This window comes from Strongylocentrotus purpuratus, unplaced genomic scaffold, assembly GCF_000002235.5.
Source record: "Strongylocentrotus purpuratus isolate Spur 01 unplaced genomic scaffold, Spur_5.0 spur5_scaffold_1, whole genome shotgun sequence".
NCBI classification, from domain to species: domain Eukaryota; kingdom Metazoa; phylum Echinodermata; class Echinoidea; order Camarodonta; family Strongylocentrotidae; genus Strongylocentrotus; species Strongylocentrotus purpuratus.
This window is the reverse complement of record NW_022145594.1, coordinates 50661541-50733629: the sequence shown is the minus strand read 5'-3', so window position 1 is coordinate 50733629 and position 72089 is coordinate 50661541. Positions and strand designations below refer to the sequence as shown.

Below are 72089 nucleotides of genomic sequence, written 5' to 3'. Positions count from 1 at the left end.
ACATTAGAAACGGGCGTTGCAACTTTTTTAATTGAAAAAGTTCGATTCTTCTGCTTCGAACTATTCTTTTTAAGCAATTAAATGAAATGTGAAATTCGAACATTAAAATGATTGACCATAATTAATATTTTTTTGACAGATTAAAGTTTAAAAATATATCAAAATTGCTCCGGCTGTAATAAGTGACAATTGTAAAAATTACTAACATTAATTGAAGTTCTATATCATGTAACTTACCAACAGAGAAATAAAAACCTACTTTTTGAAAAAAAATCACGCTCTGCATGCAATTCTTGTCATATTATTAACAAAAGCATAGTTGAAATTATGTATGCGATGTTTGGATACAAGTTTTAACATTTCAATAAACACAATATGGTTTGGTTAATGATAATGAAGGTTATGTATATTACTGTTCTCAACCATTCAGGTAATTGATTAATAATTCAATAATTCAAATGATTTTATTTCTCATGCAAAACACAATACAATAATAATTATATCACAAAAACTATGCAATGAAACGACAAATATAATGGAAAAAGCACGAGAAAAGACGAAGTAACTTGAAGTAGAGCTTGTTGAAGTGTTAGTTCCTCAGATGCTGTTTTACAATATAACATGAACAAAGTATGCTTAGAAATACATGTAATATCAAATGTAATAAAGAAATCAACTTAATTTTTTCCCGCTTACGACGCCATACGTCTACTGTGGGACGCTTCACCAGGCCGAATATACCGAAGGGTCTTTGAAAGGTTTATCAGAGAAGGGCAGTTCTTTCCTGACGTTCCCTGACCGGAACACCATGTTCACGGGTCAAGAATCATATGGCATTAGAGACCGGTCGGCCCGATGAAGCATCCAAGAGTGAACCTGGACCGTCACAAGCTTAGATTTTTGTTTTTTTGTTAGTACACTTGGCTTGATGAAGATTCTCTGGTGATTTATAAATTGAGTACTCTCTGGGGAACATCCATTATGATCTTTAGGAGGAAAAGGAGCATTATTTTCTCCGGGAATGGATCAATGAGAACGAGTTGAGAAACCAGATCTTCTTCTTCCAAGATGGTGGTTTCCTCGTCGGGTTTTCCACCAGAAGATACCAGAGGGGCTATCTCAGATAAATCTTCAGGTAGGACTTGCATTTTTTGTACGGACGATTGGTCAGCAGGTTTAATGCTACTTACATTGGTCATATCATCACCAGCGTGAATTTCTTTAGAGGACACGTCTCCAGAAGTCACTTCAGATGCATCCAAGTTCTGTCTACTGCTCTCCGGTGATTTGTCATGATGCTGACTCCTACTTCCATCTGTCAAGTCCTCCTGGGTTTTGGAAGCCATGTCTCCTGTATGCCCATCTCGAGGAGTGTAGTTATTGCTTGCTGTAGCGTCCTGCAGTACCTGGGTGTCGGTCTGTCCTTTGGCCTGGTCCTCTTCTAGAGAGGCCTCATCTCTAGTAGAGAGCTGCTCACCATTGACGCCTTCTTTATCATATTCAGCATCGATCTGTTCTTCTTCTAAACCTAACCGGCAGTAAGAAAGAAAACAGGTAATTGGTTTATTTCTCAAAACACATCAAATTGATTTATTATGATTGTGTAGAACTTATCGCAGTGAATTTCATTTTTTTTTAATGTTCACCAGGTAGTAAATGAGAACTTGAAGTTGGTAGTAAGTATCTGTTTGGCTTTTTATTCGTGAGGAAAATGCTAACTGAAAGTTGTACCTAAGCTCTTTTAAAGTATCTCCTCTTTGCATTACGTCACCTTAGTATTTATATCAACAGTGTAAAAATGTGGAAAACGAATTTGCTTCAGAAAATACCATCAATCTGACTATAAACACATGGGCCCTATTGTATACCGAATAGAACATCATGTTACTGAAGTGTTGAATGGGGTCCTCGATTACGAAACTACAATTGTTCTTAATGAAAATATACGTTACCTCCGCTGAGATACAGGTCTGCAAGGTTGACCAACTTGGCAGCTTGCAGTGCCTTCGTTAGCTCAATCCGTTCATCTTCCCTGGACACACCTCTTCTCCATTGTTTTAGCATATGACGAGTTCCATCACTGGTAACACGGCCGAACCTCATATTGGTCATGAGCGCTCTCTGTATATCACCATGTAGGATTCCCAGCTGACCAGCAAGGCTGTCGATTTTGGCTTCATCGTAAAGATCGTCAGCTATCTTCGTTAAGATGTCTGCAAACTCATCATCTGGGGGCTCCTCTCTAGAATGGTAAAAAGACAAACATGGGGGGCGGTCAAAGAACGTAGGTATGACGAATCAACTTTAAAATTAGTACAAACCTTTACTTAGGTGAAAAAAAAGTCAAAATAAGTTCTTCCCGTAATGAGACTATAGAGGATTATGTAATATTATAACTCTAATCAAAATAAGTTCTTCCCGTAATGAGACTAAAGAGGATTATGTTATATTATAACTCTAATCAAGAGTATCATCTTCTACTTGTTTCATTACAGAACGTTTTCATTGTTAAAGTCAACCTATAGCAGTTGACTGACACAAATAGACAGCGATCCCATTTAGAGACCATGCTCGACATGCTCGAATTATTAAAATCTATTTAAATTCATTAAAGGATTTCACTTTCAACTCAAATCACTGTAGACTGGAATGCAGCTAAGATTTTCATTTCTTTGTTAATGAGTTTCGATATTTTATTCACTACTGCGTTTACATTATCACAGGTGGTCACGAAATTTCTAAACCTGATTTTGGATTCATAGAAAATAACTGTTTCCGTACTTTTAGCACTGTTATTGACCGTCTAGCACCACTTATTTTACACACCAAAGTACATACCGTAGTAGTGTTGTCACTATAAGAGAAATAATGCGTTTATTGTCAATTTGCCATGTAAAGAGTAAAGATATTTCATCTCACCCTGCTTGTACTGTATCACTCCCCAGTCCTCCGGCTGAATTATCCTCAAATGATGATGGGCCTGTCATGAAGTAATGAAGTCAGTTTGAATGAGAAGGGGGGGGGGTCAATTTAAGATACACATTTGGAATGTTCTCTATCGTTCACTGTATCGGTATTCTAAGTAATTTCAAAGTATAGCTTAAATGGGGTAGCAAGGGACCTATAAAGACCTTATTGGATTTGATAAGCTTCACATATATACATATTTCAAAAAGTAGCACAAAAATTGGATTGGACTTTAAGTACAATGTTTGTTTTTTAAAACTTTTAAAGGAAATTGAGATTGGAAAATAAAGTCTTACCACTCTGAGCTTGTTTTCCAGAACCAACCCAGGGAATGAAACTCCATTGAGGTGTCTCTGCTTTCTTCTTCTGCTCTGCTGATCGTATCTCACTTTCTAGTTGAATTTTGGTTCTCAGCTTCCAGGTCTCACGCTTAAGTTGCTCCAAAAGCCCTTCCTTATAGGCGTGCTCCTTCTTCCAGCTTAATTCTATTGTTCGTTTTTCTTTTTCAAATCGAGCTCTGTCTCCCTCTCTTCCTTTCTTTAATTCTTCAACTTGCTGTCTTAGAGTCGTCTCGTTCCGCTCTTTCTCCTGTACAATATTCGTCAATTCTGCTGCCAGTGAGCGCTTCTCTTTCTCAGCTCCTGCTCTGTCTCCCTCTCTTCCTTTCTTTAATTCTTCAACTTGCTGTCTTAGAGTCGTCTCGTTCCGCTCTTTCTCCTCTAGCGTTTTTGTCAAAGTGTCTTCCCGTAGCAGCTTAGACACTAATTTCGTCATCATTTCTTCGTTGTCGGTCTCTAGTTGCTCAACCTGACGTTTTGCCTTTTCTTCTGTCCCCTGTAAATTTTCGATACGCAGATCCCTTGATTGTAGTTTCTTTTCAAATTCCATCTCCCTCTGCTTGTACGTCTCCATTATCTGTGTTGCTCTTTTCTCGTTTTCCATCATTGCCCTTTCACTATGTTCACGCCTTTCTTGTTCAACCTTCATGGTATCTTGTAGTCTTTCATTTTCACTGACTATGCTTGAGCGACTTGCACGGGACTCGTTGAGTTCCTGCTCTAAGTCTGTAATTCTACCTCGGAGTAACTTCTTTGCTTCTTCTTCTTCTCTAATGTCTTCTCCGTGCCTCTTCTGTGCTTCTGTGACACCCTTTCTCCCTTGGTTCCATAACCGTTCAAAGCTGGGTAAAGAATACAGCTGTAATAGGTCAGCAGATATTCCTTTGTCACCTTTCTTCAGGCATCCATGGAGGAGGTCAAGCCAATGCAATCGTTTGTCATATGAGAGAATGTCACCAATGGGAGGTACGTCATAGACGTCAGTGACCCCGAGCTTTTTTAGTTTATTTGTTGCCTTCTCGAGGACTTCACTTTGCCCGGTAGTTACCATGGCACATATAGGGACGTGACCTATCCACACAACAACAACAAAATCAGTTTAATCGAAAGTAGTCATTTAATCGTCTTATGACCTCTTTGTACCACACATGTGTCACCTAATCCCTTTTGTTTAGAGGGGGGGGGGGAGTATATTTTTACACCAGAGTAAGGATCGAATCTGTTTATTTTTCATTCACATCTGTGCTTTCAAATATTGCCATTAAACTTGCTGTATGTGCATAGAGTATACAACCTTTTTCTAGGGTTGTAAATATAACTGGCAAGTGAGAGAAGGATCGATGGAGAGAGGGGGGGGGGGGGGGGAGAGAGACAAAATTGATAAAAGAAAAGAGACTGCAGAATAACCATAAAAGGGAGTAAACATAGCCATAGTCATGAGATAATTATACATTTACAACTATGAAAATGAAAATTTGTAATCACATGGGTCTATTATATAATAATACAGGCCTACACAAAAAGAGAAAAGTATCAGCATGCATGCACAAGGAAAGAAAAGGTATTTAATTTACAATAACGGAGTTTACAGATACAATCTGCGCATTTATTTAAGTTAATATTGTCTGTTGGGAGCCAGGGGAGTACAAATAATCAAATAATTCCTCTGGCTCTCAACAGAAAGGTTAAATTACATTACATTGTTATGTTATTTATGTTATTTGTAGTTACTGTCTATGATATGTTAATGTATTGTTATATTTATACAAATGTGAGCTGTAAAACGATTTTTATGCCTTCATTTTATTTTGTGCATGACAATAAAGAAATTCAATTCAATCAATTCAATTCAAATTCAATGGGCAGATAAAGGTCATTTGTACCAAAAAGGTAAAACCCACCAGAGATGAATACTGGATATGCGTTCATGAAAGTTATGTAACATTATTCAGTTATGCACCAACGGTACATTCGATGATACGCAGATCGAAGTATTCTTTTCAAGAGGGCAAACAAAAGATATTCATGAAGCACAGCTAGGACTCTGGCATTTTTTATTCTAAGATGCTCAAAGTGGAACTTCTCCATGTGTAAAAGATCTGTGGATATTTGGGGTCATTTGTACCATGTGCTGTCTGTAAACTCCCATGTTGAACTGATGAAGGGCGTTTTAGAGTTCACGATATCATCATGGTCGAAAAGTTGATGAGGTGCTATTAAGGGCTTGAATGCATAATGGATAATATAGAAAACTAAGATAAGTACTTGATTTTAGGGTCATATTGCATGACTTATGATTGTTTCATCGATTGCTTTATGTCCTAGTCATAACTGTTGAAAAAAAACCATTCTATAGCAGGTGTCATTATCGTTAGATACACGTACCTACCCATTTAATAGCATGGTCAATAACATAAATCTTTATATGTAAATAAAAATTACCAACCTTCATATTCAAAAGTTTCATGTGTGAAAATAATATGGCTTGTAATGTTATTCATTTATTCATATCTTCATTTGTCCATTCTTGTAATCAATACGGTGGTTTATATCACTGCATTGTGTGTATCAACAGTGCAATTGTTTATTAATTCACAATTGTTTAAAGATACTCGTCCTACCTATAGCGTAAAGGATTATGGGAAAACTCACCTGTAATCTTCTTTATTATCTTGATCCATTGTTGGTAATTGTCGAAAGTAGACGGTCTGATAAAAATGAGAATAATGCACAAATTCAAAATCGTCATTATCAGTACGTGGTGATAATTAAAGAGGTAATGATAATAACATGCACACAATTTGATTCTCAACCCGCCCCTACCGAAGGCCACCTCAACGAAAAGAAATTGTTGCCGATTTTCCTTGCCACATTGCCCCGAAAAATGTGTTTATTTCGGTCCGCGGTATCAGAACGATGTCACGCGCCCTCAAGCGCCGTAATTTATGACCGTAAATCCTTCATAATTTCGATATTAAAGATGTAAATATATCGAACATATTCGGGCACCTTGCTGTCGAATTCGGTTAACAGAAGTTAGGGGAAACATTATAAAATCATGTTTGAATGGACGAAAGTGATAAACAGTGGCGAATCTAAGTTTTATTTTGCTAGGGGCAAACCATGACATTGCCCCCCCCCCCCTCCCGCCCAAACGTATCTGCATTAATATACAAGCAAAACGGCAGTATTATATTGACTTCAATCTCCAAAAAACACAATTTCTTTTACCCATATAAATATTCCAAAGCCACCATCTACTGCAGCGTACCAGCATTACAATGCGATTACAAAAAATGGTAGTCTATATCATTCAAATATGTATTGCCCATGTGAATATGGAGAGCGAGAAGATTAATACTCACCTTAGTAACAGCACCATACATCCAACCTTCCCGGCAAGGTGTCGTACAGTTTCTTCGTCTGAAATATTTGATACATTTTGTAAGATGAACCTTTTGGATACTATGAACATGATATTTAGCCTACACCAGTAGCGTACGCAGGATTTTTTTTAAGGGGGGGGGGGATTTGAAAATCGCGCTCGAAAATTTCGCAACGACTCAGCCAGCCGCTGAATAACCGGCGGGGGAGGGGGGGGGGAGGGGGGGACAGGGTAGGAGTACTTTTTTTTGGGGGGGGGGGGGGGTCCAGTTTTTAAGGTAAATTTTCGCATCGACTCAGCCGGCTGCTAAAAAGAAGGGGGGAGGGGGGTGGGTAAGATCACATTTTTTTGTTTTGTTTGGGGGGGGGGGGGGGGGTCCCGAAAATTGAAAAATTAGGCTGACTGATATTTCGTTCAGTGGGGAGGGGGGGGGGGGTAAGGTCAGTTTTTGTTCACCCTTTTGTACCATTTGACAAAAAAGATACCAACACATTACACAAATTGAGGGGGGATTTAATCCCCCCCCCCCTCGTCTGCGTACGCGCCTGGCCTACATGCAGAAGTAGAGAAAGAACAAAATAGACAAGCTTGGGTAGTGCTTTAAATTGCATGCAATATGCCAGAATAACACAAATGAATGAATTGTTTGTGCAATAACATTTAATGAAAATAATAAACAGTGAACTGAATGCGTTCCATAAAGGGAATCTTACATGAGTTTGAAAGTCGTGGAATCATCTAACCAAGAATTGTTTCAGATAGTTGGCATGTTGAATTAATTTATTGCTCACACATAATCGTTTGTTTTTATTCGGTTCTTTTTCTTTCAAAGAAATATGAAATCTTGCGCTCCGTGTAATTGATGTGTGCCATGTAATCGGAATTTTAAGAGGTTATTTTTACTTTTAAAACAATGATTGTTTAAGAGAACGCAAGTGTTCACATATTTCTCCCTTTCAGGCGATAAAGGTAGGATGATGTCAGTAGTTAATGGTTATTCAGGCGCATGCCATGGTTCATACCCTCAGTATACAAAAATGAAACAACTAAAGAAGACTGATATTTAGCAAATATAATTATACAATTCAAGAGAGTGAGTATAGCTAGGACATTGATGAATAACGTACGATTGCGATGTAGTGTAGTATCTACCAAAATCTCTCTCTCTCTCTGGGTGAGTTTTTCTCTTTTCAGAGGTAGTACTGTATTTTTATTTTTTATTAAAAAAAAAACATTTTGACAGACTATAATATTTCATGTTCAAGCATTTATACATTTTTATTTAATTCAACAGATAAAGCGTTTTTGAAAGAAGCAGAAAATGAACATGAAATGACTAAGCAAACGAATAAGGAAATGTATGAAAGAGTTGTTTTGTTTAGCAATTGATGTTAGTTAAGAATTATACTTTTGAATTGTATTTTGATTATTCTGAATGTGATGTCAAGTCAGTAAGATGTTAATTGCATGACTTCGAATATATGTACTGCCTCTGGTATTGAGAAACTAAAACACCTTATAAATATTTTAAAAAAAACATGAAATTAATTTCACGCCTAAATAGGATCATCGCGCGGTTTATCAAACCTCCATAGTAGAATTGAATTTAGTTTATTTTCGTCTGCAAAACATACAAATCAATCAATTGTTAACTACACATTGGGCCGTTGGGTTTACATTCTCTCATTCTAGGAACGTGTGAATTATTTTTTTCTATAGACAATAAAGAACAAAATAAGAAATAAAGATAAATAATTTGTTTTACCCGACATATTAAGATTTTTTAGACATTTTTTACAACGCTAGTTTAATAGGACAAAGAGCATTCCGTTGGTTAAGTAATATCAAAAACATATTTTGCCCATACAATTCATTATTTTACCACAAAGCTACCTTAAGGTTAATGAAATAGCCTTTATTCCAACGATACATGTTCATAATGGAGGCGTATAGTTTCATTTCGGACTTACAACAAACACAAACAATAATAATAATAATTATCCTTGCTTATATAGCACCTAACACTTATTTATCAGACGTCTCTTATTTAAAGCGCCCTACAATAATGCATAATTACCCTAGCTTTAGCAGTGCAGCTATTACGCGCTCGGCGTTTCAAGGAATAAATTCCTACCAGGTACCCATTTACTTCACTTCTACACGCAAAATAACTTCTTTTTTTCAATGTACAAACCTGAGCCAATTTTTCGGATGACGTGTATAGAACCAGTGAGATATTCCTCCTGATCCTTAGTAGATGTTTGACGTTCATCAGCAAGCTTGCTCGCCTCTACGTCTCCATAAAGAGCGCGTCTCAGGAGGACAGGGATTATACTTCTATCCGCATACATGTGGATGGACAGATCAATCATACCAATGACAAGCGTATCAGGAAACACCACTCGTTCATCTTCCCAAGGTACAATCTTGCCTGGTTTGTACGACAAGATTTCATGTCGTAATTCATCTAGCTTCCCTTTCCTAATCATCGAGCTGGAAGCAGCCATCTTTGTACAGATTTCGCCCTGAATACGCGCACAACCACGTTACACGCTCAATACCATACAGATTTGTCGTATGGCTAGATAAGCATGTTACATAGTAGGTCTAGTTATTACTGAGTGTAGCTCTTTATAAGGCATGTATCGTGTACAACAGGAGTAACGGATGAGGGATTTTAATGAATGATCAACCGACCTTCGACTTGTGGTATGAAAACATGAAATTATTATTTGAATCGCATACAGTAATCTGCCCACTGCCTTCATGCTCACGCGCAAACGTTACAATAGTTCTCTCCATGTTAATGGTGGAAGCACAATATTCCACTCTAGTTTCTATCCATCATTACAATGTTTGAGCCTATCATCATCATAATAAAACCTATAATATAGATATGGCTATTCTTGAGGTTTCAATCATTCTTATGCATCATAGTCGACCAAATTAACCATCAACGTCGAGGAGAGGGAACTATGATGTTTCATATATTACTGTATGGTGTATTATGTACGGGGTTAGAGCACTGTTTTTTTTTTTTGTTTTTTTTTTGGAGTCTAATTCGTGAGAATTTGTTGATTTGTCCGGGGGGGAGGGGGCAGGCCCATCGCACCCCCCCCCCCTGTGGATCCGCGCCTGACGTTACATGAAATTGGGAAAACCAGACAAAGCGGGGGTAGAAAAAAGATTGAACCAACTCGCGCGTGCAGAAGGTAGCCCGTTCAAAGTGCGCCCCTAACGGTGTGGACTTGCCAACTCTATGAGTAGGCTACATAATACAGAATGAATTGTATACATACAACCATGCACTGCACCATGCACACTTTATTTACGATTTGTGTGTTGTGTATACATCTTAGTCCAGAATCTGGCCTATGTGATTTATATCTCCACCAAACCAAAGCAGTGCGACCTCCACGCCTCCACCTACTTACTTGCTGCCAGCCGATGATGTCATGATCCTGAAACTACGACGCCCGGCGGCGTTATTTTTTTATGCGGCACAGATTGGGGCTTTTTTTTTTAAAGGGGTCTTGATTTACAGACTAATAGTGGTCGTGTGCGTACTAGTAGTAGAGGTCTATTTTTAATAGTGTTACATCAACAATTAAAATGCAATTGGAAATCTGAAGAGGAGGCAGCACGTCAAGAAGGAGAACATTACAATGATTAGTCAATACAACTTAATTAACTTAAACGAAGAGGAATGTTATCTAAACACATAGTTCGCGATGGATATTCACACTTCTTAGCAGCGCTAATGCGCTAGCGAACATGCCTAGTCTCACGTACGTGCAGACACTATTCAGAAGGGAAAGAACGTACTTTCCATAGGCTCAACACGCACCATGCCCCAATCTGTGCCGCATAAAAAAAATAACGCCGCCCGGCAAAGGCTGGGCTGGTGGCGCTGGTGGCGCATATTTTTGTTATACACAGGGTGTCTCAACTCCGCTTCTGCATCTGTCTAGCCATGGGGAGATTTTGGAGGACATACTGTGTATGATCGAATTTCTTTGGTTACACACCTGTTTAGCAATATTCGCGAAAAAATTCCTAGAAGTGTTCTAGTGAAAGAGTCTAAGTCGTCAGCGCAAAGCACGTACACCAAGGGAAGGGAAGATGATAAAAAGGGAATAAAGGATAGTGGAGAGGATATGGAGAAGGAAAAACAAGGAAATACATAAGGAAAGAGAAGAAGATATTAAAGTTAAAGGCAGAACATAGAAATACATAACAGAAGAGCTAAGAGGATTATAGATTCGGGTATAGACTATAAGGAAAAACAAAGAAATACATAACGAAAGAGAACTGAAGGATAGAGAAGGAAAAACAAAGAAATACATAACGAAATAAAAGTGGATTGATTTAACGAGAAACAGAGACATGTAACGAGTATGGCCTATAGGCCTACGCATGTACAGCTCCAGCAATCCAAATATACTGCTTAGGGTAAGGTTACACTCTGTCTCAAGTCGTTTGCACAGTATGTTTGACTGAACTGGCTAAACAGTTGTGTAAAATAAATATGCGCTTCCAAGAAGTGCACTGGTAAAAGAGTCTAAGTTGTCAGCGCAAGCACGCATCCAGGGAAGGGAGAAGGAAAAACAAGGAAACATATCAGGAAAGAGAAGAGGATAAGTCAAAGGAAGGACATAGAAAAACATAATTGAAGAGCTAAGAGGATCATAGATCTAGACTAAGGAAAAACAGGGAAATACATAAAGAAGGTTGAGAAAGGGAAACTATATCAGACTAAAACAAAGAAATAGATGACGAAGGAGAAAAGGATAGATGGAAGGAGAAACAAAGAAATACATAAAACGAAAGAGAAGAGGATAGAATAAAGGAGCACAAAAGAAATACATAACGAAAGAGAACTAAAGGATAGAGAAGGAAATACAAAGAAATACATATAACAAAGGAGAAAAGGATAGATTGAAGGAAAAACAAAGAAATATATAAAAAACGAAAGAGAAAAGGATAGAATAAAGGAGCACAAAAGAAATACATAACGAAGGAGAACTGAAGGATAGAGAAGGAAATACAAAGAAATGCATATAACAAAGGAGAAAAGGATAGATTGAAGGAAAAACAAAGAAATATATAAAAAACGAAAGAGAAAAGGATAGAATAAAGGAGCACAAAAGAAATACATAACGAAGGAGAACTGAAGGAAAGAGAAGGAAATACAAAAAAAATACATAAGGAAAGAGAAGAGGATGGATTTAACGAGAAACAAATTCATGTAACGAGTATGGCCTATAGGCCTACGCATGTACAGCTCCAGCAATCCAAATATACTGCCTAGGGTAATGTTACACTCTGTCTCAAGTCGTTTGCACAGTATGTTTGACTGAACTGGCTAAACAAAAAATATGCGCTCCCCGGCTAGGCTGTGCGTGCTTTTTGTCTTCTTCTTCCCCAGGTAAACCAGTTGAAACCAGTTAGATGTTCTACTGGTATGAAGTGGAATCAGCTGGTACCTATGGTGGCTCCTAAGGGACAAGCAAACGCAAAAATTTGACCTATATTCAGACGTGAATATTGGTCGCAGATTTTCCAGCAGATTTTCCCGTCTGCGTGTTACTTCAGGGCCAATGAGTACAGAAAAACGAAAAATTACCAAGCAAACGTATATACGTCAATTTTTGTTGTTGATTTTTTCGTCTTGGACGTAAAAAAACGAAAAATGTGTTGCAGAGGTATACGTCAATTATTTTGATTTTCACGTCTTGGACGTAAAAAAAAAGAAACAATTGTTGCATAGGTATACGTCAAACTTTTGCGTTTCCCTTATAGGAGCCACAATAGGTAGCAGTTGAATCCATTTGAAGGAACTGGAATATGTAACAGTTTATTCAACAGGTTTTAACTAGACTCATGCAGCTGGTATACCAGTTAAAACCCATTGACTCTACTGGCACATGCTGAAAACAAACGGCCAGTTGAAACTAATTAACCATACTGGTATTAAATTGTTACACTAATTAATACCAGTTAAACACAACATAACTAGTTGATTCTAGTTTAAAACCCATAAAACAAAAGTGGACCATTAGACCAGTTGATACAAGTAAAAAGGATAGTTGAGTTCTGTTGCAAAGGGCGCTACACACAATACTTTTTTGTGAGATAATGAAAAATAAGTTTCAAATTTGAAAGAACGTAATATTTAAATGACGAAATCATCTTTGTTTGATCAAAATCGGTTCAGAAACGACTGAAATATAACGATTTCTAATACGTGTGTACCACCACAACTTTTAGATATTTTGAAAAATTTGAAAAAAACCGTTGAAAAAAACAAAATAACGCCTTTTACGTCGTATTTCTGCCAATGCCGATGTTGGCTTTTTACTGGCATTTTCGTGTGGCTTATATTACCCACAATTAGCCGGCTCATGTATTTATTTTTTTTAAATTAAATAATTAATTAACGGTAACCGTGTTTTTTTAAAGTGGAGCTGAACTGGTATGATCGTATTGGCTAAATTTCACACATTTTGGGGTCTAAAGTTACCTCATAGCAATTTTAGGTTCTAAAAAGGGCACTATAAATGTCATAGATAAGAATAAGAGCAATAACCATGCACTTTGAAGGCATTTGCGGTCTGAAAATAGAACTCAACTATCCCTTTAAATAAATTACCAATTATGTAATAAATAACCAGGAAACAACTATTGTTGTATATATCTATATGTCCGAGCTCCAAACGTTTTACTTAAAGGTAAAGACCAGTATTGGAAACGCCCCAATTTCAAAAAATGAAATGGAAGCTCTCATTACCAATCATGTGAAAGAATATGTTTTGACTAATACATACAGAATACAGGATGATAAAAAATTTGCCGGGAAATCGCCTACTTATTCATATATTTGGTAAATTTGTTTCTCTCATGGTCTGTGAGAGATAAATGGTAGTCCCATATACATCTTTCTGTGTATAGTGCTTGTAACTTTACGAAGAATGGGCCAAATTTCTTATTATTTTGATGATTCCAGAACCTTGCAGATGCTAGATGATCAACCTTTTCTGATCGATTCCACAACGTTTCTTTCACAATGCAATCGCATGACCATAACTGGTCTTTACCTTTAATATGGACCCCCAAGCCGTATAATGCTCCGCTCGCTACGCTCTACTAGTCTACTTGGACACTCAGATTTTAGTGCCCCCCCCCAAAAAAAGGATTGATGCCCCCTGCTTCATTCATGCCTTAATCCTCATAACCAAGTCCTTCGAAGAGGTCCTCTGTATGCTTACCTTCAAGAATAATGGTACATGCTTCCTTAGAAGCCATGTAAAACAAACTGACCTGCAAAACAAAGGAGGTCATATGACGCACATAAAACTAGTTTTGTCGACAAACCAAATAAGCAGATTTGACAAAAGACTTAACTCCGTTTCGTTGACAATCAGCCATGCATGAAGACTCTCGTCTACGGCCGATTGTCAAAGAAACGGAGTTAAGTCTTTTGTCAAATCTGCTTTTTGCTACGGAGGCACACAGTGAAAACGAATTCGTTTAATAAAATTATGGAAATGCAAGCACTACTTCAAACAAACAGAACTTTATCATTTCTCGCTCATTTTTCCTGATTGAGGAATTGCTTTTAATCACTTATGCGTGAAATATGCATCATCTGAGTAGCATCACATGAAAGAGGAGACTCTAAGCTTTCCACATATGTATCATTCATTAATTATAGTTTTGATTAAGTTATGATAGAACATCGATACTTCTCGGTTTCGTTTTTTCTGGGACGCACTGTATAACAACGGCATTAATTAGCGATTTCTGTGTAAAGCCCGTTTCACATGAAGCGTCATTTTGTCAGCCGCAAGACAGCGTCAGTGATTATCGTAATGTTTGACGTACCGTGCGAGAGTGATGTTTGACGCACCGTGTGAAAGGGATGTTTGACGCACCGTGCGAGAGTGACGTTAGAAAAAAACTGCAAAATCTATAGTTCTGCTATTATAGTGATTTGTATTGGCGCCGGGTGTATTGCCTCTATGAGCGTGAAAAGGGCAGGTAATAACGCAATAGATATGACGCTTTGCGTACAACTGGCATCACATCACATCAATACCCTTTTAATATTCCGAATCCTCCAGAGCAACTACCTCAGTTCATCTCCAATCAATACTGATTTGTTAGGATTCAAGTCAAACATTTAATACCTTACATCGATGGGTACATCCCATTAATCTTGCCTATTTATTCCGGATCTTCGACTCTAAAGATGCTATTCAAGTTAATCGTTTATCATTAGTAAGTTTACGTGCACTTATTCGCATGTACAGAGAGAGAGAGAGAGAGAGAGAGAGAGAGAGAGAGAGGGAGAGATAGATAGAGAAAGAGAGAGATAGAGAGAGGAGTAAGAAAGAGAGAGAAGAGAGAGGAGAGAGAGAGAAGAGAGATAGAGGAGGAAAAGGGAGAGAGAAAAAGAGAGGAGAGAGAAAGAGAGAGAGGAGAGAGAGAGAGAGAGTGGGAGAGAGAGGGGGAGAGGGCGAGGCTACTGCGTTAACGTCATGATATGCCACTCATCGAAGTCAATAGAACTACACACAACTAAAATAAAAAATGTAAAAGAGACTCGCTGCATACAATTTACTTTACTCTTTCCCTTTGCATGCATATATTTTAGGTTATATTTACTCTTTATATTTCAATGAACCATTTTTCAAGTAGAGGGATTATTGATTCGGAGGTTGATATCGATTATTCTGCTTTTTATGCAAACGTGAACTAAAAAGGTTGGAAGTAATTTAGCCGTGTTTTCCGCTCCAGCGTGGAAACGTTTTTATCTCGACTTGAACTTATTCAAGCAATCACAGTTCCTAGGAAAAGAAAGTGAATGAGAGTAGGCACACAATGCTATGCCTATCCTGGTTAAATATCTCTCCCCTTAACGACCTTTTAAAAAGAAAGAATCATGAAATACACACACAAACACACCCACACACACACAACAACAAAAAACCTAGTCTAAAGGCGAGAATTCTAATTTGCAATAGCAGTTTTCCACTTCCGTGCAAGATGTTAAATATATTTATACTAGAACCTGGGTTCCCTGTCGATGTTGTTGTTACCGTTGTTGTTGTTGTTGTTGTTCTCCTTCTTCTTCCTGTCCTTCTTGTTCTTCTTCTTCTCAGAATACTCCGAATGAAAACCGCCTGCGAACCTTTAGCCAGGTTCCTTGAATAGATTTTAAGTCTGACACAGGAAAAGAATACGTCACGCCCCGTTACTGCTTTGATACATGTGGAAGTTATTTATCAAAATCAAATTATAATTAAACTACAACGGAATACAAGACATTTTATTTTGTTAACGTGAAGGTCTACGAGTAAGTATCGAAAAATACTTTGTAGTAATCACTGCATCCTAAACCTTAGCAAAGGGTGCAGGGGCGGCGACGCGTTTTTCATAAAAAAGGGGGAGGCACCAACAAAAAAGGGCACGTATTGGAAAAATGATGTAATACTTTTAATCATTGGTATATACCCTACATTGTGATAAATACATAATATGGGAAGATTTTAATAGTATATTCTTTTTCTCTTTACAGGGCCAAAGATACTGCTGAAAATCATACTTGGCAATTGTCTAAGTTAAAGGGTCACGCCACTGATTAAATAGGATCACTCGCCACAGGGAACTTATAAGAATGAATAAGGGGCACTTACTACAAAGGAAAAGGGGCCCTTGTCAGAAAAGGGGCGCCTCCCAGATTTGAAAAGGGCCAATTATCAGATAGGGTAAAGGGGGTACTTATAAGATGTGGTTAGGAGCACTTCTTGTACCTGAAGAGGGGGAACTCGCCTGGGATGAATTGGGGTTCTTATGAAAATGGAGAAGGCCAAATTGTTACGAAGAGAATTTGGCACTTTTCGAAGGAAACGGGGCTCCTATCAGATTTCAATATGGGCCATTTTCGGAGGTGTGAAAAGGGGTACCTGCTGGGTACAACAGGGTTGAAGTTAAAGTTGTCCATGTTTGGTGTGACTGCGGAGCTGTTGTTACTGGAGAAAGGTTCGTACCGACATGTGGAAGTTGTTTGTCTCTCCATGTTTTTTTAACAATAACTAATTATCAGAGCGACCTCACAAAGGCGCCACAGGTTGCCCTTTGAAACGGAGAAAGGTAATTATCTTATTTTAAAAGTTAATTGCGTTACAACTATTATTATTACACGTTAAAAAGGCCGGCATTTTGTCCTTGAAACAGTTTCTATTCACGATGACCTAGTATCAGCGGTCAAATAATTAATTCCACTTTTTCTTCCCGATACTCACAGGACTATAATCAACCCCTGACACGATTCCAGTTTCTAAACAAGCATCAGTGGATGTTCCACTTATTATTTCAATATTCAATATTTCTCATTGAGCATCAGTATTGGATATTATTTTGAATTTCAAGTGTAAATATCTGCGTTTTGATGAGTACGCTTAATTCGAACATTCGACTACCATGTCTAATTCTATCTAAATTTCTTTCGGTTCGGAGGTTTGTTGCAACATCTCTCACTTTCACTCTATCTTCTGCCATTCTGGTGCACTCTTGCAGTTTTAGTCCACTCCAGTTCTTGACATTCTCTTCTCAGTTGATTCTGGGTCTCCCTCTAGGTCTACTTCTACATGCTAGATGATCAACCCTTTCTGATCGATTCCACAACGTTTCTTTTACAATGCAATCGCATGACCATAACTGGTCTTTACCTTTAAGAGGCTTTAGGGCCTTTTAACATGACCAAAGTATTTGATTTTTTTCTTCTTAATACTAGTGCAATTTTTTTACGCCCTGCCATGTGCAATATCTCTTTGTTGGTTTTCATTCGTTTCCAGGATATTTTCATCATTCATCTGTAGATCCACATTTCAAAAGATGTTATTCTATTTTCTATGGCCTTGTTTATTGTCCATGTTTCGGCTCCATACAATAGGACAGACCATACATAGCAGTTTACTAGTCTCAACTTAAGCGCAAATGTCATCTTTCTATTTGTTAATAATCCTTTCATTGCCAGAAAGGTATTCCGAGCCATTTCTATTCTTCTTTTTATTTCTGCTTCGCATCTGGCATCATCTGTGATATTTTGTCCAAAGTAGATGTAATTACTGACCTGAGCAATTATATGTCCATCGAGTTTCAAACATATTCTAGGCTTATTCTCTGTATTACTAAAAATCATTGACTTAGTTTTCTTGACATTCATGCTTAGACCACACTCTTCATTGACAATATCCAATACATGTTGTATATCTGCTTCATTCTCTGCGCAAAGTACAGTGTCATCAGCATAACGTAAATTATTAATATTTACACCCCCAATACTAACACCTTTCATATCTGAAATTTCCCTGAATACCAACTCTGTGCACAAGTTGAACAGAGATGGGGACATTACGCATCCCTGACGTACTCCTCTTTTGATTTTTGTGTAACCTGTGATGTCATTGTTAATTTTTATGGCAGCTGTCTGCTCCCAGTAAAGTTTAGATATGAGACGTCTGTTCTTACCATCGACATTAATTTTTTGTAAGCCTTCAATTAATTTGTCGTGGTGAATTTTGTCGAATGCTTTAGAGTAGTCAAACTTTATCTATTACTTGTTGCAAGTACAATTCTTTTCTTCGAAAGCAGGGGGTACAAAATATTTTTATTCTACTGTATTCTAAACTAATAGAAATTATACCCAAAAAATGTTATTGTGGTGGATTTACACCCATTTATGAATATTGTATTCTCTTTTTCTTTTTAAAATTTGTCTCCATTATTGATACCTAATGAAAATGGATGAGAAAGGTTCGCAACCTTCCTAGTCTTATTCCCTTGGGTTAACCTTGACATTGTTACTAAATAATCAAATAATTTCTGGACGAAATCCCCAACCCCAACAATTACCTAAGGATGATTAGCACACCGGGAATGCTAGTTTACATCCTGCCGAACAAACCAATCTCCACTTTGCTTGTTTCCATGGTGATACTTACATCACTTACCATGGTAACACACGCTGTGTTCCTAATGCCGTTATCATGAGATATCGCTCATTGGTATAATGCGATCGGTAGGTAGCTAGCTATGCTCCTCATCCACTATCGACTATATCAGTTGCTTTCAGACCCAAAGTTCGGACATTTTTCGCAGATCATCGATGTCGATTTGTTTCGAGTGAACAGAGGTAAACAGACTTTCTGCTATGGTAAGTCGAAATATCTTTTAAACTAAATTGAAACGTTCAGTTGAACAGACAAGATTATGCAAAAGAAATATCATCGTTACAGAAATTGCATTCTAGGAAGAAATCAATGAGATTTAATCCCCATAATTATTTATATTGGCAGTATCTGTGAATTTTTCTTGTAATTTAAAATCACAAAAACCTGATCAAGCAGTTTCCTCCTTGAAGCACAATAGGGACTTTTAGATTGAGTGAACGAGAATGGCGTGAACATTTACTGATCATGTGTGTCCATGGCAAGCCGTTTCAACATTATTCTTTTTTCTTGATATCAACAATTTAATTCTTTATATCAAGAAATTATTTCCTGTTGTAAAGCAATGGTAATCCTTGATATCAAGAAAAATGAATAAGTGTTTTTAAAGAAAGCTTGTCATAAACAAACATGATCAGTGGACGCCGTTCTCGTTAACTCAATCTAAAAAGTCCTATAATGTGATTACTTGCCTAGGAAATAGAGGAAGGCAATACAAAAGTACAATATAAGTCCAAGATCACTTGATACGTAGGTAAACTTAATAATAAAATTATTTGTATTATAGGCGAGTGGATTTGAGAGAATGAAATATATTTCGTTGAATCGAAATTGTTTAATTTTGTTAAAGGTACTATGTCCCTTTTGCAGCCAACCTCAAATGCTGTAGAACTTTGCAGGAATTATGAATATGTCATGTATGTCCTATCTGTGAAATTTAAACGTTAGCAGTGTCCTCATATTCAAATTATGCAAGGAAACCCGTTTACTTGCTAGACTTCACTGTCAGACACTATTGAGTGACCGACTGGCTTTATTCTTCTTTGGTAATAACATACATGAAAAGAGTTGTAAAGGGTACGTGAGCATTTGTCTACATCAATAACCCACTTCTTGTGATGGCCAAGATTAAACTGATTGAATCTTTGCGCAGCATAAAACGTATGACCATTCGGTACAATTGTCTGAAAATCAAGACTATTACTTTTGGGCTCTATAGCCCTAAATTTGATTTGACAACTAATAGTCGTTATTTTCCCACTTGAAGACATTTTCAAGCCCCACCTTTTTTAGGGAAGTTCTAAATTAGTATTATCTTTCAAATGCAGTTGGAATTTAACTTTTTCATTTTTTGGGCCTGCAAATGGGACATAGTACCTTTAATGAGTTATATATCACCTTCGTTTCTTACAGACGAAGAAATGACAATACAACAAATGTTTTTCTTTACATCATTCTGCTTTAAAAATGTTTTAAAAAAGACAACGAGGAATTGGACAAACTACCTATCTCCCAGGGATGATAGTGTTTGCTTATTGTTGTTTCTTTGTTATTTTTTTATTTTGGTCTTTTTTTAGTTTGCTGTTTTCAAGAAACAACATTTTCTTTAATCCTGGAAATCCCGCTTGTTGCTTGGTAGTGGACAGAGAAGGAAAGAACACTTTTTTTTAAATTTCAATGTCAATTGTCTCAGCAAAAATATTCCTCCCCCCCCCCCAATAACAAAAATCCGTCTTCTTTTTTTAACAGCAAATTTTGTATTACTTGCCGTAGCAATTTAGGCAAGGATCATGTATTGCTTCCGACAACATATAATCCTATCTTCTCCTGACAGCTGTATGCTCTTAAGGAGTTATATATCATCTCCGTTTCTTACAGAAGAAGAGGTTTCAATATTGACCATGGATTTTACATCATTTTGCTTTAAAAACAAATGGAAGACAACGAGGTATTGAACGAGCGCACCTATGTATAACAGGGCTGAAATTGTTTGTGAATATATTTTATCTTTTGTAATAAAAGTATAACGATCATACGTTTTGATAAAAATTAGTTTGATTTATTTTCAATTTAAACAAAATTAAGAAACGTCGTCAAGACCCAAGGCTGCTGAAATTGCATCACGATGATTGTGTAAAGTCCTTGCATTCGTGTTAATAACAAGTTATTATGCTTAGCATGTAGATGTCCGCTGAAGAATGTATCATGATTATTTTTTGGTTAAAGTGTAAATCAGCACGGAGGTTAACATCATTTAAATGTTTTACTATTGGCACATCCAACTTTCTGATATGTTAACCCTTCTCGCTTCCATTATAATGGATCGGCGATGTAAACAAAACAAAAGGGGGGGGGGGGGGTAAGTACAACTTGTCATAGGTCTACATCATGAGGGGCTGCAATTACAAATCCCCCCCCCCCCCTCCACTCGTTCGGCCCTCTTAAGTTGGGGTTTATACTGGTGATGTACTTCTTTCTTAGAAATGAAATGTTATCTAAATCTTATTTTGAAAAGCAAACACTAATATAAAATATTGTTTTATGTCTTTACAGTATGGGAGTGTGAACGTAAGCATCAAAGATCTCGTTACTGAGAAATGGGGCAACGAAACATGGGAGAAAATAAGGTAAGTGCCCGAACTTGTCGTTTTTCTAATTTTTCTGCTTTTAATAAACCAAAGTTGTCAAGGTAGACTTCTCCTGCAAATCAAAAAATCAATATATACTGATCGATGAGCTAGGCTATAGGTATAAGTGTGATGATTTTGATGCCCTAGGGAAGAAGCTGGAAAATCATTGAAATGAAGGGACAGAGTATGTTGCATAGGATAAAAGCAGAATACTGTTTTAAGGAAACGAGTCTCAGCTTATATCTAACTTTATAGTAATGACGCAAAACGAAATTCACTGTCATGATATCTTTAAGCCAGACTTTAACGCATAGACTGATAAATACAATGAAATTCTGTCGAACGAGCTGGCTGCGAAGAATTGTTTAATATGTGAGTAAAGAACAACAAAATCGAAGAAGCGAATTCTAACGTTCTGACTCGTTTTAAGGTAATGAGTCTCAGCTTATATCTAACTTTATAGTAATGACGCAAAACGAAATTCACTGTCATGATATCTTTAAGCCAGACTTTAACGCATAGCCTGATAAATAAAATGAAATTCTGTCGAACGAGCTGGCTGCGAAGAATTGTTTAATATGTGAGTAAAGAACAACAAAATCGAAGAAGCGAATTCTAACGTTCTGACTCGTTTAAAGGAAACGAGTCTCAGCTTATATCTAACTGTATAGTAATGACGCAAAACGAAATTCACTGTCATGATATCTTTAAGCCAGACTTTAACGCATAGACTGATAAATAAAATGAAATTCTGTCGAACGAGCTGGCTGCGAAGAATTGTTTAATATGTGAGTAAAGAACAACAAAATCGAAAAAGCGAATTCTAACGTTCTGACTCCGTCTCAAGCTAATAAAATGCCTACAGTAAAATATTATGTCAAGCAAGTATTCCCAAAGTTTCTGTTTGATTACACTTTTGTGATCCGACCCGTCGATATATTTGCAGGATGTACACAATTCAGAATGACTTTAATGGTTTAGTTGATTTCTATCGGAAGCTTCTTCATCATTAGAAACAAAGATTTAATTTAACAGACGAAAACATGTTGCTTGAACTCATAGTGTGGTCTACTTCTATTTAATACACTGAGAAATACATTTGGCGTGTGTCCATCCGACCTCTGAGTTTATCTAATCTCTGAGTTTATATCCCAATTTCTTGATATTACTAGGATAAAAGCCGGTGTGGATGATCGGTTTGTCAAGTTCGATATGTACCCGGACTCCATCACATACCAGATAGTTGGAGCCGCTTCAGAGGTCCTGGGTAAGTTCAAAAGTAGAGAGTTTTCGCAAACTCATTGTAGACGGAGAATCTGCGGTTCGTGTGCAAAATCGCGAAGCTACTATAATAACAGCGGGGTGACCGCTGAGGTACTAAAATCCAGAACGGGTGTTCTCAATGACGCCTCGATACAAACTATTTCATTCACCTGATAAAAATAATAGTATTTAAATAGACATAATCCAATCTGCATACATTAGTTCTTGCCACACTTAATACAGTTTGCATTCTGACTATTGCGAATACTAGACAGGTGAATGAAATAATTTCTATTGAGGAACTTCACAAAGACTTATGTATTAAAATTGATTACATTACGAAAATGGCCTATTCCCTGCCAGGCAATACAGTACAGACGGGACTACACGACTAGCACAACTTGTCTAGACCAAGCCACAAAACGGATATTTATAAAATTTCAACAATTTATCATCAAGTTTTAAAACAATTCATGTTATATCCATATTCATGTTGATATATAATTCAAAGGCAATAATCGGAAGAAAAACAACTCACCTAAGAGCCGTTCGCATCAGGGGCGGATTTAGGGGGAGGGGGCCTTTGGCTGGCCAAAAAGAAGAAAACAAAAGGAAAACTTTTGTTGGGGTGCTTTCTCCCCCCCCCCCCCCCACAAAAAATTTAAATAAAATAAATAATGATAATAAAATAAATAAATAAATAAATAAAAAATAATAAAATTTAAAAAAAAAAAAATAATAAATAAATAAAAAATAAAAAAATAAATAAATAAATGAATAAATATTTGTCGGCACTTTTTTCAAATGAAAAAAAACAAATGTAGTGCTCACTGACCCCCATACCCCCCCCCCCAAAAAAAAAAAAACTGAGCGAAATATCGGTCGGCGCGATTTTTCAAACTTTATCAAACAAAGATGATTATGTCATTTAAATTGTATGTTCTTTCAAATTTCACACTCACTTTTTCATTATCTCACAAAATATTTTGTGTAGCGCCCTCTGCAACAGGACTCAACTATCCCTTTACATATAAATTACTAAAGGAGATTACTATATCTATAACTATTGTGTGATATGACCTGCTATTCACACAAAATTATTGTCATGATCAGGTAAAAGCAGAGGTATAAGCACTCTGTCCTTCCACCCCCCCCCCCCCCCAAGCCGGAGTGAGTAATTAGCGCGAAGAGGATCACGAAGTCACCTCTACGTCTAGTAATCAACAAGGGATACGCCTACCCAGTAAATCACCTTCGCTTTAACAAGTCAATTAGCACGTAATGAGAGGTGGACATTCATCAGGGATGGGAGCAGGATTCCATCACTGAAATTAAGCCAATTAACAAGCTCGAGAACGGAACTTTGTTATTAATTCATCATTATGATATAGATAATTGACTATCGGGAGGATAGAACAAACTGTTTGATATGTTGATAATTATGTGATATACTTCCAGTAGATCAATTATATTCAACGCTATCAATTCCAAATATATTAGATTAGTAATTTAGGTAATTTGGGAAAAATTCACAAATAGTATGTTGCACTGATTGCAATCGTCATATCTCGTACGTTTGCAAGAAGAAGAAGAAGAAGAAGAAGAAGAAGAAGAAGAAGACGCAAAAGAAGACGAAGAAGAAGTAGGAGAAGAAGAGGAAGAACAACAACAACAAAGAGAAGAAGAAGAAAAAGAAAAAGAAAGAGAAGACGAAAAAGAAGAAGAAGGAGAAAAAGAAGAAAAAGAGCAAAAAGAAAGAGGAGGAGAACAAAGAAGAAGAAGAAGAAGAAGAAGAAGAAGAAGAAGAAGAAAATAAAACTCTCGATGCGTCTTTTAATGACAGTATCACTTTGAAGTATACTTGCTACGGCTTATCTTCAGATTTTGCCATAATGGCGCTGTCGACAGAAGCTTTTAAATTCACAATATAACCCTTCATAGAGATATTGTCTTGAGGAGATGTATTCCACAAATACACAAGATATAATAATAATATCCATCACAATTGTGGCCTAGCGATCTGAAATTTGTGCATTAATGCAAGATATGAAAAGCCAAGCCGATTTCTGAAGATCTCATTTATTATTCTTGAATAGAAAATAAAGGTCAGTAATGAAAAGGAATATGATGGTTGTAGCCCATTTCCTCATAGAAAACGAGATAATGTAACAGCATGATAATTGCTATATGAACGTACATGTTAACAAGAGAAGATACCATATTTCGTTTTAAAGAAAGAATGATGTGGAGCGCCAGGAGTGTCAAGTTTGACAGACATACCCGCTACACAAGAATCCACTTTTATTACTATTAAAGGAGAAATGGTGCACTCAGCTGCATAGAAGCATTGATAAAGCAACAAATTTTCTCAGAAAAACTGAGATGCAGGGTTTTTGTTTTTGGTATAATGGAAAGGAGAAAAGGGCGTCGATATCATGATAATGCAGATATATTTATTATTTGTGTGGTATGTATAGAACATTTGTTATTGAGTGGTAGTAAATTCCATTTGTATTTGTATACAAAACAGAGAGAACCACCTTGAAACCAAGTGAGTCAAAGATGTGTAACTTTATGATTGTTCATTTGTTATCGTGACCTTATCTAATAAAGTAGCTGTGGAGGGCTAAATATTATTTCCAAAAATCATCTCATAGTAAATAACAAGAAAAACAACATGGCTACAAACAAAATCAAGTATCTAACATGAATAGGATATTGTGAGCTACTTCGAATCTATAAACCAAGCTGTAAGATATTTTCGCGAAAGAGAGTTATCTCTTATAAGACAATACTCCGAAGCAATATAATATGTTTGGCAGATTTTCCTACGTCAGATCTTGTTTTACTCGACGATTTTTCTTGTATCGCTTACGTATGTTAAGTTTTCTTCAGTAAAAGAGAAACCGGGTAACAATTACGATATAACTTTATTTTACAACCCGATGCTTGATAAGAACTATGCTATAATCAGATCTGGCTTTTGAATATTGTGAGGGTCATTTAAAACAATGTCTCGGGATGGTGACAGTGAAAGTAGAAGGTCAAGTCAAGGTGAACTGACAATCCTTAACAGTAGAGAGTTTGATTAAATTAACCTGCAAATAGCAACAGGGGTTCTTTTCTTTGTTCCGCCTGTTTTAAATTTCCCCTTGAATTTGTTTAATTATTGTTATAAGATCAATCATGGTTGGTTTTGTTTTGTCTGTCATACCAGGGACTTGCTATTTGACGAACACCTATTATATAAAGAAATAAAAAGACGCTTGCTTGTTAAAAGCAATCATATCTCATGAACGCGTATGTAAAGTCCAAGTCAACGTTGTTAGGTTCACCGACTAGCAAAAATACAAATAAAGAATATCATTAATTATTATAGATAATGATAACAATAACAATGACAGTATATGACAACAACAGCAATAAGAATAGTAATACTGATACTACTACACCTACTACTACTTATACTACTACTGCTACTACTACTACTACAACAAACTTATAATGATGATAAAAAACAACTATTATGATAATGATAACAATAATACTAACAGTAATAATGAGTATATTAATAATAATAATGATAATGATTTCAACTACTACTAACAATAATGATAAAAACAATAATAACGATGATAAATAAACTAAAGGCATTGCTTCACTGTCAATGACACTTACATCTTTCATTCTCTCTTCTTCAAAATGTGCATTCTGAGGAGAGAAGGTCATAGTTAATGCATACATGTATAAAAGCATATGATCAAAACATTCCCAAGAGAACACTCGTAACGCTATTCACCTGCCACATACTAATCCCGAAGTACTTGTCATAACAAGGTCATGTATATAGTAAGGATAAAGATCTTAGTTTCCTTGTGTACGTTTTCATGGTCCCCTCGCTAGAGTGACAAGCTCCTCTAGTTGAAAATGGACATGAAGGTTGCCCTTGAACTAGGTATATCGTAATGTCTAAAGTAAGAGAGTACCCGTCAATCAAAAAGATTAGTTTGCAGTCCAATTCACTTCAAGATTTAAATCCATACACGATTCAGACTCTCTGCTAGAAAGAAGTGGATTCAGACGAACCTCAATTTACGTGGTATCAATGTACTCGATATCTTGATTATTGCTAGTAAATTCATGGACTGAACGATCGTGCCCTATTAATTTAAAGCAAGGGGACATAATCCCGCGCAGGAGCAAAGCAAAGCAACGCAAATCAACGCAAAACAACGCAAAACTACGCAGGGCAACGCAAAGCAAAGCTAAGCAAGGCAAGACAAAGCAAAGCAAAGCAAAGCAAAGCAACGCAACGCAAAGCAAAGCAAAGCAAAGCAACGCAAAGCAACGCAAAGCAACGCAAAGCAACGCAAAGCAAAGCAAAACATTAGGAACCGAGTTTGTGCGAGCTTTTGTCAGGGTGCAACACATTTGAGATTTAGGTAAGTAGAAATGAGTTATTAAGAATGCGTCAACAAAATATATGCACGTTTTTTTTAAATAACAATGACCATTTTCTTGCCATTCGCAGCAATATAATAATGCGATTGTTTAATGAACTTGAACCCACGAGCAACGTCCATTTTTATTAAAAGGTTAAGTCCTTTAAGCGATACATAAATTATTGATGACTACCCAAGAGTTACGAGACCTCCTTGAAGTGACGTCATTTTGTTTTAGACTCTCATTTCGTGTTTAAAGGTACTATGTCCCATTTGCAGGCCAACAAAATTAAAAGGTTAAATTCCTACAGCATTTGAAAGATAATACTAATTTAGAACTTCCCTAAAAAAGGTGGGGCTCGTAAATGTCTTCAAGTGGGAAAATAACGACTATTAGTTTTCAAATCGACTTAGGAGCTATAGAGCCAATAAGTAATAGTCTTGATTTTCAGACCATTGTACTGAATGGTCATACGTTTTATGCTGCGCAAAGATTCAATTAGTTTAATTTTGGCCATCACAAGAAGTGGGTTATTGATGTAGACAAATGCTCATGTACCCTTTACAGCTCATTTTATGTATGTTATTATCAAAGAAGAAAAAAAGCCAGTCAGTCACTCAATAGTGTCAGTGACAGTGAAGTCTAGCAAGTAAACAGGTTTCCTTGCAATAATTTGAATATTGGGACACTACTAACATTTAAATTTCACAGATAGGACATACTTGACATATTCATAATTCCTGCAAAGTTCTACAGAATTTGAGGTTGGCTGCAAAAGGGACAAAGTACCTTTAAGTTTGTTGCTGTGTATTATTCATTCTGAGATGCAGTGAACCGCTTGATTGGCCCACTAGAGCTCTCGGTGAGAGTCTGCTGTATCAGTTCATTGTGGTGCAATATTTTTGGTCATGCTATTGTGCACGTTTTGCAACTTATATAATATATGGCGACATTTTTATGAAAAATATTATTAAAAACTAGTCATAAATCTATGCAATGTCTCGGCTTAATTCGCAATTTCGCAGGCTACTAAAAGGTAGCTACTAAAAGGGTTTCTCATTGGAATACCCTACAAAGCATTGTTATACCATGCTCAAAATGATGTCACTTGCAATTGCATTAGGCTGCGACCTTGAGTCTTGATGTAATATTAATTATTTTGCAAGGTGAAATCTTGATGATAGACATGCTCGAGTCAGTCATGTGCTGTAACATGTTGTAATTTTGAGTGATATACGAAGGTAGATAAGCTGGAAATAAGGGTTCCATAATCACAATGAGCCATTTGTAATCGGACATGCAGAGCTCACATAAGTTTTATCAGAATTCGTTTTAATTTTCCACGGGAATCGATACATCGTTAGAGATGAGGAATTGCCACTCTTTTTCTCACGATTGTTTAACGGTCTACGACCGTATACGTGACCAGACTTTTCGCGAGAGAAATTCAGTAAATATCCCCTTTTTATTTTCCATTTTCATAGGTTTGCAGCAAGGTTAGAATGTGTAAAACTGGGTATGTTTCTGGTGCTCTGGGTTTCCGGGAGCTAGAAGCGTCGGCCACTTTTAGGCCGACCAGCTTTCATCACAGTCGTATAAATCAAATGGTTTAGGTGGGTCAAACCTAAATGGAATTGCATGCTCGTGCACTAAACAACTTACTGAATGTCACATGTGTTAGCCTTTTAACCAATACATGATAATACACTCCTTAGCAAATTTCGTATAATAATGATCAAGCGTCAAATGATTGCAATCCACCATTAAATGATGCGCTTTCAATTTGTATTTGTCTTCTCGCAGTAGTTTCTCATTACACCGTCCTTGTAATTTTCCTGACACGACTTGATAAACTAACTTAATTGTACAGTTAAAAAGAGGACTGTCCATTTTGTAAATAAATTATTGATGCTTGACCACATCGCCTGCAAATCAATTACTGGGTGTGTTTTGGGCGAGTCAGAAATTTAAGATAGAAAATACTTTTATATTGGAAGGACCTCGGTGTACTATAATGGACCTGCGAGTCTATCAGTAGAGTAATTATCTAAACATCACTATCCCTATATAGCAATAAATTCCAAGAACCGTCATTATAAAAAAAATAACACATTTAAAGGTACAAATAAAAGTCGTAAAAGTCAAGTTAGGTAGAGGGGATATGAAATAAAATATAAAGTAAGGTAGAGACCCTCTTTTTACATCCATTTCGTTATGTAAACATAACACAAGCGAGCAAATAATATTATAAATGTACACAGCATTGATTGCTCTAGCTTGATTGGAAACGTTCAGCCGGCACCAGTCTGAATAGATTGAACAAAATGCAAGTGGGCAGTGTTTAATAGTTACGGCTGTCGAAAGGGTCGAATAATCAAATTACAAATTATTTCATTTTTTATATTCCTTTCCATCTTCCTCTCCTTTTCTTGTTTACTCCTCAAATTGTATTCGATGCTCGTTAATTTTAATTGCCTCTGTGATCAAATCAAACAGAAGAGGGTGGTGTAGTGGCAAAGGAAAGTGCAGCCGTCAGCTACCCCCATCATCATACTGTAATTGTACAGTATCGAGAATAAAGCGAACGGGTTTGCACGAGAAAACTAAAATACGTTCGTTCCCCCTTTTCCTTTTAAAGATCCGTCTCGTTAACATAAACCCCATTAGAATTCTCCCATTTTGAATTCATGATTTCATAAATATGGGACTATTAATATCATTTTATACAACAGCGGGTTGTCTTGGGAATCATTTATATCTTCAATAATGGGGTCCAGGGGTCCGCCTTAGGGTTCCCGTATAGCCGTCGTGAGCGATAAAAACTCTAATCCATCCGTTAAAATCCAAATTGCATTACCCACATTGTGTGTTCCTTTCAAAGAGAACAACAAGCCCTCAGGTTGAACATTCCATCTCATTCAACAATAGCAGAACACGCCCTTTAAACTTGAAACTTCAACTGGAAAACATTCAATGGTATGATGCCCACATTAATGAATTATCCATCTGGATGTTTCTAAAGCTTAAAGGTAATACAAAGTTTTGGGAAATTTCGAAAATTGGGTGGATATATTTGGATGCCCCTGTGAATGTATTATAACCACAAAAAGTTAGCCCCTAAAACGCTTCTGCTTTCGAGAAAAATTGAATATAAAATGTTGATCAATTTCAAATAGCGCCTACGGCTGTACAATTGTAGTTGCGACCATGAAAATCTCAGAATATGTAGTTGTGATACATAACTTCAAAACCGGGATAGCTAGTCGGTCGATTTTAGTCAAGAAACATTGTTTTATAGCTTAATTAATATCTTGACCTTGAGAGGGAGCTATACAACATAAAGAGTGTATTATTTACAATTTCATAACTTTAGACTCGATTTCAACCGCGACAACGATCACTGAAAATTGTAGGATCGCATTATGCTTCCAATATTTTCATTTGAACCAAATTCATGACCCCATACCAAAACTGTGTATTACCTTTAACAAATAATGTTCACTTTTCAGGATTTTTACATCCCTTTTGATTTTTTAGATTTTTCTTTAAATTTCCTTTAAAATAGCGGTCCATACTTTGAGAACCCCTGTATAAATAGAGTGATGACCAGAAATGATTAATATAAAAATAATACACAGCAGTGAGGGCATTAGTAAGAATTACCCGCACAGGGTACCTCTGGAACAGTTTAACACGCCCGAGGCAATAGCCAAGTGTGTTTGGACTGTTTAGAAGGTACCGAGTGTGGGTAAAATTACGAATGCCCGAACAAAATGCTGTGTATTATTTGTTTTATAAAATTATGACGTGGATCCTTGTTATTTGATAAATCACCCTCAACTCAAAGTCCGTCCGTTCATTGCTAATTCTAGGTCTACATCTATGACTGATCTAGATCTAAATTAAATAACTAATGCGTTTTAATTAGGATCTACGTCATCATTTTATAATATTTTATAACTCATATTTCATGTCGTAGGTGTCGACGGTAACGTTGTCCTGGAGACGTTCGGTGTGTATTGGGTGGTATGGTGTATGCGATGTGGTTACGACGCCCTCTTTCGGGCTCTGGGTGGTACCCTCTCAGACTTCATGGCTAACCTGGACTTCTTACACAGTGTGTACATGAAGACCCTCTACCCTAAGATGACCGTCCCGTCGTTCAGAGTCGAGGAGCTGGAGAATGATGAAATGATCCTTCACTACTACTCAAATCGTCGCGGCCTCGGAAGCATTGTCTACGGTAATATCCGAATGAGGATACAGTCACACTATTACATTGGCGATCAATACTTCAATTGCATTTGTTTTTAAAACTCTTTCTGTATCCGTGCCTTTGAATTAACATCATGGAAGATACACACTTTTGTGTAGACTTGATGATTCTACCTTGGCCTTTCTTGATATTTCTCAGGGGCCAAAAAGTAAACTTTGAAGGATTATGATAATACCCAGGATATTTTGTTTTCTTCTTCAAGCAGACATTCATATAGTAGTCTGCCATGTAAACAGTTCGAATGCATTTTGTTTCGTTATTGTGTACCTCTCCCCCTTTTTATTCTTTGTTAAGAACATATATATGCCCCGAATATCAGTTTATCAATCTTTAATATGCTTCCTTTATATTTATATTGTTAGCTTACGTATAATTATACTAATAGTATCCTCTTTAATCCTCATGGAAATGCTGTACCTTCATCATTATTTACATTGATTTTTATTTTGAATTTCATTAAAAGGATGCGTGAAAGCGGTCGGGCGAATCATCTTCAACACGGAAGTGGACATCGAGCTGTTATCACATGACCAGGCAGAGTATTGTGGGATACTAAAGGACCATTACAAGTTTCACGTGTGTTTCGTCAAGTTTGATCTAGCTCCGATGGGAACTAGTGGCATTGTAACTGAAGAGGTAAAAATTGAGTCTCGAATTATTTTTAACCATTTTGCTTTGGAGTGCAAACTGTTTTCTCTTAATATTCTGGTTAACCTATTTGTTTTCTGTAGGTGTGCGCACGCGTGGGTTTGTGTGTTTTTGTGTGTGCGTGTGTTGGTGAGTGCGTGTGTATGTGTGGTGGGTGTGCGCGCACGATACATTAATAACTCAAATCAAACATTTTGTTTTCCCGACTACGTTATTACAATTCCATATGAACTCAATCCTGGAAATGGATATCCCTTAATATACTTTTGTTTTTGAATATGTGAAGAGAGTAACGACAATCTTTTTTTTTTAAGTGAAGTGGGCTCCAAGAATTGTTGCTAAATTATATAACATTGACATAAAGGTAAGGGTAGAGAGGGGGGGGGGGGGGCAACAACAGGGATCTTTTGAGGAAATTTATCATCAGGGTATATTCTTTGGGATTTTTAGGAATGGACCTCCATTGTTGATGGGACCTCGCATCTCATCGGTGGGGGTGACTATCGGCCACCAAGCAACGAATCTGTGAAGAATAATCTGGTTCTCGCTCGGAACGGATCCGCTAAACGATGTCCTTTCTCAGGAATGGATATCAACGGGATTGAAGAAAGTCTGGCCGAAGGAAAAGTGGCAAGAGACCAATGTCTCCCCGAGATCTCTGAGAAACGTGTCCTCCCGATCAGTCACTTCAAACCGAAGATCCCCGCTAGGATTCTCCTAGATCCTGAGACATTCTGCAAGACCTTCCCCTACCACATCCTCTTCAACGATGACCTGGTGATCATGCACTCTGGATCAAAGCTGCAACAGTTCTGTCCGTTGATCAATGATGAAGGCGCTACACTCAAGGATATTTTAGTCCTTGATCACCCGGAGATTGAGTTGACGTCGGAGAATATCTTTCTCTTTCTCAACATGATCTTCATGGCGACGCTGAAGAAAGAAGCGATGGCTCCTCACATGCCGGTCGTCTCTCTCAGAGGTAATGCATGAATAGATTCATTTCATGAAAATGAATTATGCTCGTGATGAAAAGAATTTCGTCAGCGCTCATTTTCCCTGCCATACGTGTTTGCACCCATGTCGAATTATTTTATTAATTTCTAAAACTTGTTGTGAATTCCAACGAAAAGAAAATGAAATCAAATTAAATATAATCAAAGTTCTTTCTTTTAAAAAAAACCAAATAGAACTGACAAAAATTATTGCAACGGGATGTACGAAGAGGCAAGTTTAATAATACGTTCGACACTTGAAAGCGATAAACTTTTTGAAAAGCAATGTTTGCATGGGTTACCGCTCCTTAGCAAACTCAATTACGTCTTGAATATAAATTGGTCTGCAGGAATAATTTGATTTGCTTTACATGGTCATTGAAAGGGTGATTTTATTTATTCATTTTTTTATTTTTTACTCAAAGGATAATAAAAATGATGAGCTTGAGATAGAGAGGGGTGGGAGTGAGGGTGGGGGGGGGGGGAGATATATACGTATATATATATATATATATATATATATATATATATATATAGGGAGAAAGACAGTTCTAGAAAGAGAAGCAGCTGAATAAAGGAGGAAGGGTAAAAGTACATAAAGGTTCCCGGTAGACGTGGACAAATGACCGGGACAGAATATGTTTACTTTAGAGAGACGTACATAATCAAATGTAAGAGGGCAGTAATTTGACAAATGATTGCACGAGTTCAATACAATTTGGGACAAAACAATACAGAAGAAAAAATAAAAGGAAAAAGAAATACCCTAAAAAGAAGAGGAGTAACGAGTCAATAAATAGCAGAGTATCCACCTATTATGAAAGTATGACACACTCCCTTTAATAAATTCCCCATTTCCTTTTCCTTGTCATCAATCTCAGGTCAGATGGTGTGGATGCCTGATTCACATCTCTATGTGTTCCTCTGTTCACCCCAGCTGACGTCACTGAATGACCTAAGGGATAGGAAGATGCACTTTTCAGACATCGCATCACATGATCTAACACGTGACCTCATCCTGTTCAATCAACAAAGAATCGCGGAGGTTACTAAATACGTCACACTTAATTCTATTTGTGTGGTGTTTTTTATTATTCTAAACAGGACAATGTTAATTAACTTGATGGCAACATCAAGATTCAAGTCTAAAGTGATGTCCTCATGAACATTCTAAATACACATTCTAAAATTCTAAAAGTTTCACAATGAAATTTACCTATATATTAGTGCATGGGCGTCAATCCTTACGTAATACCTATTGTTCAGGGGAAGGGATGATCTATTCATTCATCCCCCTGAACAATAGGTATTACTTAAGGAATGACGCCCATGTATTAGGGGAGTTGCATCACTCAATCACTATGATTATCAATGAGTTGCATGTTAAGCATGGTTATGGATGTTGTGTAATAACGTCAACGAAGCCAAGTGATCATGAAGATCAATTAGCATGAACTGGGTTGTGCAATCCAATGGCACGCACGATCTAATTGAAATTTAAACATGCATGCATTGCCGTCTTGAAGCTCAAGTAGTGGTTAACAAAAAAGAGCTCGCCCATTAAATTCTAGAAATTATAATTGATATTCATTATAGTAATTTGACATTATTATTTTGTGCAATTATTTGTTATTATTATTATTAAAAGACTTCTAGCAAATTAACAAAGTGCAAAATATTTATATTTCATAAATTGTTTTTAGGTTGAGTTGGCGAAGCAGTTAGAGCAGAAGAAAGAAGAACTGCGCACGCTCATGAGAGACCTAGAACTAGAGAAGAAGAAAACTGATACACTACTCTACTCAATGCTGCCGAAAGAGGTCGCTAATGATCTTCGAGATGGGAAGAAGGTTGAGGCAGGTTAGTCAATCAATGGTCAAGTCCCCATTTCACAAAACTTGTCATCAGTGACAAATGCAAGTTTTTTTTTGTTATAAGCTACTGATTCTTGCTTCTGATTGTTTATCAGCAGTTTGATCACTGATTTGTTTTCATTTGTCATTGAAAGAAGGCTTTGTGAAACGGGTCCCAGCTGAAATCATAGCAAAGACATAATTGAACTAAACAAATCAAAGCTATGTTTCGACTGCGTGACGATTAATCAAGATATATTTGTGTTAATACAAAATGTGCTCTTTTCATTATTAAAATATGTTTGGTGGTTGGCGTTGCCGTTAACAAAACTATCTAAGATGGCTCGAAAAGGATCAAGGAGTATGGGGTCGAAAAAAAGAATTTCATTCTATCACAAACAGTTTGTGTAAGATCCCTTCTCTTTCTGAATATACAAAAATTATCTCTCCTCTCTCTTTTTCTCTGATGTTACATTTTCAGTAAGTGATCATTTCTTACAGCATCATTATACAATGTGGTTCGCTTCACATGTATTCCAACATCTTCTCCCCCTTCCTTTTCTCTCTCTTTCTCTTTCTCGCTCTCTCTCTCTCTCTCTGTCTCTCTCCCCCCTCTCTCTCTCTCTCTCTCTCTCTCTCACATCCTCGTTCTCTTTCTCTAGGTGAATTTCAGCAGGTGACTATTTCCTTCAGTGATATAGTTCGCTTCACCGACATGTGTTCTCAGTGTGATCCTATTCAGATTGTTTATCTGCTCAATGAGATGTATGTTGTCTTTGATGAGCTCACCAGCGTACACAATGTCTATAAGGTAAGCAATACAAGAAGATACAGTTCAGGAGCCACGCCCCCCCCCCCCCCCCCATTAACAACGGAATAAGTTGCGTATCTTGTCACGGGTATTCGGTACTCGGTATAAATAAGTGATTATTTAAGTATTACCTGATCAATTAAACGAACCTACTCTAGCAATATCATTGCATCTACCTATGATACAAATATTTTATAAAAAATTGAACTACCTTCGCAGCTATTTGTACATTACCTCATATGATTGATATTTTTCTGCTTTAATAAGGAGTCGAATTTCTAATTGAAAATGCCTTATCTTTTTAGCACTTTCCTTCACCATTTTCACTTAGGTTTTGAGTATTAAACTTTAACGTTATCATGTATTAAACACAAATGCAATACTTACGTGCATTCCTTAGGGGAAAAAGAAGGTAAAAGAAGTTATAACATTATGTGTTAATGATCGTTATTTTACGGTATAAACACTTTTAAAATAAATTGCGTTTATTTAAGGTTGAAACCATCGGGGATGCCTACATGACGGTAGGAGGCTTGCCTATCCCTAATGAAACTCATGCTGAACAGGTGGCATGCTTTGGTCTCGGGCAGGTTGAAGGGGTTAAGAGCATCTCATCGCCTGTCACCGGAGAGATAATACAGGTAGGATGATACTAGAATATAGTAACGGTATCTAAGTACAGTTTATACTGTTAAAGGGGGCGCGATGGCTCAGTGGTAGAGCATTTGTCTCGTTACCGGGAGGTCCCGGGTTCGAAACCAAGCTAATGCACTCCTGCCCTTTGGTAATTAAGGTATTAACCGTCATTACAATTACAAAGTCCAGCTGAGAGGACTTAAAACCGTTGGGCTCCTGATTGCTTACTTACACGCATATACATACTTGTTTAGTAGTCAGACAAGAGAATCATCAAACACCAATTGGTTTCAAAATCAGTTATTACAGGGAGGTCAATGTATGAAAGCTTCAATTAATGCACTTTAAAACAAATTACTGTTAGGGAAGAGGTATATTTTTGTAAGTTGTATCTCTCTCTAGATGATCCCACTCCTCCTTACTTTAAATGCTGATTTAATACTAGGAATACCTTTGTCTGTATTTCAGTATAATCACGAAGAAGTACGGTTGTTCAAAAAATCTGTATAAGTTTGCGCCCCTCCCCGTCTACCCAATCCATCTTTCCTCATCTCTTCTCTCCCTTCTCACTCTCACTCTCTCTCTCTCTCTCTCTCTCTCTCTCTCTCCTCTTCCCACTATCTCTCTCTCTTTTTTTCTTTCTCTCTCCCTTTCTCTTCATCTTTCCCTGTCTTTCTCTGTCTATCTCCCTCTTTTACCCGTTACGTCCACCCCCTCATAGTTTGTTTTTCTCTCTCTCGGCCCTCTCTGTTTCTTTCTTTCTTTTTTTCTCAACATTCCTTTCGCTATTGCTGGATTTCAAAGCCTTTCGGCAAATAAAACTAATACCTTAAAGGCTGAATTCTTAATTGTTTCCTTGTTTTTGTCATCAACATAGATTCGAGTGGGTATCCACACCGGGCCTGTCGTAGCTGGTGTTGTGGGTGTTAAGATGCCTAGATACTGTTTGTTCGGTGATACTGTGAACACGGCATCGAGAATGGAGAGCCACAGTGTACCGGGGAAGGTTCACATTAGCCCTTCTACCTACAGGTGAGTTCACATTAGCCCTTCCACCTACAGGTGAGTTCACCTTAGCCCTTCTACCTATAGGTAAGGCGTACGTTAGAGGCTTCTTCATACTCGCACTAGGGTGGGACAGTGAGTCGATATTAAAACACGCAATATTTGCTCCGGAATTTAATTCGTCAAATATTTCACTGCTGCCGTGTACGTCACTGTACGTAACACGTCAAGTGATTTTTTTGTTTTAAAATACTATTTTTCATAGCAAAATTACCCAGAATATTTCCTCTTGGTGTTCCATTCGGGTTGTTTAATGTGTCCGCGCTAGTAACAAACGAAACATGTTACTGTGAGGGTTTGTTAGAGATATACACGATCAAAATTAATCTTAAATACAAGATTCATGACAATCGCAACTACTTTCGAAATATCAACCTAAGGCCATTTCAATGGCCTACAATATCACCTATTTATTGCAACGTGCGGACATTACAAAGACGTATTGCGTAATCCATCTATGATTTATATCGGATATAATAAATAAGGAAATTGAAAATGATGTTTAATTGAATTGCGAGAGGAGTTGCAAACATGTTTATTTTTTTTTATAATACCAAGCTTGATTGTTATAATTGTTTCTTGGTTCCTAGAGCGATCAAGGGTAAAGGGTTCGAATGCGAGGCCCGAGGTGGGATGGAGATCAAAGGTAAGGGTAGGATGATGACACACTTTGTGATTGCTCGATCAAACCAGACCAATGATGACGACACAGACTCAGCTCCAGACTCAGCTTCAGACTCAGCTTCGAATGAAGGTATGTAACCTTGACCTTTGAACTTTGAACCTTGAACCGTGAACCTTGAATACGCATATAATCAGGACTTAGCATCTGTTTAGTAACTGTTTGTATATATATTATTTATCATTTGACTTAAATTTCGATTCATTCTGTTACTTTAAACATGTCTATTCAAGCATGATTAAGCTATCGTCCGTCTCCATTTTAATAAGATGAGTTCTGCAGTGGTAAAGATGAAAAATAATTTGTTGACCTTTATCATTTTCTGCCTGTAGTTTTCAAGAACCCAACAAAATTATTAAAGAAATTTCTCATAAAAAAAACATTTTGTGTAGTCCCATTATAACCCATTTGTTTGCAGTGAATGTGACCTTCAGCAAGACTGAGTAGATTTCCTAAATCTCGATTATTCCAAAACTCCACAGTATACATCATTTGGTGTGTAAAACATAATCACCTTTGCCCAATTGATTCTAGACTGTTTCTTTCAACATAATTATAGTGATTCCATGCAATGTACTCAACTTTATTTAAGTTCGTAGTACTATAAACTCTCTCTTAATTGACATAAAGGGTTCCAGGACACCTACCCCCTGGACAAACTACCCACCGGATAACCATCCCTAGTATAACCACCCTCTAGGACTACTACCCCTAGGGCAACCACCCTCTAGGACGGCTATACCCCCGGGACAATTACCCTCTAGGATGAGTTTCCACCAGCTAACTATCCCCTAGGACAACCACCATCCAGGGCAAATACCCCTGGGCAACTATCCTAGGGTAGTTGTCTGGGAGTATAGTTGTCCGGGGGTAGTTGCACTAGAGGGTGGCTGCCCTAGGGTGTAGCTGTCCTAGAGGGTGGTTATCCTAGGGGTGGTTATCCGGGGTGTTTCAAGTTCAAGTTCAAGTTCATTTATTCAAAACCACACAAAACATGATATAATCTTTTACATGAAAAAGAGACTGGTAATAGTACATCATTAAGTGAATGGTTTTAGGACCCCTGTAGAAGCTAAGCTTGTGAGCGGGGCCCTATAGTCAACAAAATACATACATTAACGATATGGCAAGGTGAATAAAAAGAATATAATGTTTATACAAGGGATGGAAACAAACTAAGCTACAGAATATAGAACACAAACAAATATTCGCACACACGCGCGCACCCACACACACACACACACACAGTCCTTAGTGGTGGTCCAGGGGATAGTTGTTCTGATATATATATAAAAGAAAACACAATAAAACAGGAATTATTCACGCTTACAATGCTTCCATATTGGTCCCAATACACCATTTTACGTCTATTTAGGGGATGACGCCCTCACGTGTCCTGATGGTAACGAAGTCAGAGCCCCTGTCATCATCAACGAACCGAATCACGAACTGACTACGAATAAAGACGACCTCACTACGATCAAAGCAGGCAAAACAGCCCCCTCTGGAGTCGAGACCCAGGCATCTACATCTATATCACCATCGTCCGATGTTACCGAGAGAAGAACCTCTTCAGCATTGTGCACTGTGCTTTAAATGAGTGCAGCTATAAAGATAAAAGCTCGCTGAAAGGTGTTACAACCATTTACAAACATTTGAGGCGCAACAAATTTCGCTAAAGCATCTCAAATATTGTACTTTATTTTGTACAGGCATCTTTAAACATTTTCTGTACAATGAAATGTTTGTTCCAAATATCCCACCTTTAATTCTATTTCACATTCGTTTAGATCTAAACGAAATCACTGAATTTTACCAAAATTATTTATACGACGGGATTGAAAAGAGACATGTTCTGGAGGAGAGCATACCTCCTGATTGTATCAAATTCAGAACTACATAGTTATTTGAAATTGAGGTTTGAATGGATATATGCAATTTACAGTGACATAAGAAACTCTTGTGTTGGAGATATTTCACCAGCCTCCCACACCCGATTATTATTCCCTTTTTTGTGCTTTAAATGAGTGCAGCTAGATGAAAGCCCGCTGAAAGGTGTTACAAACAAACAGCGCCCTCTGGAGTCGAGACCCAGACATCTACATCACCATCACCACCACCAAAACATACAAAAAATAAAACAAAAAACGTCACGATCGTCCGATGTAACCGAGAGAAGAACCTCTTCAGCATTGTGCACTGTGCTTTAAATGAGTGCAGCTAAATGAAAGCCTGCTGAAACGGGCTACAAACCGTTTTAAAACATTTAAGGCGCCACAAGTTTCGCTAAGTCATGTCAAATATTGTACATCATTTTGTACAGGCATTATTGAAGTGTTGAAATACAACTAGAGTTTTCAACATATCTTTATTTATACACGGTTAAAAAGCCCAAACAGTTACAAGACTGATTTACATTGGGGCCGTGTGAAACAATGTAAATACATCAAATAAACATACCATTTGTGATTTTAAAAAAAGAAGAAGACATTTGTACACCTGAACAGTGAAATGTATATTCGAAACATTGATCCCACCTTAAATGTATTTCACTTGTGTTTAAATCTAAATGAAATCAATGTGTTGTACCACAATTAATTAAAGCATGGGGTCGAAACGAGACATATTCTGGAGTAAAGTAAATACCTCCTGGTTGTATCAAATTCAGAACTACATAATAATTTGAAATTGAGGTTTGAATGGAGATATGCAATTTACAGTGACATGATAAACTCTTGTGTTGGAAAAGTTTCACCAGCCTTCCACACCCGATTATTATTTCTCTTAGAGGACCATTACCAGGAATCTTCCCCGCTGACAACTACCCCGAACTGAGGGGTATATATTATTATCAGGGTGATTTCGATGCGGCGGCCAGTGAACAATTTTTTAGTCAAATAAAGAACACCGTTAAAAGCGTTTGTTTAACTTTTGTTTTGATACTTCTAGTACTTACACACCTTACCATACCTAAACAAAATTATAAAGCAAGTTATGCTCGCTCGATTCATAAACCATTAGAAATATGATGAGAAATGAAATCAACGTAAGAACGGTAAATATTATGAGCGAATAAAGCTCGTGATAATGTATCAACGGAGATGGGTGATGGGGAATGCCGCCAGCCTCTTCTTGAATAAATAACCAGTCAAAATGATTACGACATTATTAATCAAGATTTAAAAATTCAAGTTTTGTTGTCCCTAACAAAACAACATTTTTGTTTCTCCTTGATGTTCCATATTAAATAAACATAGGTATAAACATGATATTGTATGCTGAGAGCCAGAAGGGTGTGAGTTAATGCTCAACAAGAATGAGTCAACATCCTTCCAGCTCTGAACAGACGGTACATAACAAGAACATTATTCCGAGTCACATCATAAAAGCATCCATATATAAATAGCAAACTGATATTAATAATCAAGTAATTATTATCATGCTAAATATTATTATCATCTTTGACTTAATTTAAATGACAATTTCTTTAAAATCCATGCTGCAATCTATCAGTGTGCCTTCAAAACAAAGCTGAATTAAATGTATGGGGTGTATGGACTAACAATATATTTGTAATTTTCATAATTCAATTGTCCTGTCTAACTTGTATCTTGTGTACCGAATGTAAAAATGAGAAATATTGAATGGGGAAAAAAAGAAAAGAAAGTTCGGATGAGAGAGGAGGTAAGGCAAACGAGTGTTTTACAGCAATTGAGAATAATTCGCATAATTCGCATATTTTATCGAAAAGGGTTGAATGGGCTAGATTAATTTACCTTATTATCCTTTTATTTCCCCCATCTCACTCTCTCTATCTTCCGATCTCTCTCTCTACCCCTCCCCCTCTCTCTATCTTTCCATCTCTCTCTCTCTCTCTCTCTCTCTCTCTCTCTATATATATATATATATCACTCTCTCTCATTGACCCCCCCCCCCCCGAAATAGAATAAGAAACATAAACAAAGAGAGAGAAAGTGTCAGAGAGAGAACCATTTAAAGAGAGAGGGTTAAGTTAGAAAGAAAAACAGGACGAAATGCGGAAGATGAGAGAGAGAGAGAAATATGACTGGAATGGAAATAACATAAAATAACAAAACATCAATGCTACATTGACCAACAAAATAAAATAATAACAAGCATAACAAGTAATGTGTATCGAGAGACTGAGAGCAATACAAACAAGAATGACAGTCACTGATGAAATCTACACCAATTCTGAATTCATAACGGATTAGTTCAATAAAATATATCCCCTTTATGTTCACACCTATTTCGTATCTCAATTTTCTCTTTTAACTCTCTTTCTTTTATTCATACTATGCTGCTCCTATTTTCCAAATAATCACAAGATAAATCATATTTCATTTGATTTTCAAATTTATTCAAACTTTGCACTTTTATAAATGTGAAATCTTATCAAGTTTGAATTTATCATTACAGTATATATTACAGGGGTATATAGAATGAATGAAATAGATTAAAAACATCCCCAACCAGACGTAATGAACATTTCAATAAGGTGAATACATGCTTAAAACATGCATACAGTTGTATCTAACATAAAACAGATATGCTTTACATCAGCTTCCCTCACTTCAGAATTAGCATATAGGTACCTGTATAATATGAACCGAAAAATTCAGAATTTCCTGAGTGATGTTATATTTCACAAAGGCCATAGGCTGAGGATGAAATATAACAGCACTAGGGGGAATTCTGAATTTGGAGGTGAATTCATGTTGCACTGAACGATAAATTCATGCAATATTTGTTATATAACATTGAGGGTATTTGCGAACCTTTGGAGTCATGCCCTCTTTATTACTTTCAGGTTGCCTTTACGTCAGGTGCGTGCAGTTAAGACAATGCAAACAATGCCACGCATAGTGAACTAGAATTGAAATGTGCGCAGTCTAATTCACTTTTGCATGCGTTGTAATATGCAAAATAAGGTCGTTATATTGAAGTCGTGCGAATATATAAAAAAATGTAGAGTGTCACGCGACACCGTTTTGGCTATTTGGATACTCACTAATTAACAAATACATACATCATCATCAAACTACAACCTGCACATTCATTTTGTCTCGTTTGTATATCAAAATTTTGAAATATCTAAGGCACTGCAAACTTCATTTCCAAATAATTCATGATCATCCAATATACATAGACAGACCTGTTTAGTACATCCTTTTGCATGACAAAATTCAGAATAAGCTCACAGATCTGAGCCATTCGCAATGTCTATTATGAAAATCAGAGTGGATTATAAAAATGACATCACTTAATCAGAAGAGGATGGTGATCAAAAGTCAAGGTAACAGAATGCTCATAAGAGTAGTATCTACATTTGTATGTTATAAGCCAATCAGGAATGCAAACTTATTCAATATATAACCTTTTTACAAGGTACAATATACATGTATCTCAACATTGCATAATCATAATCATAATGGTGCGAAGAAAAGCCTGGAATATGTATCATACAGTTTTTTGAAATTCAGTACTGAATACAATTAGAATAAGCATGTATCGTACAATTATAGTAGCATATCTATACACTGGAATGATGTAAAGGAAATCCTGAAAAATATTTCTCAACTGGATTTATCATATAGTACTGGTGAATGTATTTCAACATATATACAAAATAATAAGCCATGTCAAATTAAATATTACACTAATAACTCAGGCATGTTACTTTGAAAAAAGAGACATGTATCTTACAATTATAGCAGCATATTTACATATACACACACTGGAGTGATGTAAAGAAAATTCTCGAAAATATTTCCTCAACTGGATTTATTATATACTACTGGTGGATGTACATGTAGTTATAAAATATATAAATAATAATCCATGTCGAATTAAATATTACACTGATAACTCAGGCATGTTACAATGACAAAAGAGACATGTATCTTATAATTATGGCAGCATATTTACATTTACACACACTGGAGTGATGTAAAGAAAATCCTGGAAAATATTTCCTCAACTGGATTTATCATATAGTACTGATCGATTTACATGTAGTTATAACATATAAATAAAATTCCATGTCAAATTGAATATCACACTGATAACTCAGGCATGTTACATTGACAAAAGAGACATGTGTCTTATAATTATAGCAGCATATTTACATTTACACACACTGGAGTGATGTAAAGAAAATCCTGGAAAAAATGTCATCAACTGGATTTATCATATAGTACTGGTGGATTTACATGTAGTTATAACATATAAATAAAAATCCATGTCGAATTAAATATCACACTGATAACTCAGGCATGTTACATTGAAAAGAGAGACAAGTATCTTGTAATCATAGCACTGATAGCAGCATATTTACATTTACACTGGAATGATGTGAAGAAAATCCTGGAAAATATTTTCTCAGATTTATTTCAAAATCTAGAACTGGAAGTAGCTCTAAATTTACAAACAACAAACTTTGTCAGATAAAATGTTACATTGAAAACTCAGGCCTATGACATACGCCCTTACCAGACAAAGCTATTATCAAGTATACTGAGTTCTATCAAGTTCGTTGACAAAATAACAAGAGCATTATGGCTTTTAACATCAGGGTCATTTCTGGTAACAAATTCACAAGTTAATTTAGATTCTACTTAATTTTAGTTTTATTGAACATGTGCGATGAAATTGACATATACAGTGATATTTTGATAAGTAAATTTGAAATATTACATACATACCTCAAACTCACTTTGTGAAAATCGAGTGGTATTTTATACATTGCATGAAAATCTCCTTAAATAAAATGATAAAAGTCTACAATGCACATATACTTGGTACATGAACTGTCTAATGCACTAACATCCTTAATAAGGCATTAATCCACATTTGCCACTCTCCATCCAGGTATAAAAAGGCACCTGATATGCCAAAGTGCTACATATTTGGACACCGCCTAGGACCAGGGTAATAATATTTGAGCGCCATAACTGCCATGGCATGATGGCATGTGCACTATATCAGAAGTCAACGTTATCATTATAACTACTAGTCCCTGGTGTTGTCACCTTCTATACACATGCAGGCATAATGCATGATCATAGCAGAGTAAAAAATGGACTTCAAGTTAGAGTATTTTCAAAAACATTTTCCAGAAAAACATGACTCTTTCCTTCATAAAACATCTTGATACTACTCTGTGCTGGGCATTCACAAAACAAGGTGATAAAATAAGTGAAAAGGGATGGTAAGTACAAGTAGTTTTGTATCAAATAAGCACATACGGTAGTTGTATGTTTAAAGTTATGGTATTTTATTGCCAACAACAATATGCTTTATAAGGCACGTCCAAAATTAGCAAAACCAGGATAATGCAAATACATCCGTCTGCCAGCCTCGCAAGGAAATATATCCTTAAATTACTGTCAACTATTTAAAATGAAACATGCTTTAGGTTTCTTGTGAAGGACACACAATTTTTATAATACCAAAATCTTGTATTCCACTAATACAGTTAAACATGACCCTGGGTCTAAAAAAGAAAAGAAAATTCAGACTTCGCACTTTGTAAATAATACTACTAATAATATTCTAGGTTTATATAGCGCTCAGTGAAACATCGCCTCTTGGTGCTTCACCAAAATGTCATTACTCTGGTCATCAATTTCAGGCTTGCCGGCACACAATGTATCCTCATTCTCCACTCTCTGGGAAGCATTTCAACCGGATGTCATTGAACAAAAGCCTAGACACAGTGTCACGTTTGGTATGGGGTCATGAATTGGATGCATCTTCACTTTTACCATATTCAATGATCGTTGTCGTGGTTGATATTGAGTCTAAAGTGATGAAATTGTAAATAATAAACTCTTTATGTTGTATACATGTAGCTCCCTCTCAAGACTGACTTGACTTGACTACATACAACAGATTTGCTATTCCCGTTTGGACATTATATATCAGAACTGCATATTCTGAGATTTTCAAGGCCGCAGCTGCCATTGAAATTGCCTTAGCCGCTATTTAAAATATTTGTAATTTACCAGGACCATAATAATACGTCCACATAGGCATAAAAATATATCACAATTTTAAAGAATTACTATCCATCAAATTTTCAAAATTTCCCAAAACTTTGCATTACCTTTAAGATTGACTAGAACAGGTGCCAAAGAGTTGATATTGACCAGTTGGAAGCTTCACATTATTACTTTATATACTTCACTAAATCTTCAACCTCTGCAGCCTGTAAGATTTCCTTAAGCTCGTCCATATTACCACCCGTCCTTGTCTTCCACTGTGCCAAGCAATGCCTTGTAGCTCTCGGGCAGTCCATGTTAAACTTGGCTAGGAAGTTGTCGGCTTCAGCGTATCCGATGCCAAGATATGTGCATAGCGTTGTGTAAGTCCCATGAGGCATGTGTTTTGATAGTTTGTCAAGTTTTCTATCTGTTTCCAGATTATTCCTGAGGAATGAAAGAACGATTGATGCAATCTGATGGTGTCACTTTATATTTATGGGTGTAAGTGTGGAGCCCCAGAAGTGTCAAGTTTAACAGACATGAGTGCTACACTAAAATCCACTTTTATCAGTGTTGTTATTATTATTATCATTATTTATCATTATTATTATTATCATCCTTATTGTTATTAATATCATTATCACAAGTTGTTAGTCAAGATGAAGTCAAGATGAAATGTTACCACTAGGACACTGTCAGGCGCGAAGCAGTTTGGAATTGGGGGGGGGGGGCAAACGTTCTAGGGGGCTCACCTTCCAGGGGCAGTGGCGTAATGAGCAAAAACGTTTGGAAGCCCCGGCAGGGGGTCAAGGGGCTGAGCCCCCGGAAGCTCAGGGTTTTTAGGCATTAAATTACGGTCAGATAAGCATATTTATATACCTTATTTGTTACACTGTTAGGTCACTAATTGGCGGAAAGTCCAGGGGACAAAGCCCCCGGAAGCTCAGGGGTTTTAGGTATTTAATTACGGTCAGATGAGCATCCAGGGGCCCTATTTAAGGCAATTGATGTGGTCCGGAAGCTAAGGGTTTCAGGTATTTAATTACGGTCAGATGAGCATTCAGGGGTTTTTAGGAATTTAATTACGGCCAGATGGGCATCAATGGGCCCGTCTTAGGGCCCTTGGTGGGGGTCCAGGGGGCAGAGCCCCCGGAAGCTCAGGGGTTTTAGGTATTTAATTACAGTCAGATGAGCATCCAGGGGCCCGTCTTAGGGCACTTGGTTGGGTCCAGGGGGCAGAGTCCCCGGAAGCTCGGGTTTTTTAGATATTTAATTACGGTCATATGGGCATCCAGGGGACTGTCTTAGGGCTCTTGGTGGGGTCCGGGGGCGGAACCCCCATAAGCTCTGGGGTTTTAGGCATTTAATTACGGTCAGGTGAGCATATTTTGATACCTCTTTTGTGACAATGGCAGGTCTCTAATTTTTTTTCTCTCTCTTTCTTTCTTTTTCTCTGTAACATACTTTTTCAAAAAGTGAGGGAGGCTCGAGCCCCCGAGCCCAGCCGTTTCTTCAGGCCCTGACGTAAAGGCTTCTAAATAGGCATATTTTTTGCCCGACTGTAAATTAGGGAATTTCTAATTTTCCAACAAACTCATAAAAAGGTATATGACTAAAAAAAATTGAGAAAAATACCCGAAAATCACGTCATTTCAGCAATATTTGTAAATCAGTGGTATCGAATAAGAAATACCCCCCCCCCCCATCAGTAAGCCAGTGTTCAGGGGCTCATGTCTTCTCACCCCTATAACAAAAAAACACACACCCTTTCCCATCCTCTCATAATATTTCCACGATATGCGCGTATCGCTATAATAAAAAAACCTCTATTGATAAATATAGGTGGCATGCTGAATGTTTAGAAAATTGAATTTCTGTTAACTTTCCTTTTCTTTGAATGGAATTTTATATGTGATTTAATTCCGGTTTTTATTATTGTTATGTTCTTTTGGGTTTAAAATACAAACCATCTTTACTCCTTTACTGCATTTCTTTCTTCTTTTTTGAAGGGGGGGGGGCGTTTGGGGGGGGGGGGCAAAAATGCGTTTTGCCCCCACCCCACACTTTTTTGTTTGGGGGGAAATCCCCCCCCCCCCCCCACTTCCGGCGCCTATGGACACTGTCTTACTCTACTGATAACATAACAGCTTTACTTCATACTTTGATTGCTTCTCAGGAATTTCAGGATCATCCTGTGGAACTCTTGACTGAGTGCAAGGAGCTTGCCTCATGCAAGGCTTGCTCTGACTGCTACCATCTTCTCTGTGTGTCTGTGAGAATTCACATACAGTATCTGATGTATTGCCTGATGAGTTCGAGGGTCTTAGATTTGGTAGATACTCATGATAATAGACGAGTCGGCAGTCAGGTTTGTTGTGATGGAGACATGTTTATTACACTACGACGGATACCGGATATTCGGATATCGCATATCGTAACATCCCCCTTCCTCTGGAAAGATTGGGAATCAGTGAACATCACTGATCGATGATTAATAACATATTGCTTTGATAACAATACTTTTGGTAGTATGCAAGTTTTGGTTATTTGCTTCCTAATGAACTTTTTCCAATCAGGTTATATAACATAACATCTTGATTTGTTTTCAATACGTTTCTTTTGTATTGTATTAACGAATGAGTATTTACCTGTCTATATAATTATATCGTTCCACTTTCAACTTCACAGTTGATCTGCAAGATTGAACAGAGTTTTGACTTTTGATATAACTTGATTCCTTTATCAAATGAATTTCCAAACGAAACATGTTTGGGCTAGCATCTGTTTAGATTTGTAAACATTATGCTTGTCATACCAAAAATACTGTACAATGATTATACATACATATGAACAATAAACTTCTTAGACTACATTAAACTAAAAGTCTTCTGTGTTCTTCTTTATCTTCTCTCTTCTTTGAAGAAATTTAAGAGTTCAGTTTCAATCTTCAAACATATATCTCGCTGGTGTACGGATGTTGCGTCCATATCTAGTTGTGGTTTGCGAGGTTGTTGTTGGTCCTTTAGATTGAATGTTCTGAGTTTCTGGTGTTGGAGTTGGTGGATGGTTGTTGCCATTCTGTTGTGGTGTTTCTGATTGAGTAGATGAAGTGTAGTCTTCGTCGAACCTAACACGCTTTGGAGTTGGGTTGGTTGACGTTGGAATCTCCCTCAGGTGAGATCGGTTACGTCTCAGGATTCCTCCGTTGGGTGTTGATACTTCATACGACCTAGGCTCGTCGCAGACTTTGGATACTTTGGCTGGTATCCAAGTATGATCTTTGGGATGTAGGACTCTGACTGGTTGTCCTACCTGGAGTGGTGGAAGATCTAGACCCGCATGTCGATCGTGCGTTTCCTTCATCTTTCTCTATCGATTCAAGAGATGATCAGTGGTGGTAGATCCTCTTGAAAGATAATGACTTGGCAGTGTTGTTCTGATGGGTCTTCCAAACACCATCTCTGCAGGTGATCTCATGTGACTGTCAACAGGTGTTGCTCTTAGGTGTGACATAGCCAGTTGACTGTCTTGGCCAGTCTGTGAACACTTTTTCAACAGATTCTTGACGGTACGAACCATTCTCTCAGCAAGTCCGTTGGATCTTGAATAGTGAGATGAAGAGGTTGTATGTGTAATCAACCACTTCCGGCACATGTCCTTGAAGTGCTTACCGACAAATTGTGGACCGTTGTCCGATACGATCTCATCTGGTGGACCACATAGACTGAAGATTCCACTCATCACGTTAGCTACTGCAGCACTTGATGTGTCAGTCAGCTTGTAGACTATCGGGTACTTGGAGTAATAGTCAGTGACGAGTAAATAGTCTTGTCTGTTGAGTATGAACAAATCTGTCCCTAGTCTAGTCCAAGGTGCTGAAGGTACATCATGGGGAAGCAACGGCTCTTTCTGTTTCCTTGCCTGGTGTTCCTGGCATGCAGCACAGTGCTTTACGAGCTGTTCAATGTCCTTGTTGATGTGCGGCCAGAACACTGTCTCACGAGCTAGTCGTCTCGTGCTCTCGATTCCCATGTGTCCAAGATGAAGTTGTCTAAGGATATCTTCCAGAAGTGTCTTTGGTATGATCACTCGGCTTCCTTTGAAAAGTACTCCTTGTGATACTCCAATCTCGTCTCTGTCAGACAAGAATTCCCTTAAGGATGTCGGAAGCTCTTGAAGAGTTTCAGGCCAACCCTGAGTGACTGTCTGCCACAATGACCTAAGAACAGGGTCATTGGATGTTTCCCTCTGGAGTTCTGTTCTCTTGTGTTGTCCGAAGAAGATCAAGTCGATTTGATGAGTGTCTTCTACTTCGGAGCAGATAGATTCCACTCTGATGTCTAGTGGAACATCACGTGCTTCCTTGGGGTTAGGAAGACGGCTCAAGGTATCTAAAAGAATCATTTCTTTCCCAGGTCGGTACTTGACTTGGCTTCTGTGTCCTTGTACCTTGATCAATAGTCTCTGTAGACGAGGTGGTGCGCTTCTTAGAGGTTTCTTCCAAATTGTCTCCAAAGGCCTGTGATCTGTTATCACAGTGAATTCCTTCCCGAATAGGTATGTATGGAATCGGGTGATACCAAACACTAGGGCTAAGGTTTCCCTCTCTATGTTTGAGTAGTTGGACTGCGTATTGGAGAGAATTTTGGATGCAAAAGCTACAGGTTTGCCATCTTGGAGCAGGCATGCTCCCAGCCCTTTCATCGACGCATCTACCTCAACGGTTGTCTCTTTCTTTGGGTCAAAGAACTGCAGGCATGCTCCCGATGAGACTTTTCAGGCTGTTTAAGGCATGTTCGTGATCCTCGTTCCAGACAAATGGAATTTCCTTGTGAAGGAGTTCATGAAGCGGTGCTGACTTCTCTGATAGATTAAGTATGTATGGTGCTAGGTATGTGAATAATCCTAGGCATCTCTGAACATCTTCCTTGTCCTTGGGTGAAGGCATTGTATTGATAACTTGGAGCTGTTGAACACTAGGCCTTCCTGTTTTGCTGTCTCCATAAGCAAATGAAGATTCTTGTCGTGTTCCTCCTTTGTTTTTCCGACAATGGCAATGTCGTCTGCGATACATACGCAGCCAGGCACATTCTGAACGATCCTATCCATGTGTTGCTGGATGATGTCTTGGCTTGTGCATAAGCCGAAGGGTACTCGTTGGAAACAATATCTTCCAAATGGTGTTCTGAAGGTGGTCAGGTCTTGGCATTCCTCTGCAAGTGTACTGACCAGTATCCATCCTTTGCGTCTAGCTTGGAGAAGAATTGAGCTCCTGCGAAGATCGGTTGGATTTCTTCCAAGGTTGGAATTTTGTGTGGACACCTTTTCAAGGCATCGTTCAACCTTCTGGGGTCAAGACATATCCGTATGGATGTTCTATCTTTCTGATGACTCCTTGCTTCTCCATGTTATCTAGTTCGGCTTTCCCGCTAAAGCTTCCTATGGCATCAAACTGATCTGGGTATGTTTGTTTGAGGTCACTAACACTTGTAATAGGTGTATGTGTAGGTGTGTCCTTGTGCATTATATGGATTGTGATAATCCCGAGATCTGTGCAACCTAACAACCCTAAGATAGCTGGTCCATTTACGTCTGCTACGTAGAATGTATGAGTATACCATTCTGGACTCTTGTATCTACACTTTAAGTCTAGTGTACCATCGCATGGTATTGATATTTCGCCATATGCTACTAGCTTTACTGGTGTACGTTTCACTACCTGCCTTCACTTGTCACCATATATTTGTTTGGCTATGCATACTGTGATAGTATTAGCGCTTGCCCCAGAGTCTATCTTCAGATATAGGTAATGCTGACCTGATTTCTGTGGGCATATGATGTCAATGTTTGCATATTAAAGCTACTGTACCCTGTGAGTTGATCACTGTGTGTGGTCCGATCGTGTGTATGGTGTCAAAATGTTCGAAGTTTGATGGACCTGTTGATTTTTGATGATCATGATCTGTGGTAGTATCATGTTCAGTGTCCATTTCACTTATCGGTTTATACTTTCGACCCTTTGATTTTGATCGTGATTGGTTATCGTGTTTCGGTTTACGGTCATCAGATTTCTGGTCATCTGATTTACGATCTACTTCCGGGTTCGCTGTTGGGAGGAGTTCGTTCTGAGCTGCTACAGCCACGTTGCTTCAATCCCACCGCTGCCACCAGTGTGGCGTAACCGGGCTCTGCCGGGGTAGCGTTCTGCCTTGCAGTCTCTCAAAACCCGGTCCACGCTCTCGACAATCAATTATCTCTCTCAGTGGGCTCTCACAAAAGTATATCGTGTAAGAAATAACGTGGACTAGCTCTCATTTTACTCACTCCCGCAATCACTGAATGTCTGACAGGACTAAAGAAACAACACTTGCACAGTATATCTGCAATTCAAGTAACTTTACTCGTTCCTGGTAACAGACCTGTCGCGACGACAGGTCAACGCTGACTCACAGCTGAAAGCTGAATGCTGACTGACTGATTGTTGTTGTTGTTGTTGCGAATAATGGCGTTTCCATCGTCATTCGATGATTTCCGCCAGGCAATGTGAGAGGGCGTAGTTACTGGTCCTCTCTTAATACTTTTACTGTTGGATCGACGATAGCCTAGTGGCGTTGTGTTGTGCAATTAACAATTTCAGTAAATTGTTAGTAGTTATTTTCTGTATTGTTATTCGGCTTGTTATTTTAAAGAATTCATTAGGAAAGAAAGGATGAAGTGGTTGAATATTAGTTGCGATCAGTTCATTACGTTAGGACCTCTCTCCGTATAATGAAGCAATTTGTACAATTTATACAATGAAGCAATTTATACCGAGGATAGTACCACTGTCACTAATACTAATAGATAATATAGCAAAACGTAACTAATACTCGATTAATACTTAATTAATACGCAATTAATGTTTATAGCTGAGCATCACAGTTCATTGTACCTTCCACTGCCTTTTAAAAAAGCTACCACCTTTCCTATATATTCCTCATTTCCTAGTAATTGACCTAGATTAGGATTTTGAGTTTTTAGTGCTCTATACATTCTCCTTCGTTGTCTTTCATATTTTGGACATGATAATAAAAAGTGCTCAATTGTTTCTATCGTTTGGCATTCTACACATAATCCAGTGTCGTGTTTTCTAATTAAATATTTATAGTAATTCAGGTTACATTTACCAAGCCTGAATTGGTGGATTAATCCTTCGTCCTTTCTGTTCAAACCTTTGATTTTAAAAACATTATTTACATTTGTATTGATGCTATACAAGTGTCTTCCATTCTCTGCTTTATCCCAGAGGCTTTGCCACATGGATTTATAAAAAATATCTGATTCACTTACGAACTCACTTTTGTTTTGGTTTACTATTATATCATTTTTTTTTTTTTGGAAGCTTGTTTTGCCAACAAATCAGCTCTTTCATTTCCTGGTAGGCCGCAGTGGGCTGGTACCCATTCAAGGTTAACATCTATCCCGAAGGAGTTTATAGCAAATAATTTTTCATAAATCTCAACAATTATGCTGGATTCTTTCATATTCTTTATGGCTTCTAAAGCTGATGCTGAATCTGTTAAAATCACTACTGCAATTGGATGATATTCATCTATCCATTCAAGTGCCATTAATATAACTACCAGTTCTGCTCTCATGATGGATATATTGGATGTTTTAAAGCATTTACTTAGGCTTAGTTTTGGGATATAGTAAGCTGCTCCTGTATACCCTTCCTGATGTTTTGAAGCGCCTGTATAGATTCTTAAACAGTAATTCCATTTTTTCTTAATGACCTCTACAGCATATTTTTTTGATTCTATTGATGAAGAAAACTTCTTAGAAACAAAATCCTTTATTTCTGTAGATATACTTGGCATCTTATAGTGCCAATAAGGTTTAACCGTCATGCATTCAGTGAGTTGTTCAATATTCCCTATTTCCAAGTTCCTCAATCTTTTGACGAAAGGACCTTGGCCCATTTTCCAAGAGTAACTTTCGTATTGCCAACACGGTAATAAGACTTTTTTGGTAGGATGGTTAATTTTAGCTGCATAAACATATTCCTCCTGAGTTGCAATGGCATTTCCCCGCATTCAACTTGTAGAGCCTGTAATGAAGTTAGATAAATTCCTCCAGTAATAATTTTAAGAGCCTGGAATTGTATGGTGTCTAATTTCTTTTTAAGAGAATTACTCGCGCCATCATAGGCTTCACTTCCATAATCTAACACAGAGCGGATTAAGCCTTTATAAACATAATGAAGTATTTCCGAGTTATTGCCCCATTTGGTACCAGCAATACACCTCATAAGATTAAGTCTTTTTATTGCATCTTATTGAAATTTCATTTATATGTTTACTCCACGTCAATCTCGAGTCGAACCATACTCCAAGGAATTTGTATTCTTTTTCTAATTGAATACTTTGACTATAAATCTGTAAATCAATATTTTTCTTTTCCTTTCTGCCGAATACTACGGCTCTCGATTTTGAGGATGAGAGATGCATACCCCATCTATCACACCATTTTTCAATTAAGCCTAGAGCCGCCTGTAACTTTTTTTGTACATGTGTCATATTTCTGTGCGAAAACCAAATACAAATGTCATCAGCATACAATGCTATTTCTACAGTATCCTGAATTCGTCTAAGATCATTGATCATGAAATTAAAAATTAAGGGACTTATCACGCTCCCTTGGGGAATGCCTATATTGCAATTTTCTTGTTCTGATATGTAGTTTCCCACTCTAACACGATTCACTCTGTTAGACATGAATGCATAAGTCCATTTTAAAATCTTACCTGTGAAACCTTGATTATATAATTCGTAAACTATGCCTTGTCTCCATACTCTGTCGTATGCCTTCTCTAGGTCAAGAAAAATCACAACTGTATGTTCTTTATTTGCCATTCCTTTTTGAATATCTGTTTCTAACTTAATTAAATGGTCAGTTGTACTTCTATTCTTCATAAAACCTGATTGTATGGGAGTAATAATATCCTCTCCCTCGATATACCATGAGAGTCTGTTTTTCACAAGTCTCTCCATTAGTTTACACAGTGTTGGACTGACATCTCACGATGTAGACATACATATTTCACAATTAACTATAACGCCCTCTACGTCTTACTAAACTACTGGACTAATTATGCTACAGTACTTGTTTCATTACAGACCATGTCCATTGTAAAAGTCAACCTATAGCAGTTGACTGACACAAATAGACAGAGACCATGCTCGACATGCTCGAATTATTAAATTTTATTTAAATTCATTCAATTATTTCACTTTCAACTCAAATCACTGTAGACTGGAATGTAGCTAAGATTTTCATTTCTTTGTTAAATATTGAGTTTCAATCATGTATTCACTTCTTCTTTTACATAATCACAGGTGGTCACGAAATTTCTAAACATGATTTTGGATTCATAGAACATAAGTGTTGCCGTACTTTTAGCACTGTTATTGATAGCCAATCACCACTCATTTTACACACCAAAGTACGTTCCGTAGTAGTGTTGTCACTATAAGAGAAATAATGCGTTTATTGTCAATTTGCCATGTAAAGAGTAAATAAATTTCATCTCACCCTGCTTGAAATGTATCACTCCTTCCAAGTCCTCTGGTTGAATTATCCTCAAATGATGATGTGCCTGTCATGAAGGAATGAAGTCAGTTTGAATGAGAAGGAAAGAATGAATTTAAGATACAAATTTGGAATGTTCTCTATCGATCGTTCACTGTATCGGTATTCTATTAAGTATAGCAAAAATGGTGTAGGGAGCTTTAAAGACCATATTGGATTTGATAAGCTTCACATTATACATATTTCAAAAAGTAGCAACAAATTGGATTGGACTTATATAGTATAATTTTTTTTAAACTTTCAAAGGAAATTGATATTGGAAAATAAAGGCTTACCACTCTGAGCTTGTTTTCCAGAAGCCACCCAGGGAATGAAACCTAATTGATGTATCTCTGCTTTCTTCTTCTGCTCTGCTGATCGTATCTCACTTTCTAGTTGAATTTCGGTTCTCAGCTTCCAGTTCTCACGCTTAAGTTGCTCCAAAAGCCCTTCTTTATTGTCATGCTCCTTCTTCCAGCTTAATTCTATTGACCGTTTTTCTTTTTCAAATCGCGCTCTGTCTCCCTCTCTTCCTTTCTTTAATTCTTCAACTTGCTGTTTTAGAGTCGTCTCGTTTCGCTCTTTCTCCTCTAGCATTTTTGTCAAAGTGTCTTCCCATTGTAGCTTAGAAACTAATTTCGTCATCATTTCTTCGTTGTCGATCTCTAGTCGCTCAACCTGACGTCTTGCCTTCTCTTCTGTCCCCTGTACATTTTCAGCCATTGTTTCGATACGCAGATCCTTTGATTGCAGTTTCTTTTCATATTCCATCTCCTTCTGCGTGTACGTCTCCTTTATCTGTTTTGCTCTTTTCTCGTTTTCCATCATTGCTCTTTCACTATGTTCACGCCTTTCTTGTTCAATCTTCATGGTATCTTGTAGTCTTCCATTTTCACTGACTATGCTTGCGCAACTTGTACGGGACTCGTTGAGTTCCTGCTCTAAGTCTGTAATTCTACCTCGGAGTAACTTCTTTGCTTCTTCTTCTTCTTCTCTAATGTCTTCTCCGTGCCTCTTCAGTGCTTCTGTGACATCCTTTCTCCCTTGTTTCCATAACCACTCAAAGCGGGGAAAAGAATAAAGCTTTATTAGGTCAGCAGACATTCCTTCGTCACCTTTCTTCAGGCATCCATGGAGGAGGTGAAGCCACTGCAACCGTGTCTCATCAGAGCGATTGCCATCAAGGTGAGGTACGTCATAGATGTCAGTAATCCCGTGCTTTTTAAGTTTTTTTGTTGCCTTCTCGATGTCTTCACTTTGCCCGGTAGTTTCCATGGCACATATAGGGACGTGACCTATGCAAAAGAAAACAAATCCGTTTAATCGATTTAATCGTCTCATGACCTCTATGTACCACACATTTGTCATCTAATTCCTTGTTTAGAGGGGGGGGGGGGGGGGGGGGTAGGTATTGAGAACATGACCTGAACACGCGTGCACGTCTTACTGGCAACCTCCCGAATTTTGAACTGACAGTTTACACCTACTCAATCATTGCTATATATTCTTTTGTGGAATATATATCTACAAGTCTTAAATATGAACGTCGTTACCCGTCAAGAAAAGAAGGATTCTGTTGGTGAAATGACATCGAACCTAACGGTCCCAAAGCCGAGGGAGAATTTGGGCGTGGCAGCCGCTGCGCACGTCGCTCACCCCGCATCATCAGGGACCTTTAGATTTGCGTGGACTGATATGTGTGACGTCCATTTACGGCAGTGCATTAACGGGACGTCGATCATAGCATAGACCTATTGTCTTCGTGCGAATCTTAAAGTCCCTATCACAACACGCCAGCCCGACTATCTCCGGGGCGGCACTGTCTCCCACTGATGGGGCCGCAGCTATGATTGAGATAAAGGATATGATTCATGCCCTGTCGCTAGATATGTCATGTAAGTAAGTCTAAGAATTGAGAGATCAAGAACCTCTTTTCGTAAAAAACTTACAAAATTACTCTTAAGTGAAAACCACGAATCATAACCTCGTAACTATATAGTTGTATATAGTAACCAGTCTCATTTTAATATTATACACAAATCTTATTTATAAAATTTGGAAACCCATCATGTATTTTTGAATTAACTTTATTTTAGGCTTTAGATAACGAGAGTCAGACTCGACTAGCACATGTGCTATTTTTTACTCTATTTTACCATCGATCACAAACTCATTGTAAATAGTCATTTATTGTTTTACTCTTGAAGCAAAGTTTACTTTATCTTTGTCATAATGTACATGTATATCGCTGTAGAACATGTATTTTTTTTATAATTCATGTCATGCATTTATGTTATATTGACATTGTCATTGTACATTTATCTTTTGTTTCAATGTTTTCAATGGTGGTGAATAAATAAATTCAATTCAAAATTCAATTCAGTTTGACCGTGTTCTTTCCGACTTATGCCAACTTAATTTAAGTCTTACTGAAACGAGAAAAAAGGTTAACGACCTAGAATCAAGTGTATTGGATTCCTCCGCTAGAATTACTGATATTGAAAAAGGAAAGCTACCCAAATTACAAGATGATATCAAAAAAGTACGGGAAGAGATGGAAGAGAAGTGCCTCCTTCCTGAGATTCACAACAGAAAGGCAAATCTTCTTCTTTACGGTGTTCATCGTTCACCCAACGAAGATGTCTACCAAAAGGCAAGTGAGGTATTTTCTGCCTTCCTGGGAATATCCGCAGTAGAAGCTTAAAAAATACCAATCGCTAACGCCCATCGCCTTAATCCCAGCAGAGTCTCGCAACCAACGAAGTCACCGCGCCCCGATGCTATAATTGTTCGTTTCGCTCTTATGAAGGACCGAGACCGTATCCTCCGTGCTTACGAGAATCCCGGACGCCAGCGCTTCCCCGATGATTCTCCGCTCGCCAGGGTGTGTATCAGGACGGATCTCCCGCCAGGGATGAAACGCGAACGGAGCAGGCTATCTTCGCAAGCTTACAATCTGAGGAAGAACCAGCAGCTTCAAACAATAATAAAGGTTGTAGGAGCTAAAGTATCATTGTACGCCAGGAAAACATCAAGAAATGGCGGTCCACCGGGTGAGTGGTCACTTTGGAAAGAGTGAGTTCCATATTTAGTGTAGCCTATCGATCAGAAAAAGCTAACAGGAAAATATTTAGCCGTAAATTTGCTCGTCTACTTAACAGTGACACTTCCATGGCACGAGACCCTGTTCCAGATGCATCCAGTTTTTATCCCAACTCTTTCTTCCGAACTCCTGACTTCCATACTCTTTCTCCGAATACTGATGGAGACATGAACCTGGCCTATAGCAGTTCTTTTAACGAACGTGTAAGCTTTATTTTATTCAGTATCATCCACCCGGATTGAGTAAATAACTCTTCTCAAAATCAGAGAATCTGATCTCCCAAAGTTACACAAATTAATAGGGTGTTAGTAAATACATCTGTCTATTATTATGTTTTATGCTTAAATGAAATTATAAAAACAGTGTTATACCTCCACCTATAAAGATGGACCGTAGAGAAATATGTTCTACCCCCACAGCAGATACATTCCCAAATAAACATTTAACTGTTCCATTAGAGGCTATTGCATATGTGCTGTTTGTATAGTAACACATGTATATCCAACTATGAAGACTTTATGTGGATTGCATGTATATTATCATAAGTACCACAAACACTGTCAAACTTCCCACTGATTAGTGGACACAATTGTAGATAGATATTTGGCTTATATTTGGCATATTTGTATGGAAATGCATGAATGCCCAATTACTATGCGTTTAATTTCATACCAAATCAGCAATTATATTTAAAAAATAAATAAAACTTTGTCCTCTACCTCAGAATAATGCAATCAACAGTTTAAATACACTGTTGTATTGCATACTTAATATAGGACCGAATTGTAGAAAAAATATTTGGCTTATATTTTGACTGATTTCTGTGGAAATACATGAATGCCCAACATAGGTTTAATTTGTTTAAAGAAGTTGAAGGAGTCCCTCAGTGATGCCCTGGCCGGTCTCATCCCATACTATGCGACCAACCACCTGATAGCTAACCCTGATAAAACTCAGATAAGCGCATTCCACCTCAAGAACAGGGATGCCAACCATCAACTAAGAATCAGCTGGTATGGGAAAAGGCTGAAGCACACTCCCAACCCAGTCTACTTAGGCGTCACACTCGATCGCTCCCTTACCTACAAGAACCACATTGCCAACACAAAGGCAAAAGTTGGAGCCCGCAACAGCATCCTCAAGAAGCTAGCCAACACCAACTGGGGGACTGATGCCAGTCCGGACGACAGCCCTCGCGCTTTGCTTCTCTGCTGCGGAGTATGCATCACCAGTATGGAGTAGGTCGGCCCATGCACCCAAGATTGACCCAGCTCTAAATTCATCTTGCAGAGCGATCACTGGATGCCTTAGGCCAACTAAAGTAGAAGACATCTACCTGCTCTGCGGTATTGCCCCTCCACACGGGGAAGCGGACACTTTTTTTTTTTGGTCTCCAAATTTTAAAATTTGACATTTTTCTTCCTTGGGGGGGGGGGGGTAAGGTCACCTTTTTTAGGTTAGCCGTGGGCATATATATATATATATATTTTTAAATCAAAAGGGGGGGGGTTAGGTTTTTTTTAGGGGGGTTTACACACATGGAAATACCAAAGGGGGGGTTTGAACCCCCAACCCCCCCCCCCTGCGTACGCCCCTGCCCCTGTGTATATCGTAAACATAATTTATGCTTGCCTGAACCTCCAACTATCTAATTAATTATTCAATCATCGCTATATCTCCAGTTGGATGAAGTCCTGGCAAACTTTCAATACCGCAATTTATGTTAAACAAAATTAATCATGTGCAACTGACGCATATTCTGTGTCCAAACACTTGCATCACTAATTCACTGTATTTTGCCCTCTATAATATCGATGTGTAACCAGCTGCTGCTCAGGCATGCTCTATAAAATGTTATTGTCAAAGTCATTTTACAGCCATGACATTCTTCTCCCTACCAATGTCAACCACTTACGTACTTAATGGCTACTAACTATAACAGCTTGCTTCAAAAATATTTGAGGACATGAATACTACATGCCTTTACCTGATACCTCCATTTTTCACACTGTAACAGCGGGCAGGTTGAAGTGTTGGGGTCAAGCTGGGTTCAACTGAATTTTGCACGTCAATACATCCAGATAATAAAAGACGATAAACTGAAGCCGTTTATATGATTGTATAATGAATATCTATTGTATAACTTTTTTCTATGCACATTCCCAGACACTGATTCTTCCATCCAGCCTGTTTGTAGTGTTTTGCATTTGCGTAGGCCGTAGGGCGAATGTTTTGCATACAAATTGTTGCAATCTGATCGCTCAAAATTGCCTTTGCCCTTACAATTTTCTAAACATATGGGCCCGAGTTCGCAGAGGGGGTTTGTCGACAATCCAGGCCTCCTTTTGTTTCGACGCATTTTTTTTTGCAAACCAAGGTTTGTAAAGACGCGTCGAAACGCGTCATAATTATGACGCACATAAAGATGGGTTTGTCGACGGGCCTCCTTTGTGAATTCGGGCCCAGGATTGGTGTTTGTGAACAACCGATTTTGTCAACTTTGCTTGTGTTTACTTTGAATGATAACACTCTGACACGAATTTATGGTCACATTCAATACTCTAGTCGTAATTACATTTGGTGCTGGAAAAATTCACCTACTTTGGGGCACTTGCTTCAGTCAGTATGTTTTATTTTATGTACATTTAATTCCTTGTTTATTTTTTTTTAAATAAAACATTTTATTTACGAAAACTTGTGGTTAAGTCCTATGCATGGTGTACCCAATTATATATCTTTTCCCTAAGGGAGTAATGCCATTAACGTGCTTTTTTTCCTTCTTCTTCCTCTTTTTTACGACAGCATTTATAGTCAGTGCCCGTATAACAATTTTTGTTGTTTTTTTGCTTTGTTTTGTTTTGTCATGTCAAGATATTCTATTACTGTGCCCTTGTATGTTTCGTCGAGTCTGTGTTTGTCAGTTGTTTCTATCTGTCGTCCTGCTGCATAATATGTTTGTTCCGCTTTCCTTTTTCTTATTTCCTTTCTTCTGCACCTGCATACTAAGAGCGCCTCCAATGGTTTATTTGATTTTATACTTGCGCTTTCTCCTTTTCAGGTACTGCTTCCGAACCCCGCATGGCTGATCCGGCTGATTTAGATCACAATTTACCTTTTGAGTCTGTGAGCGACGATGACCTTTTTGATTTATTGAGACTCAATCAAGCTAATAATCAACCCTTTGTTAATCTTCCAGGATCTGTTGATGAAATTGTTGTTGGAAATTTAAATTCATCATCCCAGGAGTTGAATTTGAACTTTGATCTCGAGGATCCAGCACAACATTCTTTTTCAAAGTATACAACAAATGCACAATTTTATGATATTACTAAAGATTTTAATAGTGATACATTCTCTTTATTGCATTTCAATATACGAAGTTTAAATATTTTGTTTGATGAATTGCAATCATTCTTAGATAACCCTTCCAATATACAGCTTTCTTTAATTGGACTGACAGAGACTTGGTTATCCCACGATTCTAATTTACCATTTTTAATCGATAATTATGATTTTGTCTTTAAAAACAGGCAAGGTAGAGTCGGCGGTGGTGTTGCATTATATATGCTTAAAACTTTTAATTATGTTGTGCATGATAATATTTCAATAATTAATGATGTCTTTGAAACTCTTTTTATTGAAATTATGAATCCTGGAGGTAAAAATATAATGGTTGGAGTAAACTCAGGTGACTTTCATTCGTGATCTAGTTAAAACTCTCTAATCATCTCACAGGAAGATTAACACAATAAACAAAGAATTCAAATTCTGTTAAGTGTATCAAAGAATATAATCTTCTTTTCTGTATTACTTTACTTCTTATCACAATATAAATACATATAAAGATATAAAGAATATATTGAACCCAACCCTGAGGTTGTAGTCTTAGCTGTCACAAAATAACACATTTGTACAGAGTACTAACACTAAAAATGGTCGTAGGTTTATCGTACGTTTGGAGATATAAATAAAATGACCCACTTTAGTGATGCAATCACTCTCAAGATGTGATATTTAAATATAGTTCATGGGAATAAAGAAACCATAGTTGTTACTGTTGCTGGAACTTGTTCACCGTAACGAAGGTGTTGCTCCATCTGAAATAGCACCTTCAACTCTCCGTAGTCGTTACAGGTAGAGATCCACCCATTGTGGCATGAATCTTTGATACAGGACTTGCTCTGTAAGTCCTAGCCGGAACACCATCTAAAAATTAACGTTAACCCAGGCTATTAATAGTCTTCGGAATAATACAAAATTATTCATCATCTCCTAATATCTTTTAACGAGACTATAATCATCAGGCAATACAATACAATACATTACAGATAAGGCTTCTATCATAATGATTTACATTGCATTACAAATATCCTTTCAACATTCGAAAGAGCCTGAATTACTGAGTGCAAATCCTGCGAACATGTACTTTCATTTATTATTCAGAAATGAACAAAATAATGTATAAAGAGTCACATTATTACTTTAGAGAAATAATTTGCAGTCTTCATTATTAATCCCTGATTCAAAGGTTCACTTGTGACCTTGACTGTCTCAACGACAAATGAACACGCCCAATGTATCATTATAAAAAGGAATACAAATATGGATTAAACTTGGATTAAACTTACAGTTTGACTGGTTGACTGAAATGCAGAAAATCGGGGCAGGCCTCAATGTCGGTTCTGGTGATCTTGACTCTCTACGACACTTATACTTGCAGCGCAAAATGCCATGTTTTTGAGCTATGAAACAACTTTCATTCACCTCCAACCCATAGGTCCTCCTTGTATGACTTGTGTGCAGATAGTGACACTACACTGCTAGGGAAGGCAACCCACCCACTATAGCTATGCATCACCTGTTGGAGCTATGTAGAGTGCAGTGGAGCCTAACTACCAAATGCATTCAACCCAATTCTTTAATCTACATAACAATAAGCGGGTTGCATTGAGGGGAAAGGTTGAATCCTAACAATATCGACCCCCTAATTCAAACCCAAGATAATTTTTGCTGCAGTTATTTGACTTATTGAGAAGTCCAGTGTTAATTAATAATGATTGTTTTTTTAATGGGGGACTTTAATATAAATGTATTAAATCATAAACATAATAATGTGTCACAAGAGTTTCTTGAGACTCTCTTTTCTGCCTCTTTTTTACCTCATATTTCCAAGCCCACTCGAGTAACAAACTCCTCTGCCTCCTTAATAGATAATATTTTTTCAAATAAAATTTCCCACCCTGACTTTTATATTGTTCTTTCTGACTTAACCGACCATTATCCCATTGTAACACAGCATACTCTATCTCAATCAATTAAGAATTATGACCCACGTTGATTTAAACGTAAAGTCACTCAGGCAAAATTAGCTAGCCTTGTTTCTAGTCTTGAACATGTAGATTGGTCTCCTTTTTACGGTGTAGATGATGCGAATTCTTCTTACGTCAATTTTTGTGATATTTTGAATAACCATTTAGATACTTGCATACCTAAACAAAGAGATAAACTAATAATTATAAAAAACACCAAATATCAATAAAAAACAATACAAAAAATAAAAAAAATCAATATTACGTTCGATAAATACGATTTTTCTTTCTTTTTTATAGATATAATTAAAGGGTACTGAACGATCAAAAGTTAAATATACATCCGACACAAATATTTGACTAAGATTATTCATTTGGAAGAGAAAAGATATTTTGAAAATATGTTGGTATTATACAAACATGATATGAAAAATACCTGGAAAATAATTTAACAGGCAATGAATGTTACTAAAAATAAATCTGACATAAACAAAATTAATTTTAATGATGAGATCGTTGAGGACCCTAGTAACATAGTAAATATTTGTAATAATTATTTTTCATCGATTGGTGAAAATCTTGCTGTTAACATTCCTCCATCAAACAAGCATTTTGTTGATTTTTTGGGCCAGCCCAATCAAAAGTCTATATTTTTTGTTCCTACTTACAGATGTGAAGTTTTAGATATTGTTTCGAAACTAAAGACTAAGAAAAGTTCAGGCCATGATGAAATAAACAATTTTATTTTAAAGGGCATTATATCTTCCCTTCTGGATCCTCTCGTCCATATTATTATTTGAATCTCCAGAAAACGAGGTATGTGTTATTTAGTAAATCTATAAATTCATTGCCGGCAAACATAATTTTTGAAAATACTCCATTGGAGTGTGTTTTATTTAATACATTTGTGGGTGTAACGGTTGACCAAAAGCTTTCTTGGAGAAATCACATCGACATTATTTGTAAAATTATTTTTCGAAATATTGGTATTATTTACAAAGTAAAGACATGTCTTCCTCTTAATTCCTTAATTATGCTTTATAGTTCTATGATACTCCCGTACTTGAACTACGGTCTCTTAGTTTGGGGTAACACTCATTAAACGTCATTAGATAAAGTGTTTTTTATTACAAAAGAAGATCATTCGTATTATTTGTTATCCCCCTTTCGCTCCCATACAGACGCTCTATTTTAAAAAAGTAAGATACTTAAGGTGAAAGATTATATTTTTTCCAACTTATTCAATTTATTTATAATTATAATAATAATATGTTGCCATCTGTTTTTCAAGAAATGTTTTTAAAAATAGCTCAGTTCATAATTACCCAACAAGATATTTCAGATGATTTTTATTTACCCCTCTTGCGGACCCTCTTAGCTCAAAAAACATTTATATATGAAGGTCCAAAGTTTTGGAATTCATTAAGTGGTGAAATAAAAAATGCTCCATCGATTAATTAAGAAAAAATTGAAATTGTTTTTATTACAATCATATACACCTCATTGAATTATATGCCGTTGTTGCTTGTGCTTGATACAAGATTATTCTCCGCTCACTGACTCAAGATGTTATTTGATATATTATATTGTGCCTTCTCATGCTTATTTCCTTTCTAACGCGCATTTCTCTTTCATTATCTTCTTCTCAACCCCACATGCAGCTCATCATTTTGTTTTATTTTCTGTACCCTCGATCTCTCACTTCTTTTTCTCATTGTCTACTTTTTGTATTATGACCGTGTTCTTCTATCTTTGTCGTGTAAAATATTATCTTGTCCCTTTCTCGTCTCTGTTGGCATCCCCTTTTTTCTTTCCCCTATTTTGTAGTTCATTTTGTAGTTACAGATTAGTTAATTTAATTACTCATTATTCCTAAGTTTCATTTGAGGTGTTCACACTGTACAAGCATTGCTTTTTAGTGGACCCCTCTGTTTCCAACATGTATTTCTCAAATTTGTTTTAAATGCTTATAATTGATTTGTAATGTTTTGTTGGAAACATGAATAAATTTGAAATCTTGAAATCTTGAAAATCTATGATTTTTACACCAGGTAAGGATCGAATCTGTTCATTTTTCATTGACGTCTGTGCTTTCAAATATTGCAATTACACGTGCTGTATGTGCATAGAGTATAGCACCATTTTCTAGGGTTGTAAATAGAACTGGCGAGTGAGAGAATGATCGATGGAGAGAGAGGGGGAAGAGAAAAGTGATAAAGAAAAGAGACTGTAGAAGAACCGGAAAAGGGAGTAAACATAGCCGTAGTCAGGAGTTAATTATACATTTACAACTATGACAATGAAAATTTGTAATCACATAGGCCTATTATATAATATTACATACCTACACAAAAAGAGGAAAGAATCAACATGCATGCACAAGGAAAGAAAAGGTATTTGATTTTACAAATTGAACTGACGAAGGGCGTGTTAGAGTTCACGATATCATCATGATTGAAATTGATGAGGTGCAATTAAGGGCTTGAATGCATAATGGATAATATAGAAAACTAAGATAAGTACTTGATTTTAGGTTCATATTGCTTGAATTATGATTGTTTCCTCGATTGTTTTATGTCCTAGTCATAACTGTTGAAAAACCATTCTATAGATGTCATTATCGTTAGATACACGTACCTACCCATTTTATAAATAGCATGGCAAATAACATGAATCTTTATATGTAAATACAAATTACCAACCTTTATATTCAAAAGTTTCATGTGTGTGAAAATAATCTGGCTCGTAATGTTATTAATTTAGATATCTTCATTCGTCCATTCTTGTAATCAATACGGTGGTTTATATCACTGCATTTTGTGTATCAACAGTGCAATTGTTTATTAATTCACAATTGTTTAAATATAGTCGTCCTACCTATAGCGTAAAGGATTATGGGCAAACTCACCTGTAATGCTCTTTATTGTCTTGATCCATTGTTGGAAGTAGTCAAACTGAGACGGTCTAATACAAATGATAAAATCCACAGATTCAGAATCGTCATTATCACGTGGTGATAATTAAAGAGGTAATGATAATTAAATGCGCACAATTTGATTCTCAACCCGCCCCTACCGAAGGCCACCTCAAAGAAAAAAAATCGTTGCCGATATTAAAGATGTAAGATATCCAACATATTCGGGCAAATTGCTGTCAAATTCGGATAACAGAAATATGTAGAAACATTATAAAATCATGTTTGAATGAACGAAAGTGATAAACAGTGGCGTATCTAAGTATTATTCCACTAGGGGCAAACAATGACACTGCCCCTCCCCCCAGCCCCTTTCCAAACGTATCCGCATTACTATACAAGCGAATCGGCAGTATATATATTGATTTCAATCTCCAAAAAATACAATTTCTGTTACCCATATAAATATTCCAAAGGCACCATTTACTGGAGCCATAAGCGTTCCAGCATTACCATGCGATTACAAAAATGATAGTCGATTTCATTCAAATATGTTTTGCCCATGTGAATATGGAGAGCGAGAAGATTAATACTCACTCTAGTAACAGCACGATACATCCGACCTGCCCTTTAAGGTTTCGTACAGTTGTTTCGCTTGCAACTGGTAAGATGGTAAAAGAGAAAGTATTTGTTACATTGTGCATGATGAACCTTTTGGATACTATGAACATGATATTTAGCCTACATGCAAAAGTAGAGAAAGAACAAAATAGACAAGCTTGTGTAGTTCTATAAATTGCATGCAATATGCCAGAATAACACAAATGAATGAATTGTTTGTCCAATAACATTTAATGAAACCACACAAAATAATATTTTGTGAAAATATAAACAGTGAACTTAATGCGTTTCATAAAGAGAATCTTACATGAGTTTGAAAGTCGTGAAATCATACTAAGAAAGGGTTGCCAAAATAAAGATGAATCCATTAATCTATGTTGTCATATATAAGTACAATGTCATGTGGGAATTTTGTAAGAATTGCAGTGCGGACAATTATGGTACAATTCTAAAACCCTGAATGAAACACCCATAACAACATCAACCAAAATGAGGATGTTTGAAAAGCCCAAGACATCACTTTCTTCAATGAAATGATGCATCTATATATTATCACTTTTTGAGCTTCATGAAATTGAAATTGTATTTGAGAAAAGCTTGATATATATGGCGCCTTTAATCCCTATGTGCTTTCGAGGAAGAAAAATGATGTAATTATTCGCAGTTCTGTTTGCAGATGTTAATGTCGTATTTGAAGATTGACTGTGTTTCTGCAAGTAACATACACACTTGTATGCTCATTCATCTTGCTAGGGAGTCTCCAAACTAATTACATCCTGCAGATCAGGTAAGTACATATACATCATTTTAACAAAAATTGTTTCAGATAGTTAACATGTTAAATTAATCAATGGCTTGTACATAATCGTTTGTTTTTATCCGATTCTTTTTTCAAAGAAATATGATATCTTGCGCTCCATGTATTTAATTTGTGCCATTACTTTTTACTGTTTAAACAATGATTGTTTAAGAGAACGCAAGTGTTCACATATTTTTCCCTTTCAGGCGATAAAGGTAGGATGATGTCAGTAGTTAATGGGTTATTCAGGCGTATGTCATGGTTCATACCCTCAAAATACAAAAATGAAACAATTAAAGACGACTGATATTTAGCAAATATAATTATACAATTCAAGAGACAGAATATAGCTAGGACATTGATGAATAATGTACGATTGCGATATAGTCTAGTATCTACCAACATCTCTCTCTATCTCAGGAGGAGGTTTTCTTTTTTCAGAGGTAGTACTGTATTTTTTTAATTTTTTTTTTGGAAACAGTATTTGACAGACTATAATATTTCATGTTAAAGCATTTAGTTTTGTTTGTTTAATTAACAGGTAAAGCGTTTTTGAAAGAAGCAAACAATTAACATGAAATGGCTAAGCATTTTATCATTATTATTATTATTACTTTTATTGTTTTAAACAATTAAGGAAATGTATGAAAGAGTTGTTTTGTTTAGCAATTGATGTTAGTTAAGAATTATACTTTTGAATTATATTTTGATTTTTCTGAATGTGATGTCAAGTCAGAAAAATTTAAATTGCATGATTTCGATTATATGTACTGCCTTTGGTATTGAGAAAATAAAACACCTTATAAATATTTTTAAAAAAACATTAATTTACATAATTTAATTTCACGTCTAAATCATCGCGCGGTTTTGTCAAACCGCCATAATCGAATTGAATTTAGTATAATTTCTTCTGCAAAACATACAAATCAATCAATCATACAATTCATTATTTTTACCAAACACCTACCTTATGGTTAATGAAATAGCTTTTTTTTCGAACGATACATGTTCATAGTGGAGACGCAGTATAATTTCTGACTTACAACAAACACAAACAAAACAACAAAGGCCTGTTTTCAATCTACAAACCTAAGCCAAATTGTAAGATGACGTTTATAGAATCGGTGAGATCTAACTCTTGATTCTCAGTATACCTTTGGCGTTCATGAGCAAGCTTGTGTGGCTCTAAGTCTCCATAAAGAGCGTTTCTCAGGGCAGGGAGCATTCTTAACCCATACACGGAAATATTAATCGAACCAATAACAAGCGTATCAGGAAACACCACTCGGTCATCATCACAAGGTACAGCCTTGCCTGGTTTGTACGACAAGATTTCATGTCGTAATTCATCAAGCTTCCCTTTCCTAATCACCGAGCTGGAAGTAGCCATCTTTGTACAGATTTCGCCCTGAATACGCGCACAAACACGTTACACGCTCAATAGTATACAGATTTGTCGTATGGTTAGATAAGCATGTTACAATAGTATAGATCTAGTTATTAGTGGGTGTAGGAAGTTATTTCTCTAAAGCCACGTATCATGTACACAGGAGTAACGGATGAGGGATTTTGATGAATGATCAACCGACCTTCGACTTGTGGTATGAAATATGAAATTATTATTTGAATCGCATACAGTAATCTGCCCATGCACTGCCTTCATGCTCACGCGCAAATGTTACAATAGTTATCTCCATGTTAATAGTGGAAGCACAATATTCCACGCTAGTTTCTATCCATCATTACAATTGTTGAGCCTACCATCATCATATTAAACCCTATGATATAGATATGGCTATTCTTGAGGTTTCAATCATTCGTATACATCATAGTCGACCAAATTAACCATCAACATCGAGGAGAGGGGACTATGATGTTTCATATATTACTGTATATGGTGTCTTATGTACGGTTTGGTCTCTATACGTGAGACTATATTTTGCTTGCCATATTGAGGAATTGAATCGAATTTACTAAATATTTATATTTAAATCAAAATATATGGAATCTATACCTTTCAAATAGAGTTGGGTTAAAGCTAGGTTCATTAATGTTTTTCCTTTCACTAAAAAGACATGCATGTCCCTAAGTTTTGCTTTAAAAACCCAAAACCCAACATAATATTAGGTACACTTCGTATATTAGCGACTGGCTATACCTTTCATTGGCAGCATAATAGTGACGTCAACTCAAAATGGCTGTTTAAATTTATCGCTTTCAGACAAGCTTCCCGAATACTTGTCTATGTTGCAAAATTTGTCTGATGTTAAACTTTTCTATTTTATACATGTATATATTTCTTGTTAAATCTTGTTGTGTATAAAGAACATGCGATTTTTTGTTGTTTTTGTTGAAAGAAATGCATTGGTCCATATTGACAGTAACAACAGCAACAACACGTGAATAGAGCACTCCTGTAATACTAGCGGTTAAAACAATTTGCCAAGAAGTTCAAGTGTTACAGCCCTGTCGTTTTTTGTTGCAGGAACTTGCTGAAGTATATAGCGACCAACGCTTATTTATTTTGCAGTGAATCATCATTTGCCTTTTTATGTGGAGGCGGAAACCATTATAAGCAACGGCAAACAAAGACAAACCATTGTCACGTTACATGAAATTTGGAAAACCCAGAGCAAAAGCGGGGGTGTAGAAAAAAAAATTGAACCAACTCGCGCGTGCAGAAGATCATTAGCCCGCTCAAAGTGCACTAACGGTGTGGATTTGCCAATTTGATGAGTATCCTACATACAGATTGCATTGTATGTAAACAACCACTCTACCATGCACACGTTATTTATGTGTTGTGTATACATCTTAGTCCAGAATCTGGCCTATTTGATTTTGATCTCCTCCAAAGCCAAAGCAATGCGATCTCCACTTACCAGGCGCGTAGCCCCCCTAAAATTTCCAGGATCGGTGGAAATTTTGTAGACCCTTTTTTTTTGCCTCGATCGATTACATATTGTATGTGCCCCCCCCCCCAAAAAAAAAAAAATAAATAAATAAATAAAATAAATAAAACTCTGGCTACGTGCCTGCCACTTGCTGCCACCCGAAGATGTCATGATCTTGAAATTACGACGCCCGGCGAAGGCTGAGCTGGTGAGCGTAATGATGAGTTCGTTAATGATAGCGCCATCTTCGGCGGCTTGAATCAATTGTCATCATCATCATCAACTTCAGGTGGCGCTGTAAAGCGCTGCTGTGGTCTTCACGAGAGCGCGCCATGCAACTCTTTCACCTGCCATTTGTGTTGCACCTTTCATTCCTTGTCCAGACACCTTCTTGATATCATCAGTCCAAGATATTGGTGGAAGACGTAGTTAAGTTTTCTTTCCATGATTCCCCTTCTGATGGTCAAGTCTGTTCCAATCTTTTCCAGGACCCACATATTTGTCTTTTTTATCTTTCCATGACACCTGCAATAGCCTCCTGTAGCACCACGTTTCAAAGGCATCAACTCTCTTTCTGTCATTCTTTGTCATGGCCCAGGACTCACTTCCGTAAGTCGCAATAGAGAAAGAAAATGCTCAATTGTAGGGAATATAAATATCCGATAAATATAAGGAACCGGCCAGATTCTGGACATTTTATTTTTATTCTAAAAGTTATTTTATTGTTCATCCAATGCACACAAAATAATAACAGAATGATATATAAACATAGTTTTTCATAATATTACAAGATATTGGAGTTACATTACTTTAACATAAATTAAATAT

The 72089-nt window shown here is 37.0% G+C and overlaps 4 protein-coding genes across 4 annotated transcripts; 1 reads left to right on the top strand and 3 right to left on the bottom strand.

Annotated features, from left to right (window-relative positions):
* Window positions 1-586: 586 nt before the first annotated feature.
* On the bottom strand, window positions 587-4370 carry LOC105440688. Its single transcript, XM_030978437.1, has 4 exons — window positions 3264-4370; window positions 2920-2980; window positions 1953-2242; window positions 587-1528 (listed from the first exon to the last, which is right to left on the bottom strand). The coding sequence occupies exons 1-4, from the start codon at window positions 4354-4356 to the stop codon at window positions 948-950; spliced, it is 2025 nt and encodes a 674-aa protein (XP_030834297.1). The 5' UTR covers window positions 4357-4370; the 3' UTR covers window positions 587-947.
* Window positions 4371-18651: 14281 nt separating this feature from the next.
* On the top strand, window positions 18652-39602 carry LOC115921433 (guanylate cyclase soluble subunit beta-2-like). The gene is made up of 13 exons (XM_030978918.1): window positions 18652-18910; window positions 21258-21331; window positions 22507-22601; window positions 31020-31283; window positions 31780-31952; window positions 32415-32946; window positions 33841-34004; window positions 34663-34819; window positions 35475-35623; window positions 36118-36264; window positions 37137-37291; window positions 37915-38078; window positions 39382-39602. The coding sequence occupies exons 1-13, from the start codon at window positions 18908-18910 to the stop codon at window positions 39600-39602; spliced, it is 2298 nt and encodes a 765-aa protein (XP_030834778.1). The 5' UTR covers window positions 18652-18907.
* A 9779-nt stretch (window positions 39603-49381) lies between these two features.
* Window positions 49382-50716, bottom strand: LOC115921432 (uncharacterized protein K02A2.6-like). The gene has a single exon (XM_030978916.1). It carries the CDS (start codon window positions 50714-50716, stop codon window positions 49382-49384), a length of 1335 nt encoding a protein of 444 aa, XP_030834776.1.
* Window positions 50717-50917: 201 nt separating this feature from the next.
* On the bottom strand, window positions 50918-56896 carry LOC115921431. The gene is made up of 2 exons (XM_030978915.1): window positions 56178-56896; window positions 50918-51260 (listed from the first exon to the last, which is right to left on the bottom strand). Exons 1-2 carry the CDS (start codon window positions 56894-56896, stop codon window positions 50918-50920), a joined length of 1062 nt encoding a protein of 353 aa, XP_030834775.1.
* Between the last annotated feature and the right edge of the window lie 15193 nt (window positions 56897-72089).

Bases quoted from the DNA above. Each gene is read 5' to 3' on its own strand.
- LOC105440688 (XM_030978437.1), bottom strand. From the start codon at position 4,356: ATGGTAACTACCGGGCAAAGTGAAGTCCTCGAGAAGGCAACAAATAAA. The intron at 2,243-2,919 runs GTGAGATGAAAT...TTACCATTCTAG, and splicing joins AGTGATACAGTACAAGCAGG to AGAGGAGCCCCCAGATGATG. The intron at 1,529-1,952 runs GTAACGTATATT...ACTGCCGGTTAG, and splicing joins AGACCTGTATCTCAGCGGAG to GTTTAGAAGAAGAACAGATC.
- LOC115921433 (XM_030978918.1), top strand. The intron at 31,284-31,779 runs GTAATATCCGAA...TTTCATTAAAAG, and splicing joins CCTCGGAAGCATTGTCTACG to GATGCGTGAAAGCGGTCGGG. The intron at 31,953-32,414 runs GTAAAAATTGAG...TGGGATTTTTAG, and splicing joins GTGGCATTGTAACTGAAGAG to GAATGGACCTCCATTGTTGA.
- LOC115921432 (XM_030978916.1), bottom strand. From the start codon at position 50,716: ATGAAAGGGCTGGGAGCATGCCTGCTCCAAGATGGCAAACCTGTAGCT.
- LOC115921431 (XM_030978915.1), bottom strand. From the start codon at position 56,896: ATGGAAACTACCGGGCAAAGTGAAGACATCGAGAAGGCAACAAAAAAA. The intron at 51,261-56,177 runs GCAAGTTGAAGA...TCTCCAAGCTAG, and splicing joins AACGAGACGACTCTAAAACA to ACGCAAAGGATGGATACTGG.